We start from the raw sequence: 72,089 nt of genomic DNA, 5'->3' as shown, positions 1-72,089 counted from the left end.
TTCGTTTGAGGGGTATGGTTATGGGTGAATTACAAATTAAGGGTAAAAAAAATATAAAATAATTATCGTTTTCCCACATATAATATTACTGAAAAAATGTTTATTTCTCGCCCATGAATCTGCAGATGAGTAATTAAGATCAGTGAGGCAGGCGATCCAACATCGGAAAAGTAACAAGATTAAGACTAGTTTGGTGATTGGGATAGTGGGGAGAAAGAATTTTCAACACTTATAAAGATACCTAACTGTTAGAGCACTGCTCGGTCGAACTCGCAAGAGTTGCTATCTCAAGCTTGTTTGTTAAGTTTAGTTGCCAAAACTATGAAGTCTTGATTTCTAACATACTAATAGCTAAGTTTCGGACTAGGATAGAAAGTATAGTCGAGCTCTAGACTCCACGGTGTTCATCATGCAAAGACGAAGAACTACTCAAGGGACTGGTGGAACTTCGTCGACAAAAAGGTATGTGGAGACTTGAACTTATCTATCACTCAAAAGTCTACTTTATCTCATATCTTGAGACAAAAGTCGTATTGCTATATAGACTATGATTATACACATGTACTATTTCGAGCTGAGTTTATCTCGCTTATCTATTTATCAAAATATGTGTTTGTAAGCTTTCGCTTTGGCCAAGTTTATCTTTACTAGTGACGAAAGTCATATTAGTTTCAATCACTTGAAAATCGCTTTGACGAAAAATAGTTCGTGAACAACAACTATATAACGTCCTCGAAGAATGTTTCAATAATTGAAATGAGAGTTTAGAATACATAACCATGGTTGGATATAAACATTATGAGACAACTCATATTGTGTAAATCCAATATCCTTGAACCAAAGTATGCGTACTTTGCTGCTCTGGATAACCGGAACTAAAGTCCGCGTACTGCCAGAAGTTCACATCCCGTGAATTTCTGTTGGAGTTTGTGAACTGAAAACAAACATAATCCGGCTACTTAATTCCGCGTACGAGTATGCGTACTTAAGTAGGTTATTCTAAAAACAGTTTAATTCGTGAACTAAGACATTTATATTTTAAGGAATGCAATCTTTGCAAACCGTGGCTATAATGTTCATGAAACGATTCGAGTGAATCAAAACTGTTTTTGTTTTGATTGTGTCTTGTATACTTCTATGAGATCTAAGCAATTGAAAAACTCTCTAACTAGTTCATTTGAGTCATTTGAACTAGTTGTGGTAAAGAAGAATATGGTTAATATGAAAGTGCTCATATAGCTAACCATTTGGTTAACTACTGTTGAACCAACTAAGTGTACATGTTTGGGTACGGTTACACAAACCTAAATAAACGTGCATTTCATTTGTGCGTAACAAGCTAAGTTCGATCTAACGGTTGAAAGATATTAGCTTGAATCTAGTCAGGTTTCCATCTAACGGTGAATATTGAATGCTTTATGACCAAAGTAGCATTGATTGCAAACCCTGATTTGAAGACTATATAAAGGAGAACTCTAACAACTGGGAAGCCTAATCCCCACACCTCCTGTGTGATACTAGTTGTGTAAGCTAGAGTCGGTTTTCCTTTAACTTTAGGTTTCTATCAAGACCCTGTAGGTTAACGACTTGAAGACTTCATTGGGATTGTGAAGCCAGTCCCAACTATTTTCTTTGTAGTTGCGTGATCTGATCTTGCTGTTTCTATCGTATTTGAGTACAATCGTAAGATTGGCTTGAGATTGATTTTTCCGATAGGCAAGATAGAAAAGTAGTCACAAACTCTTCGTCTCATCGTTTGTGATTCCGAAATATCTTGTTTCGCTAGTCGATAAAGATTACTGTGAGGTGATTGATAATTCTAGGCTGTTCTTCGGGAATATAAGTATGGATTATCGATTGGTTCCTGTTCACCTTGATTTATCAAAAGACGGAACAAAACTCGTAGGTATTTATGTGGGAGACAGATTTATCTATTCATGTAGACTTTTTTGTGTGATACATATTTGTTTATTAAAGTCTTCGACTTTGGGTCGTAGCATCTCTTAGTTGTGGGTGAGATCAACTAAGAGAATCAAGTGTGTAGCATCCTGCTGGGATCAGAGACGTAAGGAGCTCAACTGTACCTTGGATCAGTGTGAGATTGATTGGGGTTCAACTACAATCCAGACCGAAGTTATTTTGTAGTAGGCTAGTGTCTATAATGGCATAATACAGTGTGTGTGTTCAATCTGGACTAGGTCCCGGGGTTTTTTACATTTGCGGTTTCCTCGTTAACAAAACTTCTGGTGTCTGTGTTATTTCTTTTTCGTATTATATTTTGTTATATAATTGAAATATCACAGGTTGTGCGTTGAATCGATCAATTGGGAAATCCAACCTTTGGTTGTTGATTGATATCGATTGATTATTAAACATTGGTCTTTGGTACCGTTCAAGTGATTTCTCTTGTAATCAATTAGACTCGCAGATTTCTGTTTGCTTGAGTAAGTATTGAATTGAGAAGTTGAGATATAACTTCTTGATATACTTTTTATTAAGATTGAGTCTGACTGTCTAGTTGATTCTCTTAAAAGTATATTGGAGTTAGTCCATACAGATTGCTAAGCGAAATATTTGGTGTGGTTGTTAGACCCCCGCTTTTTCAATTGGTATCAGAGAAGGAAAACATTTAAAGACCTCATAAGTCTGTGTTTGTAGCGATCTGACTGTATGGACGGCAATAATCTCTTTGATAATGCAACACCAGATCAGAGTTCCTCAAGATGTTTTAAAATTCTGAGACATCTAAGAAGCCTTATGTACCTGCCTCTGTGTCTGAATCTGCCATCAACTGGGAAAAGTGTCTTGATGAACAGTTGGACGATCTTTCAGATGAGAGTGATTCAAAACAAGGACAAACTATTGATGAGGAAGTCTCTCAATATATCAAGCTCTTCGACCATGCCTTGAAAGAAAAGAAGTCAATAGTTTGCTTGAGAAAATATTTGGCACCTCTCTGTCAAGAAAACAGAAAGATGAGAAAACTCTTTAAAGGTTATGATGTGGATATAAACTTTTACAATCTATCGTTAAAGATCGAGAAGAAGACTTACGCTCAAAAAGGTCTGAATGTGATAATCTCCTTCGAAATCTCTTTGTGTTGAAAGAAAGACTTGCAGAATCTGAAGCAAGATATGACTCTCAACAAAAATGTTTTAATGACAGAGAACTCAGTCTCCTCGCCAGAGAAAAATCTTTGGAGACCGATCTCGCTGCTGCCCTTAATAAGGTAAAATCACTGGAGGAGAATCTGAAAAGATTCAATTCTAGCTCTACAAAATTATTTTTTATCCTTGGAGCATGTAAAGAACATCGTGATACACGTGGTCTGGGCTATTGATCGCTATCGTATGCGTCAAAAAAAATATTACTTTCTCACTACTCAAAATATAAAATATAGCAAGGGCAAGAAAGGATCGCTCCCACAGAGAGGTCTTGGATTGTCTATATGTTTTGGTATCTTATAAGTAACAAGGGGGGTTTTCAGATTTTAATAAACTAAAATAAGATTAAAGCAAAACAATAAAAAGTAAACACGCAAATCAAGGATGTGAAATTGTTAGAGCATAGCTCGGTCAACCTCGCATGCGTTGCTATCTCAAGCATGTTTGTCAATGTTAGTGATCAAAACTATAAGTCTTCATTTCTAGCCTACATAGTTAAGTCTCGGACTAGGATAAAATACTGTAGTTGAGCTCAAGGACTTCATGGAGATTCATCATACAACGACGAAGATCTATACAAGGAACCGTGGAACTTCATCAACAAAAAGGTATGTGGAGACTTGAACTTATCTATCACTCAAAAGTCTATCTCTTCTATCTCCTACTTCTTATGAGACAAAAGTCGTATGCTATATAGACTAGATCATACACATTTGACATTTCAAGCTGAGTATTCATTGCTTATCTTTTATCTCGAAATCACGTGTTGGTAAAGCATTTCGCTTTGATCAAGTTTATCTTCACCTAGTGATGAAAGTCATGAAAAGTTTCAATCACTTTGAGAATTGCTCTTACGTGAATCGGTCTGTGAATAACGACTGCATAGCGTCCTCTGAGAATGTCTCAATGATTGAAATAAGAGTTTAGATTACATAACCATGTATTCCTTTAAGCGAAGTTTTCGAACTATTTTGATCAAGAGAAATCGGGAGGATTATGGAATTGGCTTGCCAAGTCCGCGAACCTAGTTCGCAGACTCGGTACGCGAACTGTCGGAAGTTCTCGACCGAGAATTTCTGCTGGGATCTTCCAAATACTCGTTTGTGTGCTTAGTCCGCGAACTCAGTCCGCGAACCCAGTCCGCGAACTGGCGGAAGTTCTCTTTCCGAGAATTTCTGCTGAGTTTGGAAAACTCAACCGATTAACTTAAGTCCGCGAACTTGTTTGTGAACTTAAGAGGTTATGATTTAAAGATGTGCTCTGAACATGAAACATTAAATTACTAAGGAATGCTTTATGCAAACCGTGGCTATAATGTTCATAAACCGATTCAATCTAATTGAATCATCTTTGCTTCAATTGTGTGTAGTGTAGTTACATAAGATCTCATAGCAATTGAACAACTTTGTAACTAGTTCATTTGAGTCAATTGAACTAGTTATGGTGAATAAGAACAAGGTTAATATGAAATGCTCATATGGTTAACCTTTTGGTTTACTATGTTGAACCAACATACACGTACACGTTTGGGCATGGTTTTCACGAACCCAGTAAACGTCTACCCAAGTGTGTGTGACAAGCTAAGTTTTCGATCTAATGGTTGAGAAATATTAGCTTGAATCTAAATCAGGTTTTCATCTAACGGTGAATAAGGATTGCTTTGTAACTAAGGCAAAACCCTAATTTGAAGGTTATATAAAGGAGACATCTAGCATTGTGCAAAACTAATCCCCACACGTATGTGTGCTACTAGTGCGCCCGCTAGAGTTGATCTCCATTAACCTTTGATTTTCTTCTCTAAAATCAGGTTAACGACTTAAAGACTTCATTGGGATTGTGAAGCCAGACCGATACTACTTTATCGTAGTTGTGTGATCTGATCTTGCATATTCTATCGTACGATTACAATCGATTCATTGGCTTGAGATCGTGAGAGTTCTCTGATAGGCAAGATAAAGAAGTCACAAACATCTTCGTCTCACTGTTTGTGATTCCTCGACAATCCGCTTGTGTAGTCAGAAAGGATTATAGAGAGGTGATTGATTAATCTAGGTTGTTCTTCGGGAATATAAGACCGGATTATCAATTGGTTCCTATTACCTTGATTTTATATCTAAAGACGGAACAAAATCTAGGGTTTATCTGTGGGAGACAGATTTATCCTTTTATATACTTTTCTGTGTGAGACAGATCTGTTTATTATCAAGTCTGTGATTTTGGATTACAGCAACTCTTGGTTGTGGGTGAGATCATCTAAGGGAATCAAGTGCGCAATATCCTGCTGGGATCAGAGGCGTAGGAGTACAACTGTACCTTGTATCAGTGGGAGATTGATAGGGGTTCAACTAAAGTCCAGTCCGAAGTTAGTTTGCAGTAGACTAGTGTATGTAGCGGCTTAATACAGTGTGTATTCAATCTGGACTAGGTCCCGGGGTTTTTCTGCATTTGCGGTTTCCTCGTTAACAAAATTTCTGGTTTCTGTGTTATTTCTTTTCCGCATTATATTTTATATAATTGAAATAATACAGGTTGTGCGTTCGTGATCATCAACTTCTCTAATCTAACCTTTGGTTGTTGATTGATATTGATTGATCCTTGGACATTGGTCTTTGGTACCGTCCAAGTATTCCTTGTATTTTATAAAGACTCGCTATTGTTTTTAGCTTGAGTAAAAATCAAATCAAGAGAGAGATATTAACTCCTTGAGATACTTTTATCTAGATTGAGTCTGACTGTCTAGTTGATTCTCTAGCAAAGTATTTCGGAGTTAGTCCATACAGATTGCTAATCGAAATATTGGGTGGTGTTGTTAGACACCCGCTTTTTCAATTGGTATCAGAGCAGGCAAACACGTTTAAGACCTCATCAGTCCGTGTTTTTAGCGATCTGACTCTATGGACAAGATTACTATCTCTGATAACGCAACATCAGTTCAGGGTTATTCAGATAAGCTTCGGAGATCTGAAACCTTTGAGAAAAACTCCTCCTCGTCTCCTTCTGCCGAATCTGCGTTCAACTGGAAAAACATCTCTTGATAAACAGTTGGATGATCTTTCAGATGACAGTGATTCAGAAGAAGAACAGAGCGTTGATGAGGAAGTTTCTCAATACATCATGTTGTTTAATCGTGAATTAAAAGAAACCAAGACAACTGCTTCCCTGAGAAAATTCATGGGTCCTCTCTGTCAAGAAAACAGAAAATTGAGAAAACTCTTCAAGGGTTATGATGGTGGATACAAACTATTACAGTCTACCGTTAAAGATCATGAAGTAGAGGTACGCTCAAAAAAAAACTGAATGTGATAATCTTCTTCGTAACCTCGGTGTGTTAAAAGAAAGGCTTGACGAAACTGAAGCAAGATATGAATCTCGGCGTAAATGGTTCAAGGACAAAGAACATCAGTTTCTTACCAAAGTAAAATCCTTGAAAACTGAACTTGCGGCTGCGCTTGAGAAGGTAAAATCTCTAGAGGAAAATCTGAAGAGATTCAACATTAGCTCTACAAAGCTATCATCTATGCTTGGAGCATGTAAAGAACATCGTGATACACGTGGTCTGGGCTATAAAGGTATAGACATTCCAAGCACAGGTAAGATCAACTTTGTTAGAGCCGTTAATAATGCTTCATGTGAAAGACCTGTGTCAGCTTGCAAGAACAAGGATTCTACTCCAACAAAGTCTGCTAGTAAAAGAACCACTGAATATAAATCCTTTCACTGTTATTTCTGCGGGAACAAAAGACACTCTGAGCAAAGGTGTCGTCTTCGGAAAAGGAATGAAAAACTTCGTAACATTCTTGCGTGGATGTCTAAATAAGTTGTTAAACCTGTATCACAGATTGACAGAATCAAGGACTTTCACTATCAAGGGATGAAGTGTGATAAAGTTGATAATTTCCATGTTCCTTCGAAGGATTTCTACAAAGGAAGAAAAAAGAATGGCAAAAGTCTAACGGATCTGTTAAATCAGTCTGAAAAGAGAAAAAGGAACAGAAGGAAGAAAAGGTCAGGTTCCTCAAATTCTCTCAAAAAGGACTGTGAATCCAAGACTTCCAATTCAGACTTCTTACATGTCAACACTCGAGTCTCTGATCTGAAGATTCACATAAACATACTAAGACGGAATATCAAGAAAACATGGAATGTTGTTACCCAGGTACTTCTAAATCTTCTCTTGATAATACTTCTTCAACTAAACCAGGTAGTTTGTTGAATACTGATGAAAAGGAAAAAGAAGAAGTAAACAATGATGAGCAAGATGCTCATCTTATTACACCCTGACATGTTCATGCTGCATCTCTTTTTAATTTCTGTCCTGTTAAAAAGGGATGCTCTTGATTCTCAGGATTTTTTGTCTTGAGAAAGCTGTCAGGATTGTATTGCATTCGTTGTTACTTTATTCCATTTGTTCCTCAACATCTATATTTTTATTGGGCTTCCTTGTCTATCATAGGCCCGTTTCTCTAGTACACGCACCAACCCTCACGAACTTCATGGTTCCTAGGGTTTGAAGGAATTCATTATATATATCGTGTTACAAAGGTGCAAAAAGATTTTCTAAAAGTATTTTTGGTGCACAATGAAGGGAAGCAACAAGGTTGATGATGTTGAGCTATATCCTATTGATATCTCATGCTTTCATGCTCTTGATCATGCAAACGAAGACAAACTGCCAGTTCAGATTTCTTCACAATTGGTATGAAATATTCTCGGAGACTTTAAGGTCGTTCGCGAACAGCTTGGTATCGCAACACGGAATCTAGACTACCTAAAAGACGAATTAAGGAAGGCAACTGAGGAACTCATTCTTGTTCAATCCTTGGTTGCAGACAAGATTTAGCGTTTCGTCTGATCTTGGTTCTAGTTGTTTACCTAGTATGTCTTCCTTTTTGGATTAGTTGGAAGAATAACTAGTGCTTTGAATAGCGATGATTGTGACTACATATAACTATTTTTGTTTTCATCTTCTTATGTTATTTTTTAGGTTTTGATATTAAATTCTAAAAATTTTTGGAGGATGATGTTTATTGCAGTATTTTAATGGTTTGTGATATTGCAATATTTTTATGGGATATGTATTGTTTACGTCCGTGAACTTGAAGGTCCCATATTTTGTCAAAAGTAAAGTCGTTCATGAATCGGTATTCTTATTGATAAAGGACGAATGGACTTTTGACATATGCAAAAGTTAAGCCTATGTAATCATGTATTTGATGGAAAATAGGATAAAATCTTTTGTTCAACAAGGATAAAGTCTATTATGTTGTTATGATAGAAAATAGATTAGATCCATGTATGTTATCCACGGTATTGATCTTCATTGATCCATTTTATTATGTTTTACCGTGAAGGCTCCATTGTGTGTCTTATGTTGAGCACCTTACAACTAAGTCGATTTACCTTGGCTTTGTTGGTTGTTCCATAATATGCTATATGTCGAGCATTAGGAACTAAATTGATCAACTAGTTTGATTATTTAGTTAGTACTCCATAAGTTTTCTTTCTTATGTTGAGTACATGTACGGTCAAAGTTGTCATATTCTATGATGAACTTAGTCGGGGTTCCATAAGTTCTCTTATGTTGAGCCCAAAATAATTAAATTGATTACTTCGGTGATTAGTTTGGTTGTTTGTATTCCAATTAGATTAATTATAGGTTCTCTTGTAATTAATCTAGTTGAGTTTTCGTATATTCCACAAGTTCTTGTGTTGAGTATATGAAAGGCTACACTATCATGTTCTTTGGTTAATGTAGTCATATATTCCGTAAGGTTTTCCTAATGTTGAGTATTTGAACGGTTAAGTTAGTCATCTCCGTGTGATTGACTTAGTCGTAGCTCCATGAGTTTACTTATGTTGAGCACTGATGAGTGCCAAATATTGTATATATTTATCCCTTTTTGTTGGCATTTAACTCATCTTTTGCGCATTAATTCTACATTTTATCCCATATTCTGTATTTTCATTGTTTTCAAGAATAAATATTTTTATTAATTAATTTTGCATTTTTAGGTAATAAATAAAGTTCGGATGAGTCGCGGAGCGAAAAGAGCAGAAAAGTAGTGAAAAGCCGGGAGGAATTACGCAAGGAAGCCGCGAAGAATGGTGCGCACAACCTCATTTTCCACACACAAAAGCGCCTCCGTTCTCAGCCATCAGATCAGTTCTCGGGAGCATCCGACGGTCGCTCCTTCATAGAGCATCAAAATCTGAAGTCTTTGCCGAGCACCACAGCGCTGAAATTCCAAGCCTTCAGATTAGATGGTAGTTGAATCCAGCGGTCACCTCATCACTGTGCATCAAATCCTGATGGTTCCGCCCAACACTACAGCACCTAACCTAATCTAGCACCGTTGACTTCGTTGTGTTCCGCATCCAACGGTCGCTACAAACTGCTTCTCTCTTAGACGTCCGATCTACCTACCATCGTCACATCCTACGGACCAGATCGCTGCTCATCAACTTCAGATAATCCCGCTTCACACCCTAGCACCAAACCCTATACTACCACCCAAACCCTCCCTCCTTCCCAAAACTTCATCTCCTTCACCCGACAGTTGCAGAGCTCTGCAACTCCACCACCTCCCCCCTCTGTCGCTGTCGTTTCCTTCACCACCACCAGTTCCATCACTGCCACTACCATCTCTTCACCGACAACACCCTAGCCTAGTTATTTTCTTCATCTCACAACCTCTGAAACCCTAGGTTTTGGGGTGAGTAAAATAACTCGAAATTAGGGGACAATAGGAGCAGAGGAAGAGCAACAAGGACTAGAGGAGGCATGGGTCGAGCAAATTTTGGGAGTTTGTAAGTAAATTTTGTGTAATTTAAAAAAGCCCTAATTGTACTGTGTATTGATATTTTTGGGGAAAATGTGTGTAAACCCTAATTTGATAATTTGGGTATAAAAGGGAAGTGATGTGAGATGTAAAAACTGTTCTTGGACTAGCCAAGTTTCCACCCAATTTGGGTTAGCTTAATTTCAATTGTTCCTGTTATTATCTTGCTCCTGTTACATTGCACTGTTAACCATTTGCATATGTTTTTTATTGTGATGTGTATGATGTTGTGTGTGTATCTGTTTGATGTTTGTTAGCATGTTCTAATTCACCACTAGGGTGAAGATGAAACCTTAAAGCCACTGTGTAGGAGATTACAATTTTTGCTTTTCATCACTTTGCTCTCACATTGTATGTCAGGCATACTCTGTAGTTAGGATACCCCTGTGACTGAAAGTGCAGCAACCCATGTGAATTGCTTATGGTCCAAACCTCAGACTAGTTATGCTTTAATCAGATAACTAGTACCTTGGGAGGACATTTTGGTTGCAATTGGAATATCCAACTTAGTCTAGGTTAAGAGGTGGAATCAATGCCCTAGTTTGCCATCCATCTTCAACTGTTAGTATTGTTTTCTTTCATTTGTTTGGTTTACATGCATTTTCTGTTTTGCATTTTCACTGCTTACTTGCTTTCCCTGCTGCATTTCTTCTATTGCTGCAACTGCTGCTGCAGTACTTGTGCTGCTGCACTGTTTTTCCCTCTTCTTGGCCTTGTGCTGTTTTGCCACTTCTTTGCCTGCTGCTCTGCCAAAGTGCTGCTGCTGCCCCTTCTTCTCCTGCAGCCAAGCCAATTCTTCTGTTGCTGCTGCCTTTCTGCAGCTGCTGCTGCCAAACTGCTGCAGCTCTTGCTCCTGCTGCTTGCTTTGCTCTCCATTTACTAAGCCCAACCATCTGAGCCCAACTCACAGTTCACTTCCAAAAACCCAGAGAACAATTTGAGCCCAACTGTAAGACCAAGGCCAAAGCCTAGTGAAATGTTAAGCCCAAGTCATAGTTGAACTGTTGAGCCCAAAGCTCAATCCAGTTTCTAGAACCAAAGCCCATTTGCACTTTAAATATAACTGAGCCCAAGCTCAGTTCATTTTATGTTTAACAAACCACTAAGCCCAATTCATTCAAAGGGCATTCAAACCCATTAGCACTCAAAACCCCATTTAAGCCAAAAGGCTTCTAAACCCAAAGCAAATCTAGGAACCCAATTAGCTAAAACACTTCCGAAACAAACCCAATCTCTGTGGATCGACCCGTACTTGCACGAGCTACAACCGACGACCGTGCACTTGCGGTATTACTGTAGGCCCGTTTCCATCGCATCATTTCTATACACGTTTCAAGGCCTGCCAAGTTTTTGGCGCCGCTGCCGGGGATAATTTTTAGGACTTTCCGGGGCCTACCAAGTTTTTGGCGCCGTTGCCGGGGATTGGTGTTGTGTTTTATCTGTGTTTTTCTTTAGCTATTTTGTATTTCATTTCATAGCATTTGCATCTGCATCTGCTTCACTTCATTTGCTGTTGGACCTGCTGTTCTGAACCTGTTTTTCCTCTGCTGGGACGCCACCAAGGAAAAGAACCAAAACCCAACTGGGTTTTTGCAACAATATCAGAGCAGCTGGGCTGTGCTAAAAAGGTAAGCCTAAACCCATTCAATTGAGAGAACCCAACCTGTGGGCTTCCAATTTTTTATTTGTGGGCTTGTAATAATTAACCCAATTTTTTGGGCTTTTTATTTTTCTATTTTGGGTTTGTAATAATTTATGTGTGGGCTTGTTGTTTAATTTGTGGGCTTGTATTTATTTTGTGTGGGCTTGTTTAAATTTTTCCATTGGACTTGTATTTTGGACTCTGGGTTTAAACCCAGCTGATAACCGATTGTGGGCCGCAGCCTTCCTTCCATTTCATTAGAGGCTTGCACAGTGGGCTTGCTCCCATTCAAAAACCAAATTTTATTTTTTTTAATTTTATTTTTCTTTAAAAAAAAAAAAAAAAAATATTTCTACTTTGCTCCCAATTTTAAAACCAAATTTTTACTTGCTCCCATCTTAAACCAAATTTTTATTTTTACTCCCATTTTAAACCAAATTTTCAAATGTCTCCCACCAAAACCAAATTTTTCCCAAAAATCCAAACCCTTTAAAAACCAAATTCTGAGCTTTGTAACATAGTTACTTAGCTTTTGAGCCAATCATGTCTGGATATTGGTCTGCTCCTGGGGATGGAAATAAAACTCTTAGAGAACTTGCTTATGGGCATCTGCCACGTTATGAACCTTCCACGGACCATGATGTCAATAGTCATAGGAATTATTATGGACATTTTCAAAGTCCCGAGCCGCAATACATGAACCCTAATGACTATTCATACATGCATCATTTATCGCAACGTGAAAATGAACATTTTGCTAGTGCCTCACTCACCCAATCATCACTTATGGATCAAATAGAAGCTCGAATCACAGCTTTAGAAATGCAATCACATGAGGAATCTGTCACATCTAATTTTCTTAGGCAACCTGAAATCTATGCATGTCCCGCATGTGGTAGTTTAGACCACCCTGTTGAGCATTGTCATATTTTGCATAATTTTAGGCCATCTAGAGAAAATCCAATGTATGAAATGCCCATGAATTGTGAGAATGGTAGTCATTGGGACCATAATCAATCCTTTGAGGGTTGCGATCAATATTTTGTAGACCCTAATGACCATGCACACATGTACCATTCACCACAACTTGAACATGAAGAATTTTGTACTCCCATGAATTTAGACTCCACCACAGAAGCTTTAAGACTCTGTAAGCAAGACTATGATAGATCTACAGCACGAATTCATGCACATTTAGATCAGATTTTGCTTCACCGACAAAAGGAGGAAATTCATGAGGAAATGTATGTTGTCCCTAATGAAGTGTCTAGTCCCATTCATGTAAATAATGTTGAATATGAACCTAATTTAGAGGAACATGAATCGACTAATGACATCACCACTGTTAATGAGGACCAATATGCATGCTACCATGATGATGATTATGATGATTACGATGATATGTTAGAAGAACATGAAAATATTGTGGAACCTGTTGGTTCAATAACATTTGGCTTCTCGCCCTCGACCTTCATGAATGTTGTTCTTTCTAATACTCATTGTAATTTATATGATTTTGATATTGACATGGGATTCGTACAATTATTCTGTGAAGATGAGCATGACATAGGAATAGTTGAATCTTCTGTAGACACTAATATGCATGAAAATATATTTGATGTGTCTGATTCTCTACCTAGGTCACATTGTGATATTTCTCCTGATTTGCCGATGCATGAGAATAAATTTGTTGATGATGTTGATGATTCTGAGTGTGAACTTGCCAATGTGATTGATGATTGTGAGCATGATGTGACATGTGTAGATGATTTAGGAGATTTTGATTTTATTGATAATGATATGCCTATTCTCCTACATGAGTCACAATCTGATGGCCTTCCACCCAACCTAGATTTAGTTTGTACCAATATTGTAAAACCAATTTTTCTGAAAATTCCTAATCTAGGATTGGAACTGTGTGCTTCCCAAGTCCTCTTGGACTATTTTGCTTCAAAATATAACACTTTTAAAGAGCCACAGTTGGAAATTGCATGTTTGCCCATCCCGAAAACAGTCCATTATGAGTTAGACCTTTTGAATCCTGAACCCTTAAAATTGTTAGATTTTGTGCTTAAAAGTAAACCTGTTGAACAATTTAGGTTTAGAGGTAATTCATTCGGTTTTTCACTCTCACTCCCATTTAAGTCCAATTTTAGTGTTTTGAAACTTTCCATGTCTCTACACTTTGTCTTTTGGGTTGATCCTCAACTCTTTAGATTGTTAGTGTATGGTGAATTTTTTTGTATATAATCCAGTAGATAAAATTTTAAAAACCTTTTTGTTCCTTTTGTATATATTTTGATAATCCAATATGATCTCGGCTGAAATATGTTGGATTTTTGCCTTGAATAACGGAGTTTTAATTCTGCTTTCGCCGAAATCGGGTATTCTCTCTCCTTTTACTCTACTCAGCATGTCCCTTTCCATATGTTGCATTTTAATTCTTTCCATATTTTGAAACATTGAGGACAATGTTTAGTTTAGGTTTGGGGGTATAGAGTAGATGCCACGATAATATGCTATAATTGAAAACGAACTCCTTCTTCTTTTTGAAAAAAAAAAAAAAAAGAAACGATGTATATATTCAGAAAAAAATATCAGAAAAATACAAAAAAATCAAGTATTTATCAATTCCATCATCTCTTGTTCCAAAAATAAAAAGAGAATAGTCAATGTAAATAAGAGTCATGTAAATAGTCATTTTGTTGTTTTTTTTTGTAATAAGCAAGGAGGGTGTATGCCATTGATGTACAACGCGAGTAATTGTGAAATACCTCCAACTCATTCACAATTCTCGTAAAGTCCGGACAGCTAGCTAGATTTCGACCTCAGTTCTTAGCCTGAGAAACTATCTCTTGGTGATTAGTAGTCATAACTTCAGATCTTTCTTTACACATGTGTAGATACACTTTACACTCTTATCACATGTCTTTTTTTGTTATCAGTGCTAGGATTGTGCCTTCGATAGCTAGATTGACATCTCCATTTTGCTGTGAGCTTAAACTGTTTTGCACATGTCACGTTTGATGGAATCTGAGATTATATTTTGTCCTTAGGTTTTGTAGGCACACCTCTGGTAAACCTTCACGAGACTTCAACTCGTCCACTAGGGACACTTAGTGGTTTAAAAGGCTTAGTGCATACGCTAAATGCATTCGAGAGACCAGCGACAGTGGTATAGTTAGGATTTCCTTAGTCTTGTTTTTACTTGAGGACAAGTAAAATTCAGGTTTGGGGGTATTTGATGAGTGCCAAATATTGTATATATTTATCCCTTTTTGTTGGCATTTAACTCATCTTTTGCGCATTAATTCTACATTTTATCCCATATTCTGTATTTTCATTGTTTTCAAGAATAAATATTTTTATTAATTAATTTTGCATTTTTAGGTAATAAATAAAGTTCGGATGAGTCGCGGAGCGAAAAGAGCAGAAAAGTAGTGAAAAGCCGGGAGGAATTACGCAAGGAAGCCGCGAAGAATGGTGCGCACAACCTCATTTTCCACACACAAAAGCGCCTCCGTTCTCAGCCATCAGATCAGTTCTCGGGAGCATCCGACGGTCGCTCCTTCATAGAGCATCAAAATCTGAAGTCTTTGCCGAGCACCACAGCGCTGAAATTCCAAGCCTTCAGATTAGATGGTAGTTGAATCCAGCGGTCACCTCATCACTGTGCATCAAATCCTGATGGTTCCGCCCAACACTACAGCACCTAACCTAATCTAGCACCGTTGACTTCGTTGTGTTCCGCATCCAACGGTCGCTACAAACTGCTTCTCTCTTAGACGTCCGATCTACCTACCATCGTCACATCCTACGGACCAGATAGCTGCTCATCAACTTCAGATAATCCCGCCTCACACCAGAACATCCCATACCCTAAAACTATCGAACCAACCTCATTCTTCCTCTTCCCTTCTCTTTCTTTTCCTTCTCCTTCACCCGACAGTTGCAGAGCTCTGCAACTGCAACTCCTGCCCCTGCCATGCCGCCAACACCATCACCTCCACAGTTCTGCCACCACCACCCCATCCCAAGTTTCTCTCTTGTCTCGTTTTTAGCATCAAACTAGGTGCTACAAGCTAGAACAGTGAGAAGCTAGGGTTACATAATCGCAAAGGGGACAAAACTTGAAGAGACAGGAGCAGAAGAAGAAGATAAAGCATGGGTATGAACTTAATCGCAGAGGGGACAACGAAATCAGTGAGTAATTTTGGGAATTTGAGAAAACCCTAATTTCAATTTAGGGTTTCGAAAAATTAGGGTTTGTTGTAAACTATAAATATGGATGTTGTTGCCACTGTTAAAACTTGTTCTTGGACTAGCCAAGTTTCCACCCAATTTGGGTTAGCCTAATTTCAATTGTTCTTGCACTGTTAATTGTCCTGTTAAATTTCAGTTTCAACTGTTAGTTGCATTTTCACCCTTAGTTGCATTTGTTGTCATGTTAGTTTGCCATTGTTAAATGTTTGTTTGTGTGTGTTCATGTTAGACTCTCTTGTTACTGTTAAATGTGTTCTTGTTAATGCACTGTTAATGTTAATGTGTGATGCTCCTGTTGTTAGTTAGACTCATTGTTGTGTCACTGTGAATGCTATGTTTAGTATAATATTTGTCATGTTCTAAATCACCTTGCTAGGGACTAGATGAAGCTCTATTGTCTTATTGTGTAGTACATTGATCACATTGTTCTAGAAGGCTAAACAAGTTTAGGACAATACTGAACTTAGCTCATCATCACCTCACTTTCACAATGTATGCCAAGTATGCTTTGTAGTTAGGTTCATGAGCTGCTGATAAGCTGCAACTCAAGCTGAAGTCATAATCCCTTGACTAGTTGTGCTGTAGAAAGACAATTAGTGCTTTGGAAATAATACCATAGTTGTGTTTAACTTCCTATAGGAAAATACACAGTAAAAATTAGAGTGAATTCAACCCCTAGTTCCCATCCATAAATCCATTTTCAACTGTTAGTCTTGTTTCCCTCCACTTGTTTGGTTTACCTGCATTTTCTGTTTTGCATTTTCACTGCTTACTTGCTTTCCCTGCTGCATTTCTTCTATTGCTGCAACTGCTGCTGCAGTACTTGTGCTGCTGCACTGTTTTTCCCTCTTCTTGGCCTTGTGCTGTTTTGCCACTTCTTTGCCTGCTGCTCTGCCAAAGTGCTGCTGCTGCCCCTTCTTCTCCTGCAGCCAAGCCAATTCTTCTGTTGCTGCTGCCTTTCTGCAGCTGCTGCTGCCAAACTGCTGCAGCTCTTGCTCCTGCTGCTTGCTTTGCTCTCCATTTACTAAGCCCAACCATCTGAGCCCAACTCACAGTTCACTTCCAAAAACCCAGAGAACAATTTGAGCCCAACTGTAAGACCAAGGCCAAAGCCTAGTGAAATGTTAAGCCCAAGTCATAGTTGAACTGTTGAGCCCAAAGCTCAATCCAGTTTCTAGAACCAAAGCCCATTTGCACTTTAAATATAACTGAGCCCATGCTCAGTTCATTTTATGTTTAACAAACCACTAAGCCCAATTCATTCAAAGGGCATTCAAACCCATTAGCACTCAAAACCCCATTTAAGCCAAAAGGCTTCTAAACCCAAAGCAAATCTAGGAACCCAATTAGCTAAAACACTTCCGAAACACACCCAATCTCTGTGGATCGACCCGTACTTGCATGAGCTACAACTGACGACCGTGCACTTGCGGTATTACTGTAGGCCCGTTTTTATCGCATCATTTTTATACACTCTTCCGGGTCCACCAAGTTTTTGGCGCCGTTGCCGGGGATTGGTGCTGAGTTTTATCTGTGTTTTTTAGCTATTTTGCATTTCACTGCATAGCATTTGCATCTGCATCTGCTTCACTTCATTTGCTGTTGGACCTGCTGTTCTGAACCTGTTCTTCCTCTGCTGGGACGCCACTAAGGAAAAGAACCAAAACCCAACTGGGTTTTTGCAACAATATCAGAGCAGCTGGGCTGTGCTAAAAAGGTAAGCCTAAACCCATTCAATTGAGAGAACCCAACCTGTGGGCTTCCAATTTTTTATTTGTGGGCTTGTAATAATTAACCCAATTTTTTGGGCTTTTTATTTTTCTATTTTGGGTTTGTAATAATTTATGTGTGGGCTTGTTGTTTAATTTGTGGGCTTGTATTTATTTTGTGTGGGCTTGTTTAAATTTTTCCATTGGACTTGTATTTTGGACTCTGGGTTTAAACCCAGCTGATAACCGATTGTGGGCCGCAGCCTTCCTTCCATTTCATTAGAGGCTTGCACAGTGGGCTTGCTCCCATTCAAAAACCAAATTTTATTTTTTTTAATTTTATTTTTCTTTAAAAAAAAAAAAAAAAATATTTCTACTTTGCTCCCAATTTTAAAACCAAATTTTTACTTGCTCCCATCTTAAACCAAATTTTTATTTTTACTCCTATTTTAAACCAAATTTTCAAATGTCTCCCACCAAAACCAAATTTTTCCCAAAAATCCAAACCCTTTAAAAACCAAATTCTGAGCTTTGTAACATAGTTACTTAGCTTTTGAGCCAATCATGTCTGGATATTGGTCTGCTCCTGGGGATGGAAATAAAACTCTTAGAGAACTTGCTTATGGGCATATGCCACGTTATGAACCTTCCACGGACCATGATGTCAATAGTCATAGGAATTATTATGGACATTTTCAAAGTCCCGAGCCGCAATACATGAACCCTAATGACTATTCATACATGCATCATTCGCCACAACGTGAAAATGAACATTTTGCTAGTGCCTCACTCACACAATCATCACTTATGGATCAAATAGAAGCTCGAATCACAGCTTTAGAAATGCAATCACATGAGGAATCTGTCACATCTAATTTTCTTAGGCAACCTGAAATCTATGCATGTCCCGCATGTGGTAGTTTAGACCACCCTGTTGAGCATTGTCACATTTTGCATAATTTTAGGCAATCTAGAGAAAATCCAAGGTATGAAATGCCCATAAATTGTGAGAATGGTAGTCATTGGGACCATAATCAATCCTTTGAGGGTTGCGATCAATCTTTTATAAACCCTAATGACCATGCACACATGTACCAATCACCACAATTTGAACATGAAGAATTTTGTACTCCCATGAATTTAGACTCCACCACAGAAGCTTTCAGACTTAGTGAGCAAAACTTCGATAGATCTACATCACGAATTCAGGCATATTTAGATCAGATTTTGCTTCACCTACAAAAGGAGGAAATTCATGAGGAAATGTATGTTGTCCCTAATGAAGTGTCTAGTCCCATTCATATAAATAATGTTGAATATGAACCTAATTTAGAGGAACATGAATCGACTAACGACACCACCACTTTTAATGAGGACCAATATGCATGCTACCATGATGATGATTATGATGATATGTTAGAAGAACATGAAAATATTGTGGAACCTGTTGGTTCAATAACATATGGCTTCTCGCCCTCGACCTTCATGAATGTTGTTTTTTCTAATACTCATTGTAATTCATATGATTTTGATATTGACATGGGATTCGTACAATTATTCTGTGAAGATGAGCATGACATAGGAATAGTTGAATCTTCTGTAGACACTAATATGCATGAAAATATATTTGATGTGTCTGATTCTCTACCTAGGTCACATTGTGATATTTCTCCTGATTTGCCGATGCATGAGAATAAATTTGTTGATGATGTTGATGATTCTAAGTGTGAACTTGCCAATGTGATTGATGATTGTGAGCATGATGTGACATGTGTAGATGAGTTAGAAGATTTTGATTTGATTGATAATGATATGCCTATTCTTCTACCTAAGTCACAATCTGATGGCCTTCCACCCAACCTAGATTTGGTTTGTACCAATATTATAAAACCAATTTCTCTGAGAATGCCCAACCTAGGTTTGGAACTGTGTGCTTCCCAAGTCCTCTTGGACTATTTTGCTTCCAAATATAATACATTTGAGGAACCACAGTTGGAAATAGCATGTTTGCCCGTCCCTAGCACAGTTCATTTTGAGCTAGACCTTGTGCATGATGAACCCCCAAAACTGCGCGATTTTGTTTTCAAAATTATATCTTCTGTAAAATCCAGGTTTGGGGGTAGCTCATTTTGTTTCACAGTTTCACTTGCGTTTCTTTCCTGTTATTATTGTGTGAAGCTGTTGAAATGTCTACACTTCGTCTTTTGGGTTGATCCTCAACTCTTTAGATTGTTAGTGTATGGTGAATTTTTTGTATATAATCCAGTAGATAAAATTTTAAAAACCCTTTTGTTCCTTTTGTATATATTTTGCTAATCCAATATGATCTCGGTTGAAATATGTTGGATTTTTGCCTTGAATAACGGAGTTTTAATTCTGCTTTCGCCGAAATCGGGTATTCTCTCTCCTTTTACTCTACTCAGCATGTCCCTTTCCATATGTTGCATTTTAATTCTTTCCATATTTTGAAACATTGAGGACAATGTTTAGTTTAGGTTTGGGGGTATAGAGTAGATACCACGATAATATGCTATAATTAAAAACGAACTCCTTCTTCTTTTTGAAAAAAGTGAAAAATTCCAAAAAAAATTAAAAAATCAAAATTCAAAAAAATTAAAAATCATAAAAAATGGAGCTCATTTACCTTGAAATGTTGACTCTTGTGCAAATATGTATTTTTATTAGGAGTCTTAGTCTAGATATTTAGGCACCCTGATTCTAGCACAATTCACATAGTGATAAGAAATTTGCACGCGCACGATCTACCAATACATGTATGGCCTCGATCTTCAAGGTGTTTGATAGGAAGTTACGATTGCCAATCACTTTAGAATACTGAACGAAACTTGACTAGCTTGTTCTTTGGTTGGTTGGGATAGAAGGTGGAGGTTACATTAAGAAAGACAACCATCGAATTTAACTGGGTGCATCAAAAAGGGCTACCTCTTGCAAAGTGTCATGTAATCTTTTGTTTCCTTTTGTAATTATATCAAAAGTGTTTCCTTCTTCCAAAAAAAAAAAAAAAAAAAAAAAAAAAAAAAAAAAAAAAAAAAAAAAAAAAAAAAAAAAAAAAAAAAAAAAAAAAAAAAAAAAAAAAAAAAAAAAAAAAAAAAAAAAAAAAAAAAAAAAAAAAAAAAATTCAAGTATTTATCAATTCCATCATCTCTTGTTCCAAAAATAAAAGAGAATAGTAAATGTAAATAAGAGTCATGTAAATAGTCTTTTGTTGTTTCATTGTAATAAGCAAGGAGGGTGTATGCCATTGATGTACAACGCGAGTAATTGTGAAATACCTCCAACTCATTCACAATTCTCGTAAAGTCCGGACAGCTAGCTAGATTTCGACCTCAGTTCTTAGCCTGAGAAACTATCTCTTGGTGATTAGTAGTCATAACTTCAGATCTTTCTTTACACATGTGTAGATACACTTTACACTCTTATCACATGTCTTTATTTGTTATCAGTGCTAGGATTGTGCCTTGATAGCTAGATTGACATCTCCATTTTGCTGTGAGCTTCTACTGTCTTGCACATGTCACGTTTGATGGAATATGAGCTTATATTTTGTCCTTAGGTTTTGTAGGCACACCTCTGGTAAACCTTCACGAGACTTCAACTCGTCCACTAGGGACACTTAGTGGTTTAAAAGGCTTAGTGCATACGCTAAATGCATTCGAGAGACCAGCGACAGTGGTATAGTTAGGATTTCCTTAGTTTGTTTTTACTTGAGGACAAGTAAAATTCAGGTTTGGGGGTATTTGATGAGTGCCAAATATTGTATATATTTATCCCTTTTTGTTGGCATTTAACTCATCTTTTGCGCATTAATTCTACATTTTATCCCATATTCTGTATTTTCATTGTTTTCAAGAATAAATATTTTTATTAATTAATTTTGCATTTTTAGGTAATAAATAAAGTTCGGATGAGTCGCGGAGCGAAAAGAGCAGAAAAGTAGTGAAAAGCCGGGAGGAATTACGCAAGGAAGCCGCGAAGAATGGTGCGCACAACCTCATTTTCCACACACAAAAGCGCCTCCGTTCTCAGCCATCAGATCAGTTCTCGGGAGCATCCGACGGTCGCTCCTTCATAGAGCATCAAAATCTGAAGTCTTTGCCGAGCACCACAGCGCTGAAATTCCAAGCCTTCAGATTAGATGGTAGTTGAATCCAGCGGTCACCTCATCACTGTGCATCAAATCCTGATGGTTCCGCCCAACACTACAGCACCTAACCTAATCTAGCACCGTTGACTTCGTTGTGTTCCGCATCCAACGGTCGCTACAAACTGCTTCTCTCTTAGACGTCCGATCTACCTACCATCGTCACATCCTACGGACCAGATAGCTGCTCATCAACTTCAGATAATCCCGCCTCACACCAGAACATCCCATACCCTAAAACTATCGAACCAACCTCATTCTTCCTCTTCCCTTCTCTTTCTTTTCCTTCTCCTTCACCCGACAGTTGCAGAGCTCTGCAACTGCAACTCCTGCCCCTGCCATGCCGCCAACACCATCACCTCCACAGTTCTGCCACCACCACCCCATCCCAAGTTTCTCTCTTGTCTCGTTTTTAGCATCAAACTAGGTGCTACAAGCTAGAACAGTGAGAAGCTAGGGTTACATAATCGCAAAGGGGACAAAACTTGAAGAGACAGGAGCAGAAGAAGAAGATAAAGCATGGGTATGAACTTAATCGCAGAGGGGACAACGAAATCAGTGAGTAATTTTGGGAATTTGAGAAAACCCTAATTTCAATTTAGGGTTTCGAAAAATTAGGGTTTGTTGTAAACTATAAATATGGATGTTGTTGCCACTGTTAAAACTTGTTCTTGGACTAGCCAAGTTTCCACCCAATTTGGGTTAGCCTAATTTCAATTGTTCTTGCACTGTTAATTGTCCTGTTAAATTTCAGTTTCAACTGTTAGTTGCATTTTCACCCTTAGTTGCATTTGTTGTCATGTTAGTTTGCCATTGTTAAATGTTTGTTTGTGTGTGTTCATGTTAGACTCTCTTGTTACTGTTAAATGTGTTCTTGTTAATGCACTGTTAATGTTAATGTGTGATGCTCCTGTTGTTAGTTAGACTCATTGTTGTGTCACTGTGAATGCTATGTTTAGTATAATATTTGTCATGTTCTAAATCACCTTGCTAGGGACTAGATGAAGCTCTATTGTCTTATTGTGTAGTACATTGATCACATTGTTCTAGAAGGCTAAACAAGTTTAGGACAATACTGAACTTAGCTCATCATCACCTCACTTTCACAATGTATGCCAAGTATGCTTTGTAGTTAGGTTCATGAGCTGCTGATAAGCTGCAACTCAAGCTGAAGTCATAATCCCTTGACTAGTTGTGCTGTAGAAAGACAATTAGTGCTTTGGAAATAATACCATAGTTGTGTTTAACTTCCTATAGGAAAATACACAGTAAAAATTAGAGTGAATTCAACCCCTAGTTCCCATCCATAAATCCATTTTCAACTGTTAGTCTTGTTTCCCTCCACTTGTTTGGTTTACCTGCATTTTCTGTTTTGCATTTTCACTGCTTACTTGCTTTCCCTGCTGCATTTCTTCTATTGCTGCAACTGCTGCTGCAGTACTTGTGCTGCTGCACTGTTTTTCCCTCTTCTTGGCCTTGTGCTGTTTTGCCACTTCTTTGCCTGCTGCTCTGCCAAAGTGCTGCTGCTGCCCCTTCTTCTCCTGCAGCCAAGCCAATTCTTCTGTTGCTGCTGCCTTTCTGCAGCTGCTGCTGCCAAACTGCTGCAGCTCTTGCTCCTGCTGCTTGCTTTGCTCTCCATTTACTAAGCCCAACCATCTGAGCCCAACTCACAGTTCACTTCCAAAAACCCAGAGAACAATTTGAGCCCAACTGTAAGACCAAGGCCAAAGCCTAGTGAAATGTTAATCCCAAGTCATAGTTGAACTGTTGAGCCCAAAGCTCAATCCAGTTTCTAGAACCAAAGCCCATTTGCACTTTAAATATAACTGAGCCCATGCTCAGTTCATTTTATGTTTAACAAACCACTAAGCCCAATTCATTCAAAGGGCATTCAAACCCATTAGCACTCAAAACCCCATTTAAGCCAAAAGGCTTCTAAACCCAAAGCAAATCTAGGAACCCAATTAGCTAAAACACTTCCGAAACACACCCAATCTCTGTGGATCGACCCGTACTTGCATGAGCTACAACTGACGACCGTGCACTTGCGGTATTACTGTAGGCCCGTTTTTATCGCATCATTTTTATACACTCTTCCGGGTGACTTCATGGCGATTTATCATACAACAACGAAGATCTATACAAGGAACCGTGGAACTTCATCAACAAAAAGGTATGTGGAGACTTGAACTTATCTATCACTCAAAAGTCTATCTCTTCTATCTCCTACTTATTATGAGACAAAATTCGTATGCTATATAGACTAGATCATACACATTTGACATTTCGAGCTGAGTATTCATTGCTTATCTTTTATCTCGAAATCGTGTGTTGGTAAAGCGTTTCGCTTTGATCAAGTTTATCTTCACCTAGTGACGAAAGTCATGAAAAGTTTCAATCACTTTGAGAATTGCTCTGACGTGAATCGGTCTGTGAATAACGGCTACATAACGTCCTCTGATAATGTCTCAATGATTGAAATAAGAGTTTAGATTACATAACCATGTATTCCTTGAACCTAAGTTTTCTAACTTTGTTGATCAAGAGAAATCGGGAGTATTGTGGAATTGGCTTGCCAAGTACACGAACTGTCGGAAGTTCTCGACCGAGAATTTCTGCTGGGATTTTCCAAATACTCGATTGTGTGCTTAATCCGCGAACTCAGTCCGCGAACCCAGTCCGTGAAGTGGCGGAAGTTCTCTTTCCGAGAATTTCTGCTGAGTTTGGAAAACTCAACCGATTAACTTATGTCCGCGATCTTGTTTGTGAACTTAAGAGGTTATGATCTAAAGATGGGCTCTGAACATGAAACATTAAATTACTAAGGAATGCTTTATGCAAACCGTGGCTATAATGTTCATGAGCCGATTCAATCGAATCGAATCATCTTTGCTTCAATCGTGTCTTGTGTAGTTACATAAGATCTCATAGCAATTGAACAACTCTGTAACTAGTTCATTTGAGTCAATTGAACTAGTTATGGTGAATAAGAAAAAGGTTAATATGAAATGCTCATATGGTTAACCTTTTGGGTTACTATGTTGAACCAACACACACGTACATGTTTGGGCATGGTTTTCACGAACCCAGTAAACGTCTACCCAAGTGTGTGTGACAAGCTAAGTTTTCGATCTAATGGTTGAGAAATATTAGCTTGAATCTAAATCAGGTTTTCATCTTACGGTGAATAAGGACTGCTTTGTAACTAAGGCAAAACCATGATTTGAAGGCTATATAAAGGAGACATCTAGCATTGTGCAAAACTAATCCCCACACGTCTGTGTGCTACTAGTGCGCCCGCTAGAGTCGATCTCCATTAACCTTTGATTTTCTTCTCTAAAATCAGGTTAACGACTTAAAGACTTCATTGGGATTGTGAATCCAGACCGATACTACTTTATCGTAGTTGTGTGATCTGATCTTGCATCTTCTATCGTACGAGTACAATCGATTGATTGGCTTGAGATCGTGAGAGTTCTCCGATAGGCAAGATAAAGAAGTCACAAACATCTTCGTCTCACTGTTTGTGATTCCTCGACAATCCGCTTGTGTAGTCAGGAAGGATTGTAGAGAGGTGATTAATTAATCTAGGATGTGCTTCGGGAATATAAGATCGGATTATCAGTTGGTTCCTGTTTCCTTGATTTTATATCTAATGACGAAACAAAACCTAGGGTTTATCTGTGGGAGACAGATTTATCCTTTTATAGAATTTTGTGTGAGACAGATCTGTTTATTATCAAGTCTGTGATTTTGGGTTACAATTGTTAGAGCATAGCTTGGTCAACCTCGCATGCGTTGCTATATCAAGCATGTTTGTCAATGTTAGTGATCAAAACTATAAGTCTTGATTTCTAGCCTACATAGCTAAGTCTCGGACTAGGATAGAAAAGTGTAGTTGAGCTCAAGGACTTCATGGAGATTCATCATACAACGACGAAGATCTATACAAGGAACCGTGGAACTTCATCAACAAAAAGGTATGTGGAGACTTGAATTTATCTATCACTCAAAAGTCTATCTCTTATATCTCCTACTTCTTATGAGACAAAAGTCGTATGCTATATAGACTAGATCATACACATTTGACATTTCGAGCTGAGCATTCATTGCTTATCTTTTATCTCGAAATCGTGTGTTGGTAAAGTGTTTCGCTTTGATCAAGTTTATCTTCACCTAGTGACGAAAGTCATGAAAAGTTTCAATCACTTTGAGAATTGCTCTGACGTGAATCGGTCTGTGAATAACGTCTACATAACGTCCTCTGAGAATGTCTCAATGATTGAAATAAGAGTTTAGATTACATAACCATGTATTCCTTGAACCGAAGTTTTCTAACTTTGTTGATCAAGAGAAATCAGGAGGATTGTGGAATTGGCTTGCCAAGTACGCGAACTGTCGGAAGTTCTCGACCGAGAATTTCTGCTGGGATTTTCCAAATAATCGATTGTGTGCTTAATCCGCGAACTCAGTCCGCGAACCCAGTCCATGAAGTGGCGGAAGTTCTCTTTCCGAGAATTTCTGCTGAGTTTGGAAAACTCAACCGATTAACTTATGTCCGCGAACTTGTTTGTGAACTTAAGAGGTTATGATCTAAAGATGGGCTCTGAACATGAAACATTAAATTACTAAGGAATGCTTTATGCAAACCGTGGCTATAATGTTCATGAGCCGATTCAATCGAATCGAATCATCTTTGCTTCAATCATGTCTTGTGTAGTTATAGTTACATAAGATCTCATAGCAATTGAACAACTCTGTAACTAGTTCATTTGAGTCAATTGAACTAGTTATGGTGAATAAGAAAAAGGTTAATATGAAATGCTCATATGGTTAACCTTTTGGGTTACTATGTTAAACCAACACACACGTACATGTTTGGGCATGGTTTTCACGAACCCAGTAAACGTCTACCCAAGTGTGTGTGACAAGCTAAGTTTTCTATCTAATGGTTGAGAAATATTAGCTTGAATCTAAATCAGGTTTTCATCTTACGGTGAATAAGGACTGCTTTGTAACTAAGGCAAAACCATGATTTGAAGGCTATATAAAGGAGACATCTAGCATTGTGCAAAACTAATCCCCACACGTCTGTGTGCTACTAGTGCGCCCGCTAGAGTCGATCTCCATTAACCTTTGATTTTCTTCTCTAAAATCAGGTTAACGACTTAAAGACTTCATTGGGATTGTGAATCCAGACCGATACTACTTTATCGTAGTTGTGTGATCTGATCTTGCATCTTCTATCGTACGAGTACAATCGATTGATTGGCTTGAGATCGTGAGAGTTCTCCGATAGGCAAGATAAAGAAGTCACAAACATCTTCGTCTCACTGTTTGTGATTCCTCGACAATCCGCTTGTGTAGTCAGGAAGGATTGTAGAGAGGTGATTAATTAATCTAGGATGTGCTTCGGGAATATAAGATCGGATTATCAGTTGGTTCCTGTTTCCTTGATTTTATATCTAATGACGAAACAAAACCTAGGGTTTATCTGTGGGAGACAGATTTATCCTTTTATAGAATTTTGTGTGAGACAGATCTGTTTATTATCAAGTCTGTGATTTTGGGTTACAATTGTTAGAGCATAGCTTGGTCAACCTCGCATGCGTTGCTATATCAAGCATGTTTGTCAATGTTAGTGATCAAAACTATAAGTCTTGATTTCTAGCCTACATAGCTAAGTCTCGGACTAGGATAGAAAAGTGTAGTTGAGCTCAAGGACTTCATGGCTATTCATCATACAACGACGAAGATCTATACAAGGAACCGTGGAACTTCATCAACAAAAAGATATGTGGAGACTTGAACTTATCTATCACTCAAAAGTCTATCTCTTCTATCTCCTACTTCTTATGAGACAAAAGTCGTATGCTATATAGACTAGATCATACACATTTGACATTTCGAGCTGAGAATTTATTGTTTATCTTTTATATCGAAATCATGTGTTGGTAAAGCGTTTCGCTTTGATCCAGTTTATCTTCACCTAGTGACGAAAGTCATGAAAGTTCCAATCACTTTGAGAATTGCTCTGACGTGAATCGGTCTGTGAATAACGGCTACATAACATCCTCTAAGAATGTCTCAATGATTGAAATGAGAGTTTAGATTACATAACCATGTATTCCTTGAACCGAAGTTTTCGAACTTTGTTGATCAAGAGAAATTGGGAGGATTATGGAATTGGCATGCCAAGTCCGCGAACTCAGTCTGACAATTCTGCTGGATTTTCCAAAACTTGTTTGTGTGCTAAGTCCGCGAACTCAGTCCACGAACCCAGTCCGCGAACTGGCGGAAGTTCTCTTTCCGAGAATTTCTGCTGAGTTTGGAAAACTCAACCGATTAACTTAAGTCCGCGAACTTGTTTATGAACCTAAGAGGTTATGATCTAAAGATGTGCTTTGAACATGAAACATTAAATTACTAAAGAATGATTTATGCAAACCGTGGCTATAATGTTCATGAGCCGATTTAATCGAATCGAATCATCTTTGTTTCAATTGTATCTTGTGTAGTTACATAAAATCTCATAGCAATTGAACAAATCTTTAACTAGTTCATTTGAGTCAATTGAACTAGTTATGGTGAAAAAGAACAAGGTTAATATGAAATGCTCATATGGTTAACCTTTTGGGTTACTATGTTGAACCAACATACACGTACACGTTTGGGCATGGTTTTCACGAACCTAGTAAACGTCTACCCAAGTGTGTGTGACAAGCTAAGTTTTCGATCTAACGGTTGAGAAATATTAGCTTGAATCTAAATCAGGTTTTCATCTAACAGTGAATAAGGATTGCTTTGTAACTAAGGCAAAACCCTGATTTGAAGGCTATATAAAGGAGACATCTAGCATTGTGCAAAACTAATCCCCACACGTCTGTGTGCTACTAGTGCGCCCGCTAGAGTCGATCTCCATTAACCTTTGATTTTCTTCTCTAAAATCAGGTTAACGACTTAAAGACTTCATTGGGATTGTGAAGCTAGACCGATACTACTTTATCGTAGTTGTGTGATCTGATCTTGCATCTTCTATCGTACGAGTACAATCGATTGATTGGCTTGAGATCGTGAGAGTTCTCCGATAGGCAAGATAAAGAAGTCACAAACATCTTCGTCTCACTGTTTGTGATTCCTCGACAATCCGCTTGTGTAGTCAGGAAGGATTGTAGAGAGGTGATTAATTAATCTAGGATGTGCTTCGGGAATATAAGATCGGATTATCAGTTGGTTCCTGTTTCCTTGATTTTATATCTAAAGACGGAACAAAACCTAGGGTTTATCTGTGGGAGACAGATTTATCCTTTTATAGAATTTTGTGTGAGACAGATCTGTTTATTATCAAGTCTGTGATTTTGGGTTACAATTGTTAGAGCATAGCTCAGTCAACCTCGCATGCGTTGCTATCTCAAGCATGTTTGTCAATCTTAGTGATCAAAATTATAAGTCTTGATTTCTAGCCTACATAGCTAAGTCTCGGACTAGGATAGAAAAGTGTAGTTGAGCTCAAGGACTTCATGGAGATTCATCATACAACGACGAAGATCTATACAAGGAACCGTGGAACTTCATCAACAAAAAGGTATGTGGAGACTTGAATTTATCTATCACTCAAAAGACTATCTCTTATATCTCCTACTTCTTATGAGACAAAAGTCGTATGCTATATAGACTAGATCATACACATTTGACATTTCGAGCTGAGCATTCATTGCTTATCTTTTATCTCGAAATCGTGTGTTGGTAAAGCGTGTCGCTTTGATCAAGTTTATCTTCACCTAGTGACGAAAGTCATGAAAAGTTTCAATCACTTTGAGAATTGCTCTGAAGTGAATTGGTCTGTGAATAACGGCTACATAGTGTCCTCTGAGAATGTCTCAATGATTGAAATAAGAGTTTAGATTATATAACCATGAATTCCTTGAACCGAAGTTTTCGAACTTTGTTGATCAAGAGAAATCGGGATGATTGTGAAATTGGCTTGCCAAGTACGCGAAACTAGTTCGCTGACTCAGTCCGCGAACTGTCGGAAGTTATCGACCGAGAATTTCTGCTGGGATTTTCCAAATACTCGTTTGTGTGCTTAGTCCGTGAACTGGCAGAAGTTCTCTTTCCGAGAATTTCTGCTGAGTTTGGAAAACTTAACACATTAACTTAAGTCCGCAAACTTGTTTGTGAACTTAAGAGGTTATGATCTAAAGATGTTCTCTGAACATGAAACATTAAATTACTAAGGAATGCTTTATGCAAGCCGTGGCTATAATGTTCATGACCCGATTCAATCGAATCGAATCATCTTTGCTTCAATTGTGTCTTGTGTAGTTACATAAGATCTCATAGCAATTGAATAACTCTGTAACTAGTTCATTTGAGTCAATTGAACTAGTTATGCTGAAGAAGAACAAGGTTAATATGAAATGCTCATATGGTTAACCTTTTGGGTTACTATGTTGAACCAACACACAAGTACACGTTTGGGCATTGTTTTCACGAACCCAGTAAACGTCTACCCAAGTGTGTGTGACAAGCTAAGTTTTCTATCTAATGGTTTAGAAATATTAGCTTGAATCTAAATCAGGTTTTCATCTTACGGTGAATAAGGATTGCTTTGTAACTAAGGCAAAACCCTGATTTGAAGGCTATATAAATGAGACATCTAGCATTGTGAAAAACTAATCCCCACAGGTCTGTGTGCTACTAGTGCGCCCGCTAGATTCGTTCTCCATCAACCTTTGATTTTCTTCTCTAAAATCAGGTTAACGACTTAAAGACTTCATTGGGATTGTGAAGCCAGACCGATACTACTTTATCGTAGTTGTGTGATCTGATCTTGCATCTTCTATCGTACGAGTACAATTGATTGATTGGCTTGGGATCGTGAGAGTTCTCCGATAGGCAAGATAAAGAAGTAACAAACATCTTCGTCTCACTGTTTGTGATTCCTCGACAATCCGCTTGTGTAGTCAGGATGGATTGTAGAGAGTTGATTGATTAATCTAGGCTGTTCTTCGGGAATATAAAGACCGGATTATCAATTGGTTCATGTTACCTTGATTTTATATCTAAAGACGGAACAAAAACTAGGGTTTACCTGTGGGAGACAGATTTATCCATTTATAGACTTTTCTGTGTGAGACAGATCTATTCATTATCAAGTCTGTGATTTTGGGTTACAACTCTTGGTTGTGGGTGAGATCATCTAAGGGAATAAAGTGCGCAGTATCCTACTGGGATCAGAGGCGTAGGAGTACAACTGTACCTTGTATCAGTGGGAGATTGATAGGGGTTCAACTATATCCCAGTCTGAAGTTAGTTTGCAGTAGGCTAGTGTCTGTAGCGGCTTAATAAAGTGTGTATTCAATCTGGACTAGTCTCGGGGTTTTTCTGCATTTGCGGTTTCCTCGTTAACAAAATTTCTGGTATCTGTGTTATTTCTTTTCCGCATTATATTTTATATAATTTAAATAATATAGGTTGTGCGTTTGTGATCATCAACTTCTCTAATCCAACCTTCGGTTGTTGATTGTAGTTGATTGATCCTTGGACATTGGTCTTTGGTACCGTCCAAGTTATCTCTCTTTGATAAAGACTCGCAGATTTCTATTTGCTTGAGTAAAGATCAAATCGAGAGATTGAGATAATAACTCCTTGAGATACTTTCTATCTATATTGAGTTTGACTGTCTAGTTGATTCTCTAGCAAAGTATTTCGGAGTTAGTCCATACAGATTGCTAATCGAAATATTGGGTGGTGTTGTTAGACCCCCGCCTTTTCAATTGGTATCAGAGCAGGCAAACACGTTTAAGACCTAACAAGTCCGTGTTTGTAGCGATCTGATTATATGGACCATAAAGTCTCAATTAACGCTTCACCAGGAGTTAAAAACAACCGCCACACTTTCTCCATGAATACCTCTTTTGGAAAAGTGTTAGTTCATGATCCATGTTCTGTTTCTACCTTTGCATTCTATGCTGTTTCCGAAACAAGTAAGTCCTCAAACTTTTCATGGGCTGATGTGTGTTGTTCTATTGGTAATCGGTTCAATAAATCTTTGATAACAGAAAGGATCAAGAACTTTGTAAAATGAAGTATTAGATCTGACAAACATCTCCTGTCAACTGCTGCTTCTAATGATTTTATGGAAGAAAAATCTCTTTGTGTCAACGCTTTGAATGCGTCTATTGGATGTGATGAAACAGCTCTTACGGCAGAAACATCCATATACTCAAAGTCTGATTCAGAGATTGAGTCTGACACAAAGATTTTTGAATTCTTGAATAAAGAGGTCCTTCAAGAAAATCTTCAATTAAAAGCTTCATTGAAGAAACTATAATCACTAATCCAGATGAAAGAGCTTGAGATAGATTGTCTTAATGATCAACTCACCAGAACCATTGGTCTAAAGGAAAAAGAGATTAATACCCTCAAAAATGATCTACAACGATTGTCTGGAAGTTCTGGTAAAATCTCAGCAATGTTATTTGGTCAGAAATCCTTTGGAGACACTAATGGTTTAGGATTCAAGAGCAAGACAACAGGTATTGTCAAATCTGTTCCTAAGTATCATGGAAAAACAAAGGCTGGCAGTTGTGATAAACAGAAGGTACTCCAACAAGATAAAGGATCACCGGCTTGTTCGTTTTGTGGAAATGCAAATCATGTTCAAAACTCGTGTTGGAGGTTTAAGCAGAGGAACAAAAGAATTTCTAAAATACAAGAGAGCATGCAAAATTTGAATCTGGATAATCAAAGGTTGTGCAAAACCAATGTTTCCATAAACAGAAGGAGGAAACCTATTCATGCAACAAGCCTTGAGCAAGGGGAGCGTCTGACTCACTTGGTCTCTGGTTAAGCTCGGAGACGCCTGCATCCTCATTCTTAGCTTGAGAGGTTGAGGCTATGCATCTTGTGGCTCAATAATGCAGTAGATGCAGTCAACGTACACCGGTGCAAAGGAATCACTTCCTCAAGGATGATAAAGAAGAAGTCTACAATCAAGAGAAAAGGTTCTTCCTCTAACTGTCTCTTTTCTGTTTGTCGTGCTGATAGTCATTTTAGAGAAATGGTGAAAGACTTCATCAATAAGCGAAATGATTTAAAATCTCGAATCATTTCCTCTATGGAAGAAATAAATCACTATGAACAAAGGTTGTCTCTAACCAAGAATACCTTGAGCGATCTAAAAAGGGAACTTAGTGAGTTAACTGATATTTCTGAAGATTTAGAGGAATTGAACGATCCCATAATCAACGGGCTCTTCAATAACAAGAAGGAGTTTCCTGTAGATTCCCTGAGAAAGATCTACAATACCTAGTAAGTCTTCCTTTTGATTAGTTGGAAGAATAACTAGTGTGATGCTTAGCAAAGATTGTGACTACACATAGCTATTTTTGTTTTCATCTTCTTATATTATCTTTTAGGTTTATTGGTTTTAAATTCTAAAAATATTTGGAGGATGATGTTTATTGCAGTATTTTAATGGTTTGTGATATTGCAATATTTTTATGGGATATGTATTGTTTACGTCTGTGAACTTGAAGGTCCCATATTGCAGTCAAAAGTAAAGTCGTTCATGAATCGGTATTCGTATGGATGAAAGGCCGAATGGACTTTTGACATATACAAAAGTTATGCCTATGCAATCATGTATTTGATGGAAAATAGGATAAAATCTTTTTTTCAACAAGGATAAAGTCTATTATGTCGTTGTGATGGAAAATAGAATAAATCCTTGTATGTTATCCACGGTATTGATCTTCATTGATCCATTTTATTATGTTTACCATGAAGGCTCCATTGTGTGTCTTATGTTGAGCACCTTACAACTAAGTCACTTTACCTTGGCTTTGTTGGTTGTTCCATAAGATGTTATATGTCGAGCATTAGGAACTAAATTCATCAACTAGTTTGGTTATTTAGTTAGTACTCCATAAGTCTTCTTTCTTATGTCGAGTACATGTACGGTTAAGGTTGTCATATTCTATGATGAACTTAGTCGGGGTTCCATAAGTTCTCTTATGTTGAGCCCAAAATAATTAAATTGATTACTTTGGTGATTAGTTTGGTTATTTGTATTCCAATTATATTAATTATAAGTTCTCTTGTAATTAATATAGTTGAGTTTTCATATATTCCACAAGTTCTTGTGTTGAGTATATGAAAGGCTACACTATCATGTTCTTTGGTTAATGTAGTCATATATTCCTTAAGGTTTTCCTTATGTTGAGTATTTCAACGGTTAAGTTAGTCATCTCCGTGAGTTTACTTATGTTGAGCACTTTCAATTAAATTGATCACTTTTGAGGTTTGATTTAGTTGCGTATTCCAATTGAATTAATCATGGATTTACTTGTAGTTAATTTGGTTGAGCTTTGGATATAGAAAATCATTCCTATGGTTTTTGGTGTCCAATAAAAAATCCTTTTTTTCTTTCGAAATTAAGGTCGCTCTTGTTGTTCTCTCGGGAATGACATCAAATGGGGGAGAGTTCTTTTGAACTTGTGCTTAATGGTAATATCTTGCGGGGACTGCGGCTGTGGAATTTTATAGGGGTTATCTTGTATCTTAAAACTCCTTGATGAATGCTGTTAGCTTCGGCTATTAGATTGCATCTAAATTCAGTTGGTATGTATTTTTATTTTAGTCATGAAATGTCTTTTGTGGAAATTTCATTATGATCCCACCCTTGTACCTTTGCCAATTTTATTGACAAAAAGGGGAGAAATATTGTAGTTCACACTACAAATACATATGGTTTTCGGATCATTGTGTAAGGGGGAGTGGTTTCCATGATCGAGATGGAGTATTTACTAAGGGGGAGTGATACATATCACCGTAGTATTATTGTTAAAGTAGTGATACAATTCGACTTTGATGTTATATAATAATACTATGACACTGTATAATAATGATCGAGAATCTCGATTTCTCTCATTATTATAGCTACGGATCTTCAAAAACGATGGTGCTAAACTTACAACCTTTGGGATCATTGGAGTACTTGGAAGGACGAAGATTTCAAGGAACGTTGATGATTAGACTATGAGATAGGAGCCACTAAAGTTTATCTTATTTGTATTTCATATGTATTAATAGTTTTGTCACTAAAATTGACAAAGGGGGAGATTGTTAGAGAATATCTCGGTCAACCTCGCATGCGTTGCTATCTCAAGCATGTTTGTCAATGTTAGTGATCAAAACTATAATTCTTGATTTCTAGCCTACATAGATAAGTCTCGGACTAGGATAGAAAAGTGTAGTTGAGCTCAAGGACTTCATGGAGATTCATCATACAACGACGAAGATCTATACAAGGAACCGTGGAACTTCATCAACAAAAAGGTATGTGGAGACTTGAACTTATCTATCACTCAAAAGTCTATCTCTTCTATCTCCTACTTCTTATGAGACGAAAGTCGTATGCTATATAGACTAGATCATACGCATTTGACATTTCGAGCTGAGCATTCATTGCTTATCTTTTATATCGAAATCGTGTGTTGGTAAAGCGTTTCGCTTTGATCAAGTTTATCTTCACCTAGTGACGAAAGTCATGAAAAGTTTCAATCACTTTGAGAATTGCTCTGACGTGAATCGGTCTGTGAATAACGGCTACATAGCGTCCTCTGAGAATGTCTCAATGATTGAAATAAGAGTTTAGATTACATAACCATGTATTCCTTGAACCGAAGTTTTCGAACTTTGTTGATCAAGAGAAATCGAGAGGATTGTGGAATTGTCTTGCCAAGTCCGCGAACTGTCGGAAGTTCTCGACCGAGAATTTTATGCTGGGATTTTCCAAATACTCGTTTGTGTGCTCAGTCCGCGAACACAGTCCGCGAACTGGTGGAAGTTCTCATCCCGAGAATTTCTGCTGAGTTTGGAAAACTCAACCGATTAACTTAAGTCCGCGAACTTGTTTGTGAACATAAGAGGTTATGATCTAAAGATGTGGTTTGAACATGAAACATTAAATTATTAAGGAATGCTTTATGCAAACCGTGGCTATAATGTTCATGAGCCGATTCAATCGAATCGAATCATCTTTGATTCAATTGTGCCTTGTGTAGTTACATAAGATCTCATAGCAATTGAACAACTCTTTAACTTGTTCATTTGAGTCAATTGAACTAGTTATGGTGAAGAAGAACAAGGTTAATATGAAATGCTCATATGGTTAACCTTTTGGGTTACTATGTTGAACCAACACACATGTACATGTTTGGGCATGGTTTTCACGAATCCAGTAAACGTCTACCCAAGTGTGTGTGACAAGCTAAGTTTTAGATCTAACGGTTAAGAAATATTAGCTTGAACCTAAATCAGGTTTTCATCTAACGACGAATAAGTATTGCTTTGTAACTAAGGCAAAACCCTGATTTGAAGGCTATATAAAGGAGACATCTAGCATTGTGCAAAACTAATCCCCCCACGTCTGTGTGCTACTAGTGCGCCCGCTAGAGTCGATATCCATTAACCTTTGATTTTCTTCTCTAAAATCAGGTTAACGACTTAAAAACTTCATTGGGATTGTGAAGCCATACCGATACTACTTTATCGTAGTTGTGTGATCTGATCTTGCATCTTCTATCGTACGAGTGCAACCGATTGATTGGCTTGAGATTGTGAGAGTTCTCCGATAGGCAAGATAAAAAAGTCACAAACATCTTCGTCTCACTGTTTGTGATTCCTCGACAATCCGCTTGTGTAGTCAGGAAGGATTGTAGAGAGGTGATTGATTAATCTAGGTTGTTCTTCGGGAATATAAGACCGGATTATCAATTGGTTCCTGTTACCTTGATTTTATATCTAAAGACGGAACAAAACCTAGGGTTTATCCGTGGGAGACAGATTTATCCTTTTAAAGACTTTTCTGTGTGAGACAGATCTGTTTATTATCAAGTCTGTGATTTTGGGTTACAACAACTCTTGGTTGTGGGTGAGATCAGCTAAGGGAATCAAGTGCGCAGTATCCTACTGGGATCAGAGGCGTAGGAGTACAACTGTACCTTGTATCAGCGGGAGATTGATAGGGGTTCAACTATAATCCAGTCCGAAGTTAGTTTGCAGTAGGCTAGTGTCTGTAGCGGCTTAATACAAAGTGTATTCAATCTGGACTAGGTCCCGTGGTTTTTCTGCATTTGCGGTTTCCTCGTTAACAAAATTTCTGGTGTCTGTGTTATTTCTTTTCCGCATTATATTTTATATAATTGAAATAATACAGGTTGAGCGTTCGTGATCATTAACTTCTCTAATCCAACCTTTGGTTGTTGATTGTAGTTGATTGATCCTTGGACATTGGTCTTTGGTACCTTCCAAGTTATCTCTCTTTGATAAAGACTCGCAGATTTCTATTTGCTTGAGTAAAGATCAAATCGAGAGATTGAGATAATAACTCCCTGAGATACTTTCTATCTAGGTTGAGTCTGACTGTCTAGTTGATTCTCTAGCAAAGTATTTCGGAGTTAGTCCATACAAATTGCTAATCGAAATATTGGGTGGTGTTGTTAGACCCCCGCTTTTTTAACAACAACTCTTGGTTGTGGGTGAGATCAGCTAAGGGAATCAGGTGCGTAGTATCCTGCTGGGATGAGAGGCGTAGGAGTACAACTGTATCTTGTATCAGTGGGAGATTGATAAGGGTTCAATTATAGTCCAGTCCGAAGTTAGTTTACAGGAGACTATTGTCTGTAGCGGTTTAATACAGTGTGTATTCAATCTGGACTAGGTCCCGGGGTTTTTCTGCATTTGCGGTTTCCTCGTAAACAAAATTTCTAGTGTCTGTGTTATTTCTTTTCCGCATTATATTTTATATAATTGAAATAATACAGGTTGTGCGTTCGTGATCATCAATTGGAAATCCAACCTTTGGTTGTTGATTGATATTGATTGATCCTTGGACATTGGTCTTTGGTACCGTCCAAGTATTCCTTGTATTTGATAAAGACTCGCTATTGTTTTTAGCTTGAGTAAAAATCAAATCAAGAGAGAGATATTAACTCCTTGAGATACTTTTATCTAGATTGAGTCTGACTGTCTAGTTGATTCTCTAGCAAAGTATTTCGGAGTTAGTCCATACAGATTGCTAATCGAAATATTGGGTGGTGTTGTTAGACCCCGCTTTTTCAGAAATATTGGGTAAATGTTTCATCTTCAATTGTAAACAAGTTTTTGAATGCATGAATAGAATTCCTATTTAATCTCGCTATCATCAAAAGCCCTAGAATACCTTATTGCAAGAATACTCTGTAAATTTCCTAAGTTCATCAACACACACATTAGAGCTGCGTATGTGAATTCTACCTAAAGAATAACCTAACGCCTTGCTCTAATTAAGTTCAATTCCTAAGAGCATTAAGTTTCAGAAATAGGCTAATCAATGCAATTTTCATACATTGCGCATGACAATTCGGACAATGGTCAAACTCTACATATGATTATAAGAGTGTATCACTACAAATCGTAATCATATCATGTTGCTCGTGTTCAAGGTTATCGCTTGATGATAAACCCTAAAATAGCTATAGATATGGATGTATGTTCAATCAATTCTAGACTCAACCAAACAAACATTCAATCATATTGCAATACATCAATCATGCAATTATTATAAACCGTAGAAAGTGAACGATGATTTTGAGAGAAAACTAATTCATAAATCAAATAGCATGCTTTCAAAATCCGACTACAACCTCAAACCAATAATAAAATTCTAGCTCATGTTAATGGAATTCATAACAAGAAGAAAGAGAAAATATTTCATGTCTAAACCTTAGAACAAAAATAGAAGAAAAGATAAGATTTTAATAACAGAGACCCAAGACCCTTTTATAGTCAACAAACCCCTGTATACCACCGTATCTAATCATGGCCGAGACTTTCTTTATCTTCTTGACTTTCTTTAGGGGAAATTAGGGGGAGACCCAAAAAAATAATATTATCATTGTCAGGCCCACAATTAATTTTGGGCACCGTGACACCCATAATTATTTCTTTGACACCCATAATTATATGAAATTATTAAGAATCAATACATAACTCGTTATGCATACTATTTTTTCGTGCATAACTCGTTATGCAGCCTAATTTTTCAGGGGTATAATTGGAAGAGCAACTTGGACATAACATATCTAAAAATCCGCGCCTTGGAATTTTAAAAATTTTATATCGTTGGAAATCTTTTTAAGATATCTACACAACGAGTACAAACAACAATATCAAATTTTTGTTTTTCACGAAAAAAATCGGAGTTGATCATCATTTTAGGCAAAATTTTCGAAAACTTGATACATAACCATTATGCAGCCACCAAAAAAGATGCATAACACATTATGCAGACGCATAACGAATTATGCAACCATTTTCTCGACTGCCTAACAAAGTTATGCATTTATAACAAGTTATGTTGCCATTGTTTTGGTTGATTTTAGTGCGTACATAAAAAATTGATGCATAATGCATTAAGCAGCCATATTTTCCAATGCATAACAGGTTATGCATCAATTTTCTCGATGTATAATGCATTATGCAACCATATTTTCGAATGCATAACAGGTTATGCATCGATTTTCACAACTGCATAACATGTTATGCAGATATTATTATTGGTGCATGACAAGTTATGCAGTCTTTGTTTTTGTTGGTTCTGATAGTGACAAAAAAGTTGTTGCATAACATGTTATGCAACCGTTTTCTGAACTGCATAACAAGTTATGCAAAAAGAAAACAAAAGAAAAAAACTGCAGATAGTGTTATGCAACCAATTTCGAGAACGCATAACAAGTTATGCAACAAATTTGTAGATGCATAACCTGTCATGCATCACTATTCACACCTCCATTTTCTTTTAAATTCACGTCACACGCACGCCAAACCCATCATCCGTTGCCACCACATTACCGAAACCAGTACATCTTCGCCTACGCTTGACCAGAAGTTTGGCCGGAAAGGCATCAAATTCACAGAGACTGGCAGCATTCCGACTGTTGAGCTTACCACTAGAAATGGCAGCTCACTGTCCCTACTAGGCTAAATCCTACAAAAGTCGTGGTGTATGGGGTTTGTAGTTATATATAATGACCTACAGATTCACGCTGCAGTAACATTTGAATATCAAAAAGTACTTTCGTTATCTATACCTCTTAGGTCGGCTTCTATCTTCCTCGTAGTCTATCACTCCACCTGGTTCAGCATAGTATATCTCCTCTTGACCTCGAAACTCTGAGTCTGCCTGCTTAAAGTTGGTAACTTCTGCCACCACGTAAGTAAGACACATCAACCAGCATATCCAAATAATAAGAATACATATCTAAAATTTTGACATTCATTGCCAAATCACCTTCCTTCATTTGCTAAATCAACAGAGTTCAGACTGCCAACGACCTATGCCAACAACAACGGTTCTCACCATTTCAGTACAACAACAACATCAGTCAGGAAATTGTTCAAACATCTTCTGTGTGTGTCGCTATTAGTCGAGAGATAACCTCACTGTTGATTTCAATAGCACCTGTACCTCCCCTGCAAATTCCGACAACAACCCAACTCCCTACATCTCATTTAAGAACTCTAGCATAAATCACCATAATTGTTTCATACAAGAAATGGCAACAACCACAGTACTTAACTGTTTTATTAACAAAAAAACGACCTCCAAACCAAACCAAAATTCTCCATATTTGAGTACCCATTCTTCGTGTTCTTCTTGATCTTCTAAAATCTCACGAAATCCATCTCAAACATTAACAAAATCAGTCACAACAACATTAACTTCGGTTGAAGTTTCAAACTGAGAAACAACCGGAATTCGACCCCTTTCTCTGCCCATCGTACCTTGGATAGAAATGCCTGCAGACTTGGATCACCAACAGCAGACTCCGGTAGTAAAACTTTGGTTCTTCTTCTCATCTCACAAATTTGGTTTCGAAAAAGACCTAATTTTTCTCCCTTCATAGCACATACGTGCATATAACCCTTGAGGTGAAGTCCGCCAGCTACTCGGAACCTTTGTTTATTCTTGTGGTTGTAAACAAAGAATCAATAGAGAAAAAAATCACAGTAGAGAAGAAGAAGAAGAGAAGGAATTGAAGAAGAAATTATGCGGCTTGTGAAGAAACGTAATTTCAGAAACTATGGGTTTGGGAGATATTTTCTCGTAGAAAATGGGTGCGCGACTGAGTTTTTCTGGGCGTGGGTTTCTTAGTGTAAAAAATCTGAAAAATGGGTGTGGTAGTAGTTTTCACCTTTCTTTAACGGCTGGTTACTTGGCCCAAACCACCATTTCCTTAAGCCCACGAAATGTTAAGCCCGATAATATTTGGCTTGTCAATTAGAAATAACCGACAGCTTACTCGACCAATTCCTCAGGCCAACACCACAACGTATAGCAACTTTTCAGACTCGCAGCACCATCTTGCAATTCAACCAGCATCAGCTCCATGTTCTTTAATTCACTGCAACAGTCGGGTCCATCATCTCCAACAATTGATCACCACCACAGATTACCAACATCGTAACCAGTAACAGCTGCTTTCCAACTCAGTTGCAACTCTGCAGAGCCAACCCATGTATGTGTTCATCCCTATCTCTTGTTCTCATTGCGGCTACACACCAAACTCACTGCAACCGCTTCGACTACAGCTGCTCAGCTCAACCTCTCTTGTTACAGCTTCCATGTCAGTAGCAGCACAACTCCCTTCTTGTTCGATTGCCATCTGAGCATCACCTCCATACCTGCAACTGCAATATCACCAAGTACTCAGCTGATGCTTACTGCTAACATCCTGACATTCATCATATACTCGCACTACAGGTTCATAGCCACTGTAACCAATCACAACAACTGCAACTCAGTTAAATCTCTGGCCAATCACCAACAATTACTCCCTTAACTGCGACTTGCAATTTGTACCTGTCCTAGACATTCATCTACTTCAGGCACAACCATTCATTCCTGCAGTTTCGTCACCAACAACCCGTGGCACCATTTCTTCTCATTTGCTTCTTACACCATCCAAAGCAACATCGTCAGCTTCATTCTTGCAAAGCATCAACTCCACCTGAATCATTCAACTGCTCTGTTGTTTTAGCAAAATCCACCAGCAGAAACAAACCCTAAACATACATCTAATCTGCGATTCATAATCTCTGCAATTTCCTTGAACAATAGCAGCAGAAACATCTTCTAGTTCATCTCAATTTCTCAAAACCGATTTAAAACCCTAACTGCAGCTCAGTTCATTACCTCAAACCCTTGTAACATCCATGGCACCTCTCCAACTAGAATTAAGCACATATTCGACCAAAACCCAACTCTTATTCCTTCTTCGTATCTCTGAATTTCATCACATCTTCTCTGTCAGTTAAATCTAAATCAAACCCTAGTCTGTAATTCTCAATTTAATCATCAACTCCTTCTTTTCTTGTTCTTGGCAGCATCAGGATCATTATAACTGTCCCTGTTCTTGATTTTCTCTCTCGATCTGATCTCTCAGTGGTAACAGCAGCAACTGCTGCTTTTCTTCTCTCGTCTCTGAATTATAGACGGGAATATTGATTGAGAGGAGAAAAAACACTTCTCTTGTTTTTTGGGCTTGGTAATGATGGAAATTGCTACAGGCACCCCACTTACGATAGGGGCCACCACAGTGATACTTGGCTCGTCAGTTTCGCGAAACCGACTGCCTTTTCACTTCCTTGCTGTGCATATTCTTAGCCGACTCCAAGTATCACTCACTTGTGAATTGATCTTTGTGCCCTTTACGCTCCAAATAGATGGTTTCTCCTTCTTTTGCTCCAAATGACTCCAAAGTACCTAAACACTCAAAAGTAAACATAAGATACAAAATTTACAAGAAAAGTAACAAAGAAAGCATAAACAATAGGTAAATATCAAGGTGTTTACAACACCTATCAGCTATAAGGGAATAGACGCTCCAAGTACTGATAAGATCAATTTTGTTCAAGCTAATGACAACTCTTCATGTAAAAAACCTTTCCAGAATCCGACGGTCTTAGGAACAAGGATTGTACTCCTTCAAATTTAGCTCGCATGAGAACATTCAAGAACAAATCCTTTAACTGCTATTATTGCGTAAATAAATGACATCTTGAACGAAGATGTCGTTTTCGACTGAGGAATGAGAAACTTCACAACATTCTTACATGGATGTCTAAAGAAGTAATTAAACCTGTTTCTCATATTGCTGGAGTAAAAGGTAGTGTCTGCAATCAAGAGAAATGCTGTGTTGAGTCATTTCTAGATTATGATTTGGAGACAAAAAATGCCTACAATTGTAGAAGGAAGAATGTCAGGTGGACAACTGACCTTTTCAATTACTCTGAGAAGAGAAAAAGGCATAGGAGAAAGAATGAAAAGCCAAATTCCTTATCTCCTTCTAAAGAAGACAGTGAACCCGAGGTGTCTGCTCCAGATTTCATTCATACCAATAATCGAGTCTCGGAGCTCAAGATCAGCATAAACAGACTCAAACGGAGCATCGAAAAGGCAAGGAAAGTAGCAGGTTCAGGTATTACTTGTTCCCCTCTGGTTAAATCTCTTTCAACTAATCCTAGTGATTTTTCTGAAAATCTTCAAGAAGGAAAGAGAGAAGAAGTCAATATTTTTGATGAGCAAAAAGCTCATCAAAATACAACATGACTACTCAATGTAGCATCCTTCTTGTAATGTGGAAGGATGCTCATAATTCTCAAGAAGCCATTTTTGTGTCTTGAGAAAGTAGTTGTTGTTATATTTCATTTTTTCTCTGCGGAACGATGATCATAAAACTGTTGAGCCTTGCTCCAATACCTTACATGATGTAATGTTTTTTTTTTTTTTATCGTTCACTCTTGAGAATAATTCCTTGTTGATTACCTTGATTTTCAACAATTCTCTTATGTTCCTTTGAACTAAGGATGTCATCCTTTATTTAGAATGATTCTTGAGTTTTTCAAGACTTTTTCTAAATTTAGCTTCATTATACTCTTGGTCTCGTACCAAGGTTGTAACCATAAGTGCACGTACACCTGACCCACATAGAACGTATACGAGTATCTCTAGAGTTTCCTATGAAACACTCACATATATATATATATATATATATATATATATATATATATATATATATATATATATATATATATATGTATCATGCTCTGTTTTGGTACATACATGTTCCGTAACATCAAAGGTTGACCTGATTTCTGTGTGCACAATGGATGGATGCAACAAGGAAGACAGTGTTGAGAAGGGCAAGAATATCGAGTTTCACGAAAACCATGTTTTCATAACCTTCTATCATGTTGTTGATCATGAAAACAAACTACCATATCAGATGTCATCACAACTGGTAAAAAATCTTCTTAGAGATTTTGAGGTCGTACGTGAACAACTTGGAATTGCAACAAGGAATCTTGAATTTCTGAAAAACGAACTGACAAAAGCAACTGATGAGATCGTCCATGTTCTGAAAGGGGGGGGGGGTACAACAACCACACCCAATATTTCGATTAGCAATCTGTATGGACTAACTCCAATATACTTTTAAGAGAATCAACTAGACAGTCAGACTCAATCTTAATAAAAGTATATCAAAGAGTTATATCTCTCTTTCTCGATTCAATACTTACTTGAGCAAATAGAAATTTGCGAGTCTTTTTTTTTTTTGCTAAATCACAATTTTATTGATTTTAACTAAAATAAGAATTACAGAATTTGAGAAACAAAAAGAAGGCTAAAAAAGCTTAGTTACACATAAGAGTGAAAACTGTTTTAATAACTAACATAATTTGTAGTACTTTCTTCCTGGTACTTCAACATGAGATAGAGATGAAGGCTTCCCATTTGTAACTGTGATAGACCCCTGAGGTAGTTTTGCACCTTGTTTAGCAAGCTCAATTGCTGAAAAATTCACTTATTTATAACATTGTTCATAGATAATATCAGTAATTTCCTTTTTGGCCTTTATCCATCTTGATTGTAACCACCAAGGCATCACACCTTTCTTAGCATCTTCCATTACTGTCAGTGAATGAGATCTGATGAGTATTTTGGTACACTGTAACTTTACTTCCCATTCGATAACCCACACAATAGCTAAAGCATCAGTTATATAACTAGTAGCTACACCAGTACCTCCTGAAACAGTGCCAATAACCTGGCTTTCATGACTTCTAGCAATTATACCAAAACCAGCCATACCTGGATTACCAACTGCCATTCCAGCACAACAAAATAAAACATATCCTGCATTTGGATTGAACCACTGACATTCTTGGATTTTTTTGAACTTCATGTTTCTCTGACCAAGGTTAAAAAAATGAAGAACTTCAGAATCATAATTCTGCCCCCATCTTGTACCTGTCATTCTATAACCTCCATAGAACACCAGGCTCATGATTCTTCTTTTAAATTTTTCCAAATTTGGAGGAATGTTTTCATGAATAAGTTTATTTTTTTTGAAACCACAGTTCCCTCATTGTTGCACTGCGAGTCTAATTGAATACAAGAGAAAACACTTGAACGGTACCAAAGACCAATGTTCAAGGATCAATCAATTTCAATCAACAAACAAAGGTTGGATTTCCCAATTGATCGATTCAACACACCACCTGTGATATTTCAATTATATAACAAAATATAATGCGAAAAAGAAATAACACAGACACCAGAAGTTTTGTTAACGAGGAAACCACAAATGCAAAAAACTTCTGGACCTAGTCCAGATTGAACACACACTGTATTAAGCCGCTACAGACACTAGCCTACTACAAACTAACTTCGGTCTGGACTGTAGTTGAACCCCAATCAATCTCACACTGATCCAAGGTACAGTTGCGCTCCTTATGTCTCTGATCCCAGCTGGATACTACACACTTGATTCCCTTAGCTGATCTCACCCACAACTAAGAGTTGTTACGACCCGAAGTCGAAGACTTTAATAAACAAATCTGTATCACATAGAAAAGTCTACGGTAATAGATAAATCTGTCTCCCACAGAAATACCTACGAGTTTTTGTTCCGTATTTTGATAAATCAAGGTGAACAGGAACCAATTGATAACCCAGACTTATATTCCCGAAGAACAGCCTAGAATTATCAATCACCTCACAATAATCTTAATCGACTAGCGAAAGAAGATATTACGGAATCACAAACGATGAGACAAAGATGTTTGTGATTTCTTTTAATCTTGCCTATCGGAGAAATCAATCTCAAGATAATCTTACGATTGTACTTAGTACGATAGAAACAACAAGATCAGATCATGCAACTACAAAGAAAATAGTTGGGTTTGGCTTCACAATCCCAATGAAGTCTTCAAGTCGCTAACCTACAGGGTCTCGGTAGAAACCTCAGGTTAAAGGATAATCCACTATAGATTATACCACTAGTATCACACAGGAGGTGTGGAGATTAGGTTTCCCAGTTCCTAGAGTTCTCCTTTATATAGCCTTTCAAATCAGGAATTGCAATCTAAGTTACCTTGGTAACAAAGCATTCGATATTCACCGTTAGATGAAAACCTGATTAGATTCAAGCTAATATCTTTCAACCGTTAGATCGAAACTTAGCTTATTACACACAAATGAAATGCACGTTTTTAGGTTTGTGTACCCGTACCCAAACATGTACATTTAGTTGGATCAACAATAGTTAGCCTAATGGTTAGCCATATGAGCACTTTCATATCAACCATATTCTTCTTTACCATAACTATTTCAGATGACTCAAATGAACTAGTTAGAGAGTTCTTCAATTGCTTGGATCTTATAGAAGTATACAAGACACAATCGAAGCAAAAACGATTTGATTCACTCGAATCGATTCATGAACTTTATAGCCACGGTTTGCAAATATGCATTCCTTAGTTTATATAAGTTTAAGTTCACGAATAATCGTTTTCAGAAAATAACCAACCTAAGTACGTGGAATAAGTTTGTTTTCAATTCACAAACTCCAGCAGATTTTCACGGAACGTGAACTTCCGATGGTGCGCGTATTGGTACGTGGACTTTAGTTCCGTTTTTCCTGATCAACAAAGTACGCATACTTTGGTTCAAGGAATAAGGACTTACACATGTATGAGTTATCCCACAATGTTTATATCCAACAATGGTTATATATTCTAAACTCTCATTTCAATCATTGAAACATTCTTAGAGGACGTTATATAGTTGTTATTCATAAACCATTTTTCGTCAAATCAATTTTCAAGTTATTGAAACTTAATATGACTTTCGTCACTGGTAAAGATGAACTAGGCCAAAGCGAAAGCTTACCAACACATATTTGGAGAAATAGATATGCGAGATAAACTCGGCTCGAAATAGAAAATGTGTATAATCATAGTCTATATAGCTATACGACTTTTGTCTCAAGATAGGAGATAAAGTAGATAAACTTTTTGAGTGATAGATAAGTTCAAGTCTCCACATACCTTTTAGTCGATGAAGTTCCACCAGTTCCTTGAGTAGTTCTTCGTCTTTGTATGATGATCGCCATGGAGTCTAGAGCTCAACTGCACTTTCTATCCTAGTCCAAGACTTAGCTATAAGTAGACTAGAAATCAAGACTTATAGTTTTGATCACTAACATTGACAAACATGCTTGAGATAGCAACGCATGCGAGTTCGACCGAGCAGTGTTCTAACAATCTCCCCCTTTGTCAATTTTAGTGTCAAAACTATCAATACATACGAAATACAAAAAAATAAATATAAACTTTTGTAGCTTCTCTTCCACATGCCTGATCTTCTTGGTTCTTCAACATTACTCGAAATCTTCATCACTTCCAAGTACTCCAATGATCCCAAAGGTTGTAAGTTTAGTATCATCGTTGTTGAAAATCCGTAGCCATAACAATGAGAAAACAAGAATTATCAATCATTGTTACACAGTGTCATAGTATTATTATACATCATCAAAGTTCAACTGTATCACAACTTCGACAACAATACTATGGTGATATGTATCACTCCCCCTTAGTCAATACTCCATCTCACATGGAAACCACTCCCCCTTACATAATGATCCGAAGGGGGAGTAGTTTTCATGTGAGATGGAGTATTGACTAAGGGGAGTGATACATATCACCATAGTATTGTTGTCGAAGTTGTGACACAATTAAACTTTGATGTTATGTAATAATACTATGACACTGTGTAACAATGATTGAGAGCTTTTGTTTTCTCATTGTTATGGCTACGGATTTTCAACAACGATGATGCTGAACTTACAACCTTTGGAATCATTGGAGTACTTGGAAGTGACGAAGATTTCGAGTAATGTTGAAGAACCAAGAGGATCATGCATGTGGAAGAGAAGCTGCAAAGTTTATTTATTTTGTATTCCATATGTATTGATAGTTTTGTCACTATAATTGACAAAGGGGGAGATTGTTAGAGCACTCGTACTCGCAAGCGTTGCTATCTCAAGCTTGTTTGTCAAGTTTAGTTGCCAAAACTATAAGTCTTGATTTCTAGTCTACTAATAGCTAAGTCTCGGACTAGAATATAAAGTGTAGTTGAGCTCTAGACTCCACGGTGTTCATCATGCAAAGACGAAGAACTACTCAAGGAACTGGTGGAACTTCATCGACAAAAAGGTATGTGGAGACTTAAACTTATCTATCACTCAAAAGTCTACTTTATCTCATATCTTGAGACAAAAGTCGTATTACTATATAGACTATGATTATACACATGTACTATTTCGAGTTGAGTTTATCTCGCTTATTTATTTCTCGATATCTGTGTTGGTAAGCTTTCACTTTGGCCAAGTTCATCTTTACTAGTGACGAAAGTCATATTAATTTCAATCACTTGAAAATCGCTTCGATGAAAAATAGTTTGTGAACAACAACTATATAACGCCCTCTAAGAATGTTTCAATGATTGGAATGAGAGTTTAGAATACATAACCATTGTTGGATATAAACATTGTGAGACAACTCATATTGTGTAAGTCCAATATCCTTGAACCAAAGTATGCGTACTTTGCTTCTCAGGATAACCAGAACTAAAGTCCGCGTACTGCCGGATGTTCACATCCCGTGAATTTCTGCTGGAGTTTGTGAACTGAAAACAAACTTAATCCGGGTACTTAAGTCCGCGTACCAGTATGCGTACTTAAGTAGGTTATTTTCTAAAAACAGTTTAAGTTGTGAACTAAGACATTTGTATTTTAAGGAATGCAATCTTTACAAACCGTGGCTATAATGTTCATGAATCGATTCGAGTGAATCAAAACTGTTTTTGTTTCGATTGTGTCTTGTATACTTCTATGAGATCTAAGCAATTGAATAACTCTCTAACTAGTTTATTTGAGTCATTTGAACTAGTTGTGGTAAAGAAGAATAAGGTTGATATGAAAGTGCTCATATGGCTAACCTATGGTTAACTACTGTTGAACCAACGACTTGTACACGTTTAGGTACGGTTACTCAAATCTAAATGAAGTAAATTTTCATGTGTGTATAACAAGCTAAGATTCGATCTAACAGTTGAAAGATATTAGCTTGAATCTAATCAGGTTTTCATCTAATAGTGAATATTGAATGCTTTGTTACCAAGGTAGCATTGATTGCAAACCCTGATTTGAAGACTATATAAAGGAGAACTCAAACAACTGCAAAACCTAATCCCCAAACCTCCTGTGTGATACTAGTTGTGTAAGATAGAGTCGATTCTCCTTTAACCTTAGGTTTCTATCGAGACCCTGTAGGTTAACGACTTGAAGACTTCATTGGGATTGTGAAGCCAGACCCAACTGTTTTATCTGTAGTTGCGTGATCTGATCTTGCTGTTTTTATCGTATTTGAGTACAATCGTAAGATTGGCTTGAGATTGATTTCTCCGATAGGCAAAATAGAAAAGTAGGCACAAACTATTCGTCTCATCGTTTGTGATTCGGCAATATCTTGTTTCGCTAGCCGATTAAGATTATTATGAGGTGATTGATAATTCTAGGCCGTTCTTCGGGAATATAAGTCCGGGTTATCGATTGGTTCTTGTTCACCTTGATTTATCAAAATATGGAATAAAACTCGTAGGTATTTTTGTGGGAGACAGATTTATCTATTCCTGTTGACTTTTCTGTGTGATACAGATTTGTTTATTAAAGTCTTTGACTTTGGGTCGTAGCAACTCTTAGTTGTGGGTGAGATCAGCTAAGGGAATTAAGTGCGTAATATCCTGCTGGGATCAGAGACGTAGGGAGCGCAACTGTACCTTAGTGTGTGATTGATGGGGGTCAACTGCAGTCCAGACCGAAGTTAGTTTGTAGTACGCTAGTGTCTGTAGGGGATTAATACCGTGTGTGTTCAATCTGGACTAGGTCCCGGGGTTTTTCTGCATTTATGGTTTACTCATTAACAAAACTTCTGGTGTCCGTGTTATTTCTTTTCCGCATTATATTTTGTTATATAATTGAAATATCACAGGTTGTGCGTTGAATCGATCAATTGGGAAATCCAACCTTTGGTTGTTGATTGATCCTTGAACATTGGTCTTTGGTACCGTTCAAGTGATTTCTCTTGTATTCAATTAGACTCGCAAATTTCTGTTTGCTTGAGTAAGTATTGAATTGAGAAATCGATATATAACTTCTTGATATACTTTTTATTAAGATTGAGTCTGACTGTCTAGTTGATTCTCTTAAAAGTATATTGGAGTTAGTCTATACAGGTTGCTAAGCGAAATATTGGGTATGGTTGTTAGACCCCCGCTTTTTCACTAACTAATACTACTTCACAAGATTTATCAGAGTCAATTTTAAGTCGCAATTTTGTGGAACTAACAAGGTCTTAGATGAAGAACTCCTTGTAGTTTCTATAAATCTTATTTCTTAATATATATCTTAGAGCATCGCTCGGTTGAGCGCACAAGTATTGGTATGTCAAGTGTGTTGTCAATGTTAGATGACGAAACAATTTCTTAATTTTATTGTCTACTAAAGTCAGTCACGGATCATGATAAGATTTAGGTAGTTGGGTATCGGAAATCCATCGAATACCTGTAAAGATTGAAGACTGAAGAACAACGAACGCAGAATTTTATCAATAAAGGTATGCGAAGACTGACTATCCTATTTACTTATTATTTCTACCATTATATCTTCATAGGCAATGTCGTATGGTTTTACTATATATGATGAATTATGAAGAAGAGGTTTGGAGTTCAAGCTTAAACTTGACTAATATTTATGAAACACAAACTCAAGCATCGTATGTTCAAAGAACTTACCGTGTTTAAGGTTGAGAATAGATTTTATTGTTCAATAAACTATATATATATATGAAAGAAGATCTTAAAAAAATCAAATTGCATCTTTCTTCACAAACTGATTAGTTTAGTTCGGGAACCGTGCATAAATTTGATGTTACTGAACTCCAAAGTGCACATGGAGTTCGCGAACTGATTTTTCTAGTTCGTGAACTATGCAATTCCATGATGTTCCTGGAACTTGTGAAAAAATCACAAACTAATTCGCAAATTATGCCCTTTTTGGTATGTACCCGGACAATCCAAACATATTAAGTTCACGAACCACTTTTCTTAATTTGGGAACTGGTTGGGTATTATTGAAGTCCGATTTTGCTTGATGGTTCACATACCATATTAGCTAATTCGTGAGCTAAATTTTGTGAATGGTCCTTAATCGACAAATACGTGAGTGTAAATTCTTATTTGTATTACAAGGAAAATTTCTCACATGTTTACATGGTTTTCATTCTTTGGATTGTTCAATATTGAGATGTTGCAGTTTGATTGAGATTAAGGTAATTTGTAAACATAAAAACTAGCTAGTTAGTTCGCTAACTTGCTTTGGATGCAAGTAATAGTTGCTAAAACTTTAAGCAACCTAGCGTGTTTCATCTTTATAAATAGAGGACTCTCTGCGGCTAAGAAATTTAATTCAAACATATTAAGTTCACGAATCACTTTTCTTAGTTTGCGAACTGGTTGGGTATTATTGAAGTCCGACTTTGCTTGATGGTTCACAGACCATATTAGCTAATTCGTGAGCTAAATTTTGTGAATGGTCCTTAATCGACAAATACGCGAGTGTAAATTCTGATTTGTATTACAAGGAAAATTTCTCACATGTTTACATGGTTTTCATTATTTGGATTGTTCAATATTGAGATGTTACCGTTTGATTGAGATTAAGGTAATTTGTAAACATAAAAACTAGCTAGTTAGTTCGCTAACTTGCTTTGGATGCAAGTAATAGTTGCTAGAACTTTAAGCAACCTAACGTGTTTCATCTTTATAAATAGAGGACTCTCTGCAGCTAAGAAATTTAATCCTTGCACGGTGTGCACTAATTGCTGCTAGAGTCGTCCTCCAAAGACCTAGGTTTTCTCAAGAAACATAATTAGTGAAAAGGAGAGGGTACCAAGTACACCACCAACTTTTTTCGTTCGGAAACCTGTATGGACAAAACCTAATACAATTGCAAGTAGGCCAACTTAATGACCCTTGAAAATATGTATATAGAGTTTATATCTCTATCTCTTGTGAATCAAAAAGTCTAGACAATGGAGTCCTTGAACCTGATTGTTAAGAATAGTACATGGACGATCTCAAAAATCAATATATAAGATCAATTTATTTGTATCCAATTGTTGATGGTGGTTTTTAGCTTAGGGTTAAAATCGTAAAACCTTACATCTGGCATGACGTCACTATGACCAGTAGTGCATTTATTGAATCATTCAACATGCCTACGTAAGAATTACCAGGGTACATTTTTTTTAAGTGTGTCATGTTCCACGACAAAACCCTTAGTATTGACCGACATCACCTTCGTATATGCCAAACCCTAATTCTCACGCCACCGTGCCAATGGCAAACCATGCCAGCCACGTCTCCGCGCCAAGGCATGCCAACCATGCCAGCCGCACCACCGTGCCAATGGCAAACCATGCCAGCCACGTCTTCGAGCAAAGGCATGTCAACCATGCCAGCTGCACCACCGTGCCAATGGCAAACCATGACAGCCACATCTCCGCGCCAAGGCATGCCAACCATGCCAGCCACACCACCGTGCCAATGGCAAACCATGCCAGCCGCGTCTGTGCACCAAGGCATGCCAACCATGCCAGCCGCACCACCGCGCCAATGGAAAACCATGCCAGCCACGTCTCCGCGCCAAGGCATGCCAACCATGCCAGCCGCACCACCGTGCCAATGGCAAACCATGCCAGCCACGTCTCCGCACCAAGGCATGCCAACCATGTCAGCCACGTCTCTGCACCAAGGCATGCCAACCATGCAAGACACGTCTCCGCGCCAAGGCATGCCAACCATGCTAGCAGCACCACCGTGCCAATGGAAAACCATGCCAGCCACGTCTCCGCGCCAAGGCATGCCACCCCGTGCCAGCCACACCACCGTGCCAATGGCAAACCATGCCAGCCACATCTCCTCGCCAAGGCATGCCTTCAACCATGCCAGCCGCACCACCGTGCCAACGGAAAACCATGCCAGCCACGTCTCCGCGCCAAGGCATGCCAACCATGCCAGGTGCACCACCATGCCAATGACAAACCATGCCAGCCACATCTCCGCACCAAGGCATGCCAACCATGCCAGCCGCACCACTGTGCCAATGGCAAACCATGCCAGCCACGTCTCCGCTCCAAGGCATGCCTTCAACCAAGCCAGCCACACCATCGTGCCAATGGAAAACCATGCCAACCACGTCTCCGCGCCAAGGCATGCCAGCCGCTCCGCCGTGCCAATGAAAAACCATGCCAAAGCCATGCCGGCCCTAAACCACGCCGCTGGCTGCCAAACGAAGGGTTGCAATAATCAACGGCTACCATTCCATCTGAGATGTATATCTCAGCCGTCCAAGTTCGCCACCCAACGCATGGAACCTTCCAGCCCAAGGCCACACGTCACGGTTTATGCAAACCCTAATTTGGCCGCGCCTAACACATGCCAAATCCATGCACGACCATGCCAGCCGCACCACATGTGCATATGGCATGCCGTGCAACCTTTCCGCGCCAAGGCATGCCAATCATGCCGCATGTGCCAATGGCATGCCGTGCCAGCCACATCAACACGCCAAGGCATGCCAACCATGCCACATATGCCAATGGCATGGCGTGCCAGCTGCATCTCCGTGCCAAGGCATGCCAACCATACCACATGTGCCAATGGCATGCCGTGCCAGCCGCATCTCCGCGTCAAGGCATGCCAACCATACCACATGTGCCAATGGCATACCGTGCCATCCACATCTCCGCGCCAAGGCATGCCAATCATACCGTATGTGCCAATGGCATGCCGCGCCGCAACTCCGCGCCAAGGCGTGCCAACCATGCCACATGTGCCAATGGCATGCCGTGGCAACCACATCTCTGCGCCAAAGCATGTCAACCGTGCCAGCCTTTCCTTCACGCCGTTGGCTGCCAAAACGAGGGGTTGCAACAATCAACGGCCGCCCTGCCATCTAATATGCAGACCTTAGCCGTCCAAGGTCACCAGCTAACGCGTGACAACCTTTGGCCCAACGCCAAGCCCTAATTTTGTCCGCGCCCAAACTATGCCAAAATCCTAGCTTGGCCACGCCTAACCATGTCAAAGCCATGCCGACCATGCTTTCATGCCGCTGGCTACAAAACGAAGGGTTGCAATAATCAACGGCTACCCTTCCTCTCAAGATGCAAAATCTCGGCCGTCGAGAGTCACCACCGAGATGACAAGTCTCCTAAGCTCAACTTGCCAAACAACAGCAACATGCTACATGTTTTCCACGAAAACACTCGAGACATCAACACATGTCACAAACTGGGGGATGCTCATTAGGGTATTGGTTTGGCGGTTTACAGCGTGAAGCGTACACTACGCCCGTTACAAGACAGTGTCATAAGGATGAGGAGGTTAGTAAATACAAGGAGTAATGGTTAAACGCTTTCCTTCATTATGGAATATCAAGTCTAGGCGTTACCAGTTACCACCTCCTCCCATTTACTCATCCGTTTCTATTTCTTACGGGACCAGAGTACGTTTCACTTCGACTTGTATAAATAGGTCATACCTATTTCCACCGAACAACAAGTTTTGGTCAGGAGCATACAACACTTAGAGATCACTTGTTAGCTTTCCCATCTGTTAGCTTTCACTTTCTGATACAAGTCAAACAACTACTCTTCCAGAATCAACTATTCTGGTCCCAACTCTCTCTTCGCTTCCCTCCCCAAAACCAACCCTTCTCCTTCACTTTGTGACCGAAGCAAGTCTGGAACGACCATTTCTTAGTTTAGGACATATTTGTACAGTTTGATCTCTCGAATCTAAAGTACTCCCTTGCAGTACATTGTTTAGGGTTTAAGCTCGTTTCTCACCCATAACACAAGAAATTACCGAAACCAGCTGTTCATGGGTGAAAACTATTTCTGCGGTTTTTGGTAAATTTCGGTGTGTGGATGAGAAACGAATCTAAACACTAAAAAAATGCACTGCACGGGAGCGCTTTCTGATTCGAGAGATCAATCTATATAATTCTGGCCTAAACCAAGAAATGGCCGTTCCAGAATTGCTTCGGTCACAAAGTGAAGGAGATGGGGTTGATCTTAGGGAGGGAAGTGAGGAAGGTGTTGAGATTGTGAATGTGTAGGTTGTTTATGACTTGTATCAGAATATCGAACTGGCTTGCAATAATGTAAGCAATCAGTTCTGGGTGTTTTCTGGATACGTTGTATCAATACTTGATTTCTGTCTGTCTTGGAAATGGGGAGGAGAACCTATTTATACAAGTCATTGAGCACAACCTTTGTTTCTCGTAGGAAGTGGAGGAAGTCGAGTGATGGAATAGTGGGGTCGTGTTAGTGTCACACGATCAGTATTTGCCCACTTCTCCCATCATCGCTAACCGTCCATGCCTCATGACACGTTCTTGTAATGGCGCGTTGCATGCTGTAAACCGCCATACCAATACCCCAGTAAGTATCCCCCAGTTTGTGACATGTTTGATGTCTCGAATGAGTGAATTGTGGGACCCACTGTAGGAAGTAGCATGTGATGCTAAAATAACTAAGGGTTTGATATTTATGAAATATCGTGTATGCTCGATGCATGTAATGCATCACAGAAAATCAGCATGTATGAAGCATCGATGTTTTAAAGCCTGACTGAATAAGTCGCGGACCAAGCGTCTTAAAATAGCACCACGTCCAACCATCTTCGAGTGATCGTTTGGAGGCTGCATGGGCAAGCTATGTCCTGGCCGATCACTCCTGTAGAAGAGTGGCGGATGGCGATCATCGGGATGCCTTACTGGTCATCTAGCTTTCAACATAGGTTGTCCGACCAAGCTAGCAAAGTTGGACGAACGAGATGGTTTAAGACTCTCATCTGCGACCGTTGATGGATTTTTAGGGTTTTAGGAGGTGCGCGAGCATCACTCCTATACTTGACCGAATCCGAGCTTGGGCGCAAGTTTTGGTGGGGTCGACCAGGCATGTGTGTAGACGGCCTGCCAGTGTATATGCCTATACCTCTTTATTTCATGGGGGTACGATCTAGGCCACTCAATTTGACCGACAAAGGTGAGTGGTCGAGATCGATTTGCGGCAGAAATCCATTGCCGCAAAGGATTTGGAAGCCGCTCAGCATGCCACTTTTGGGTGCACGTTTCGAGGTCGTCGGGTCCTAGTCTGCCTAGGCCGACCAACTCCACGCAAAGGTGGGCTCACAGTGATCATGTTGACATGCTTGGGACCTTTTAAGTCTATATCTACACCCTCTATCCAAGATTGCGAAGATGGATGGTCGTGATCGAACTGCGGCAGTTATGCGGCGCCGCAAACCCTAATTAGGGTTTTGGCCGGTCACGCGCGTGGAACTTTAGCCGATCGGTTTGGCAGGCTATGCTCATACTTTGGGGAGGCCGACCATGTGGGGCCCACGCTGGGCCGATGGTGAACATATTCGTACCTGTCTGATGGTCTTAGGTGTGATCTAAGTCATCCAAACATGCTGACGAAGTTGGATGGTCGTGATCGATTTAAGACACTAGTGGACTTTCAGCGGCCTTTAAAGCATCACGCCATCCATGTTTTGAGCAAACGTTCATTGCTCCATGGCTTGGTCGTGAGAAAACCGATTGGGCAGGGATAGAGTGGGCCAGCCAATGAGCGTGTTAGTGCCTCCTCCATCTTTCATGGTGCGATCTAAGCCGTCCAATCAGGCTAGTGAATTTGGACGGTCACGATCGTTTTGAGACTGTCTTAAGCAGTCTTGCTCGTTCGAGCTTCTTCCAAAGCAGCGCGGCCACCCTTCTTTAGGGCTGGCGTTTTGGCACGCTGGGAAGTGAAGTATAATGTTCGACCGGCTAGGACATAAATAGGCCCGTTGGTGATCATTAAGGTGATAGCCTGCTCCTGCTAGGTTTCGTCTAGGATGGTTAGATCATGCGGTCAACCTGCGTGGCCGTGATCATTTCTGAGACTGATACGGTCAGTCCAGATTAAATATGCTCAATCAGGCTAATATAAGCACACCGAGAGATGTTGCCTGTACGGGTATTTCGTGCATGCCTCATTATTGATACTTGGATATTCATGTTACTCTATTAAGAGCAACACTCAGTCATCATGCCACACCAATAGTGAGAGTTCCCGGGAACAGCACATGAAATACTAGGCAAACTATGCATTAATCAATAATGCTAAAAATTCACAGAATATTCGGGATTGTTGCTACATGCTCCGTTCTAGGTGAATTTGTGTATTTAATTCACATAATATTTTGGATTGTTGCCACATGCTCCATTCTAGGTGAATTAATAAAGCGAAGAGGTACCCATCACTTATCAAACAGCTTTATCCTTTGCAGGATGTCAGCACGCTTTATCCTTTGCAGGATGTCAGCACATTAAATTTGATTTTACAATTTTAGCCTTGATCTAAAATCCATCATCAACATTAAGTCCCCTGCTGATAAGCACGTAAGTACTACGTTTTATACCCATATTTATATTAGATAGGACTCAATATTTAGACTAATGAAACTATTTTAGTGCTTTTGTAGAAAGTACTAGCGAATTGGATTACCCGAAAAAGAAACGCTAAAATGCGAAGCTAAATGGCGTTTCCAGCCAAAATCAGCTAATGCTCTGCCTCTGAGCACAGAAGGAAATGGGCTGAAACTTCACTATTTTCAGTCACCACATAACATTGCTTGCACTTTGCATTCAAGCCCATAACCAACTATCAGAGAGGCAGGTGAACCCCAGTGGATTAAAGAAGATAGAGTGGGACGTGGCTTCATCTTATTGCAGCAGCGTCTTCATTTCTATTCAAGAGAAAAGGGGTTTGGTTAGTTTTCGAATCATGAGGATTTGATGGAGATTTCTTCCGTAACAGCGACAACAGATTTGCCGGTTCGTATATCAACCAAAATTGGGAGATGTCTCAACAATTCAAATGGAAGAATGTCTGGAGAAGATGGTGATCCGAGGATAACTGGTGGTGCTGTGATTGAGTTTGTGTGCGAATTGCTGAAGATTTGGAGCTGAACTTTATGCCGACAGTGGACATATTAATGATATACCGAGAATGGAATTCAGGCACCAAAAGTTGATGGGGTGTATGTGAAGATTTGAGATGAAAGAAAGAGCTGTACAGTTGAGTTTGGATGTAAACTCAAGACAACAACATGGAGAAGAAGCTCTTGAGTTCATTAAGAAGTGGTGGCAGTGATTATGTTCTCAAACTGATGTTAACGGTGGCGGATTGAATCAATGCAGACGGAGTTCAGTCCACGGGACTATACTCCGTGCGATGGAGCTGAAGTTGATAGTCGTTCTTGAGAAATATCTCAACTGCATATGAACTGAAGTTGGTTGAATCATTGATGTTTACCGGAAGATCATGGGAGCAGTTAGAAAGGATTATTGACGCTGGTTATCTCGTGTCGAAAATTGGTGGTGATGTACGATCTGTAGATGGATGATCGCAGCTGGTGATGGGGGATTCAAGGATGGAGCTGACTATTTCCATTGATTTAAGCGAGAGAACCCAGGGAAGGAAGGCAGTTATTGATGGTGGTCGATGGCTAGCTCCATTTGGCCAGTTTGAGAAGATGCTGTATCTGCGGAGTAAAGGAACATGGAAGAATAGATGATTGCAGTGGTGATGTTTCTGAATTGGTTGAGCTGGTTGCTGTTGTGTTGTGCCTGGATGGGGAACAAATCGGCAACAGAACAATGGAGATGGATCGAACTGGCGGATATCTAGCCAGTGGATTGATTTCAGTCGAAGGAACTTTTTCGTCTCAGTTTGCTGGCAGCAGCTAAGAGGTTAAAGATGCATGTTAATTGATCGAGTGTAATGGTGTTTTCAAGTCGAGGAAGGTTCTTAATGGGTCGAGCTCAGGAAACAAAGAAGATGCTGAAATGGGTATTCTCTACAATGGGGCTTGACTGAAAATGGTGTTGGTGGTTGTCGATGACAGTTGCATAAAGTGAATTGAAGTTGTAGATGGTTGGTGTTGGCTGTACCGGTTGTCGTCAAGTTTTCTGTGGAATGGTTGCATTCAGTCGTTAGCACACGAGAAGAAGAGAATGGTTATTGGTGGAGGTCCAATGGAGATGTTTCTTCCAAGGAGAATGCACTGTGAATGTCAGGGAAGCAGGAGGAGTAAGTGTTTATGCCGGTGGTGGTGGCTTGAAGTTCAGGCAGTGTCCGGAGCTGGTGTGGTGTTTAGTTTTGGAAGTACGCAGAGTAGAAAGTCTGAATATCAGTGGCAGTGATTGAATTGGGCCTGGACTGGGTTTTAGTAGCTGGTGCCGGTCACAAAGGAAAATTGGAATGCTATATGTATACCTAGATAGATTCAGAAGAGAGGGGGACGGAGGCCGGTTTTGGGGAATCGGCAGCTAGGCCGAAAACCAGAGAGAAGAGAAGAACAGACGGGAGAAGGGTTTGCAAGTTGGTTTGCCTTCTTTCGTTTTTGCGATTCCATTTCGATTAGTTATTGAATCTCTCATATATTTATTTATGGTTGTTGAGAAAGCCATTTTTTGCTAAGCTTTTGTAACTAGGGTTTACGGTAGAAACCGCTTTGAGCATTAGACCACTTTAAATTGAAACACATGGTTTGAAGGCTATATAATGCATTGATTTGATTGATTCTATAATTTTGTTTATTCAATAAATGATGATTTTAGTTGTTGCTTTGCCGGTTTGCACAAAACCTCATGCGCATAATCGATAGAGTATTGCGAATATATTTGTTTCATTGTTTGATAATCTATGCTTGGATAAATGTCTTTGATGGGTTATGCTTAGAGTAATCAAATATCATTCGTGGATCGATATTTAGTTTCGTGAATTTTGTCACTAACACAATCTGATGGTGCATGCTTGCGTTTAGTCTTTTGATGTGCCATGCTTAGGGTGTCCCAGTGATGTTTGCGACTCTATACAAATAATAGGTGATGTCAATAGAACAAAGAATAAATAAATATTTTTAAAGTTGTCTCTTTGCAGAAATTAAACAGAAATAGTGGTGGATACCGTAATACCCTGGTTACCGACTCTCTTGTTGCATCTAGTTACTTTAGATTATTTTCTTTGTTTTTATTATTTTCAAAAATCCAAAAACATCATTGTTGTTTAATTGATTGAGAATACAAGTTATTGATATTTCCACCGCTCTCTGTGGGAACGTCCCGTACTTGCCTCTGTCTACTAGTTAGACACCGTGAGAATGCGGTTATATACGTATAGGGTATTCCCATATCCTATCACCTGCCTAGCACATAATGGTTTCATTATTGTGGGATAGGCATTAGATGGTGACAAATAAATATAAAACTTATGAGACAAAGTTAGATGTTACTAGGAGAGATAGGACGACCTGTCTTTGGAACATGTCACGTTCAAGAGGCATCCAGGTGAGCGTTCCCCTAACATGATATCTGTTGGCCCCAGGTAGATTAGGCATGCGGTTGGTTGTGATCTCAGACTATCCATGACGATGCCATAATCCTCGACTCTGATGTGGACGAGCCATATCATGAGGAATATCCTTACAAGGCTGCTGAAGCAATTTCTGAAAAATATGTTGAAGCAGCACCCAAATAGAACGTTGATGTAGCTTCCGACAAGCGTGTTGAAGCAGCTTCTGAAGCGAACGTTAAGGTGGATCCTGGAGAGAGCGCTGAAGCGGGTCCCGGAGAGCGTTGAAGCAGCTTCCTCTTGAGAGCGTTGAAGTGTTGAAGCGACTTCTTCTTCTGGAGAGAGAGAGCTGAAACGCCTTCTTCTGGAGAGAGAGAATTGAATCAGCTTCTGCAGGAGGGAGCGTTGAAGCGGCCTCTTCTTCAGTTTGGTTTCCCCTTGCAAATTACATGCTTCTTGATTGACCATCTCTCTTGTGTTGAAGAAATTCTTGACTGACGGCGAAGGAATTTCATGCTGAGCCTCAGTCCCCAAGCGTGGTCTACGTGGCTCTATCTTGTATGCCTGATGGGCCTTTGTACGTAGTGGTCGTTAATATGGTGAAGCTGTGGATGATATAAATCGACGAGCAACAACGGTTCTTGGCAGCAGCTGTGATCAGAAGAGACTGGCAGGGAGATGCGTGGTGGAAACTTGTACGAACTTGGCATTCTTCATACAATGGTAGAGATCGTCTCGTTATTAGAGGGATAAGCTGGAACTGATGGCTTTCTTGATGTTTCTTCATGGAATAGAGAAGAGGGAGACAGTCTCCTTCCACGAGTATCCAGAGCTTTCGAATTGATAGATGTTGTCACGCTAGGTTCATGAGGCCGTCTTTACGTCTGCTCTCTTGAGTATATCCTCGTCTTTGGACATCTTGGAATCATAATGATATCATGCTTGCATCTCTCTAAATTCACCATCTTTGAGATGGGCAGTGCTAAGCAGTCCCCAATCATACTCATTTGGTAACACAACTATTTATTCTACGGGAGACAAATTCTGAAAGCGTCTCTCATTGACGTAGTTACCATCGATCCAGATATGGAATATCCTGGACGTTGTTTCACCGTTTGTAGATGGGGAAAAACGATTTGCTGGTTTTTAAGGAATTGAGGAGACGACCGTACGGAGGACGTACGGAGGAGACTTCTCGAACCGAGCAAAATGTTAAACCTCACACAGATGCGCCGCTGCAAAGGGGGTGCCTTAGATTCGAGAGATCAATCTGTAGTACTCCGTCCTAAATCAAGGCAATGACCGTTCTAGAGTAAATTCTCTCACAAGAGAGGATGGGTTGATCTGTAGGAGGAAAGCTGTGAAATGTGTGGAATCAATGGTAATCAAAGATTGTGGGTGTATGAATTATGAATATGATAAGCTCTGAATGATTGAAATTGCTCAATTGAGAGTAGTTGCTCAATTGATGAGTTGATGATCTCGTGTTGTCGGTGAGACATGAGATTGATGATACTTTTGATGCCCTTTCTTCAATCATGATTCAAAAACTTATTTATATTGCTGGAATTTTAGACACCATGACCCCATGAAGTGTGACAATTGGTGGAATCAAGGAGTGGGGAAGTGGAGATCGTGTTTGAAACCAGTTGCTCAACGTGTGGAGACTTGGTCGACTTTCCACCCACTACCTCGTGAATTCCTTCAACTGATTGCACGACTTTCTCACATTCCATTGTGTGTTTGAACACATGTGCCGTAGACCGCCAGACCAAAACCCTAAGTGATATCCCCCAAACGATTGAGGTCTCGTGGTATGTTAGTCAATTGATGACTTCGTAGTTTGATGGGACGATGAGTCCATGTAGTTGATGAGTTGAACATGAAATGTTCTGAGACTCATGAGTTGAACATGTCATGAGACAAAGGTATAGTTCTTACGATGAAGTGAGCAAGTATTACTCATTCGATGGGTCGTTGAATATTGATTGTGGAACCAATATTCCTTGGTTTGAGAAAATATTTATCATCTGAGCAAGTGTTGCTCATGTGATGAACTGTTGAATATTTGATCGTCTGAGCATGTGTTGCTCATCTGATGGATTATTGGCAGCGTACCAAAAATATTAATTAGAATACTGGTCGTTGAACCGAGCATAATTAATAAAATTAATGACCATGAGGTCGTCGTAAAATTATTAAGGTTGGAATCTGGAATGATGATCCTTGGATTCAGAAACCCTAATTTGATCAATTGATGATCAATTCATGGTTCGTCAAAATTTTAACCATGGGATGAAGGAGGAGCGACTTCATGGGACCGTGGATCAACCATGTAGTGTCCATATGCCCATGTGAGCAAATACAAAGAACTCCTGAAGAGTTGACGATTTTTTGGTGAAAGAATGATCAAATGTTGGTTTAATCATTTATTCGAAAATGCTCGTCTGAGCCTTAGGTGAGAAAACCTAATTAATTATGATGGAGTGAGGGACTGACCATGGGGTCATGAAACCGGCCCTGGGTAGTCACGTGACCGCCTGATGATCACTTCATGAAAATCCAAAGTGTTTGGAAGAGTCTTGGACCTAATACGTGCAATTGTGCAAATTAGGTCAAAACTGTGAAACTGGATGGGACCGGCTTCTGTAAGCCAAAGAGCCAATCTTGGTCGGTCAAGATAGCGCGCTCGTGTCCCCAAGGCGTCTGTGTCTCAGTCCTGAGAATTTTGATATTTTCTGGCGTGCAATTGGGCATCCATTCAAGAAAATATGCCAAAATTAGGGTTTCGACGAAACTGAGGAAAACACCATGAGATGATAGAAAATAATTATAAAATAAGGAATAAGGAGGCGTAGGACCGCCGAGGCTAAGGCATGGTCGGCCGGTCGTGGCCAAGGTCCCGTGGTGCCTTTTCCTTAATTTTATAATATTTTGATGATTTTATGAAAAATATCATGGATTTAAAGAGTTTTGATGAATTTAGGGAGTTTCCCTGAAGTGAAGGGGTTTCATGAGTTCAAGGAAGCAAAAATATTAAAATAATAAAAACAATGGCGTGTAAGGCCGTGGGAGGCATGGCCGGCCAGCTAAGACCCGGTCCCACAAGTTTTCATAATTTTATATATTTTTTAATGTATTTTTCATGATTTGAGGAAAATTTTCCTAATTTGAGAGAAATACCATGAAATCAAGGAATTTAATAAATTCAAGGAAAATAAAATAAATAATAATAAAATAAAGGGGCGTGTGGGACTGATTAGGGCATGGCTGGCCGGCTAGGGCCCGATCCCACAAGTTTTTCATAATTTTATATTATTTATTTCCTAATTTTTGCAAAATACCATGAAATCAAGGAGTTTTTTCATGAAATCAGAGAAATAATAATAATAATAAAATAATGAGGAACCATAAGGTGTGGGGCCGGATGGGACCAAGGCATGGCCGGTTGGCCAATGGTCACGCCCCACACTATTTTTCCTTAATTTTATATTATTTTCATGGGTTTATGAAAACACCATGAAGTCGAGGAGTTTCCTCGAGACGAAGGAGATTTGTTCAAATGAAAGGATTTTCATCAGATGAAGGAAAATAATAAAAATATGATAAAATATAAAACTACGTGGGATTGGTCATGGCACTGTCGGCCAGTCAATGAGTCCAATCCCTTGGCGCCTTGGTCAATATTTTGATTATTTATTATTTTCTTCCTATTTTGCAATAGGTTAATCGTTTCGTCGTATTTTGAAGACGTTATCGCTCTATACTAGAAGAGCAAGCTGTCTAGGTGTTGTCCATCTCGTGATACTATATAGAAATAATCACTGAAAATGTTCACTATTCATGACATATGTCGTTGTCCGGTCGTGAGACTACATATCTACATGTACTCTGAGAGAAAGTACTCTCCATTGACAATTCATGAGAGACCTGTGCCTCGATACTCACGTCTGATTGCTGGATCAGAGGCTCGTATAATCACGAGTTTATGATTTTAGACCTTGTTGAAAATCCACCATCTACATTAAGTCCCCTGCTTACTGAGGAAAGCCATGTTCCTCAGTCAGCATTAAATGGTGATTTTCCGGCCATAAATTATACAAGTAATTGAACTTAGACGTAAGTTAGGACATTACCGAATTTCGAGAATATGAGCAAACCATGACTTGATGAAGGCTTCAGTTCCATGATTAGAGCATCGTTTGATGAGCATAAATTGGTGTGAACCGCTGGTTTGGACGATGGAACCTTGGTCGTTTAGGATTTGCGGGTCGGGCCCAATAAGGAAATCCTTGGAAAATTAGGTTTTGAAAATAAAAAATTGCATAAAAGGAATTAATCCTCTTTTTTTTTTTTTAAATTTTTTCACGTCCATCTCTCCATCACCTCTCCTCCTTCACGCCAGCAGCTTGAGGTTCCGCCGCCACCTGATCGCCGCCGCCGTCGCCGTTGCCGCCGGCCAACTTCCGGCCGACCAGGTGCGTGCGTTTTTTTTGTTGTTGATGTTTTCTGATGTTGTGACCTTCATGAGTTGTTCATGTTTTGATCATGATTAAACCATATACATGTGTGTATATATTGGTATGAGTTTTATGAAAACCCTCGTTTTTGAAAACGTATGTTCGTTCGATCGTTAGTTTTGAAAACTAACTATAATCCCTGATTTAGGAGAGATTTTTTTTTTAATATATGAACTTAGGTCCAGTGATAAAACTTAGTGTATGAGCTTTCATGTGTACCACGGTTTTATCATAAAAGGAGTAAATTTTCACGAAATCGAAATAATCCTTCGTTTTAATGGCAAATTACGACGACTCAAAGGGAAATTCATATGATGAACTTGTGTCCAGTGATAAAATTTTGCTTATGAGCTTTCATGTAAATACAAAACTTTATCATATGTATGAGATGTGAGCTTTCACAGTATTTTGAAATAAACCTTCGTTTTAAAGACAAATAACGACGATACGAAGGAAAAATAGTTTTTTTTTATATGCAGCCGTGACATATATTGTGCAAAATATGATGGTATATTTTATTTGCATGAATTTGTTTTCATTAGATAAAAATCCTTGAGAATTTATATATGCAAGTTGCATTAATTGCTGTTTTGAAAAAATCAAAACGTGTGTTTTGAGGAACCTTCGAAGATAGACAATATATTTATGATGGAATATTTTATTGTTATAAACTTCAGAGGTCAGTTGTGTGAATGTTCACATTATGAAAATTGTGTTCGCGATTTCATGAAAATCAGTCTCGGAAATTAATAAAGTCTCGTTCATTATCGCAGGTTTCGAAGAGACGAACGATTTTGAGGTGTTAACTCTAGCATTACTATCACTATTATTAGTGGAAGTATAAAAGGTAAGAGTTAAGAGTTACCATTTTTGCTTGTATTTCCTTGATTTATATCTGGACGGCATACTGAAGTAGAATTTTCAGCTACTCAGCAAAGATGACCAATTCCCAAGCTGACGACGCCTCGAGGGAAGATATGTGCGTTGATGATGGTATCTCCAGAGATGAGTGTAGTTGCAGGAAATCCTACACTACACCCCTCATATAATTTCATTGTTGATCAACTCATTTTTAGGTTTACACTCTTAATTTTATTGATTAATTTTTGAATGTTCTTACAAGAAAGATAAAGAAATCAAGAATGATCTCTGCTCTGAACTTTCTCTCTCCTATTTACTTGTTTCTTACTCAAAAAATATCTCTCCCTCCTTTGCAACTCGAATGACTATTTATAAGGAAATACATAGTGGATGATAGCTAATCTGTCCTTTATTTTCGGATATGGTTTGCGACATTCTCACAACCTTACAAATGTTCACTTCGCAAGCTCTCTAATTTTCGCAAGAATATCATATCTTTCTCATGATCCTTGCTAACGTCGTTTCTGAAATTGTTCCGCGACGCTATTGTGCAATACCATTGATAATTTCGCTGAGACATAATTGTTGCGAGATTCTGATCCTACATCTTGCCTCTTCTCATATCTTCTCTGCAAAGTAGAGATTGATGTGAGAAATACCGCAACTGCTTATCTTTTCATATTCCACATTTATCACACGTACTCTCTCTTCCATTTATTTCTTGACATGTCTTCTGTAACCGCTACCTTTCAACCGCTCACGTCTTCGTCTTAATGGTGTTTATTTCTTAGAGAATTAAATTTTATTTATATACTCTTCTCCCCCCTCTTTCCACTTTTCTTTTTACTTTCTCTTCTATTTTTACTCTCTCATCTCTGAAACTCTATCATTCTTCTGCAAATTCTGCTGCTGTAATTTTTTCTTCCTTCAATTCTTTTACTTTCTATACATTTCCATACTCTGTATTTAAACATGGATCCAAGTGGTCATAGATATGAGAAGAATCTACAAGATGTCCAAAAATATCTTGCTAATAAAGGTCTTTCACTCTCCCCCATTCCTGGTGTGAATGCTAAATCAATTCTTTCTGTCAAGCTTTTCTCCAATCAAAATTGTGATGATCAATCAATCATAATTTCGCTAGGTCAACTTCTCGCAAGTCTCCCTATTCCTCTTTATAACCCAGACATTCCTTTATTTTATGAAATTCTCGCTCATCCGAAATTTTCGCGAGCCATTTTCCAACTAAGTGGGGACTGCATCCGTCTGATGCTAGAGTTTGCTAATCGTGGTGCTGGTAGAGGATCTCTTTACTCCACAGAACTTAGGGATCCAAAATTCTCAGACCTAGAGATAGTTGCTGAGAAATATACAGTGGCGAATTTCTTTGAAAACTACGAACTTATCTCCATGAAGAAGGAGAATACTCGCTGGGGTATTCGATTAAGAAGGAAAGATAACATTGATAAAGCCAAAATTCTTATGCAAGATATTGACTGGCATTCTGGTAAAAATACAACTCCTCGTCAATCCAAAGATGACAAATGGTGTGTGTTTCCTTTAATGCTAAAGGGTCCTTACATTGCTGGATCAAACGTTATTCCTGCGAATCTCGTTGCATATCAACCTTGGGTTTTCTCCTGGCCCGAGAAGGATAAAGAGGTATGTTTCTCCCCTTTAACTAATTTTATATTTCTTTATTGATTTTTTACTATTCTGTTCGCTAACTCTTGCGACATTTCGCAGATCCAAAAATTAAAGGATAGTTATAACAGGACTGGGAAATCTAGTACTCCGTTAGCTCTTCGCTCCTACACAGATGAAGTAAGAGATTTTCTTTTATGACTTTAAATAGTACTGTTACTTCCATGCTTCCATTTCTTATTTCTATCTGTGTGTGAAGGTTATTGCTGAAGTAGAAGAATCTCCTGATGCTGCGAAGATTGGTGATAAAGGTAAAGGTTCTCTTCGCAAGGAAAAATCAACTGGTCCTCCTCCAAAGAAAAGAAAAGTTCGTTCTCCTTCTCCTTCAAATGTTCTTCCTAAGAAAAGTTCTGAAAGTGATAAGGGTGATGAAGATAACGATGATCTTGCTGTGACTGAAGATTCTCCACCTGAATCTTATATGCTAAGCTTTCTGGCCTATTTTCTGATTCTCTACAAGGGATGGGATATAGCCAATTCGCAAATACCTGCAAAGCTCTCGCTACCCTTTGTGATATCCCTTTACTGGATGGTGATAACTCTCTTCGCGGAGTTTCTAGATCAGTGACTCCCGACTTCTTGCATTCTCTCAATAGTTTGGTATACTTTTATCTTTTTACTTTTTTATTGTTATAACTCAAAATCTCTTTCCATATTAATATTTTTTATTTCTTTTCGCAGGCTGGAAAAGCTTCTTTTGCTGTTGCCTCAGATCTGGAGAGAAGACGCGAAAATCTTGAAAAGAAAAATCTTCAATTTCGCAAAAAGAATGAAGAATTGGAAGCTGAAGTTAAAAGTCTTCGCGAGAGAAATAGACAATTAGAAATTGATTCTTCCTCATATAAGAATAAAATTTCTAGTCTTCAACAAGCTAATAATCAGATTTACGGTATTTTACTTTTCTCTTTTTTCTTTATTCATTCATCCTGTTGTTTTATCTTATTTAAATAATCCTTTTTGCAGACATATATGGTCTTTCTGATGAAGCCACCCTTCTTCGCTCATTTCCTAATGCCTTGGATAATGATACTCTTCTTGAACGTCTTAACAATTCCTTAAATAGCTTTTCAAATGATAGAATTTCATCTCTTTCTCTAGATGAACTTAGATCGAAATTTCGCCTCTTAGAAATTGATCATAGATCCAGTTTAGGCTTAGCCAACAGATTTAAGCGTCTCCTTATTGATTCCAAAGAGAAAACCAATGAATTAAGAACCAAAATTAGCGGTCTCATATATGATAAGGATCGTACTCTGATCAAGGTGCCAAGGCTTTAGCGAAATTCCAAGAGGCTCTCCTTGAAGTTCAGCTTGAGCGAGATGAAGCTAACCGCAAGAATATTGAACTCTGCGAAAGGGAAAATCAAATTCGTTCTCGTATTCTCATAAGTAGTGAGGATGAATTTGTCTGGGCTGCGAAAATTTTAGATGATGCTAGAAAAGATTTAGGCGTATATGTTAGTCTCCAAGTTGAACATACAGCCTTGATTAGAGACATGATTTCTGACAGAGAAGGTTGTTAATTGCTCTTCTTTACTAATCTTTTGCTTCTTATGAATTTTCATCAAGTTAATAATTGGTTGCTTTTGTTCGCAGATTCTGAAAATAAATATCGTGAAAAGATTGAAGAACTTGAAGCTGAAAAGAAGGAACTCGCAAAGAATCTTTCTTCTCGCAACGACAAGTATTCTAGATTGAAGAATCAAATCATAATCACTGTTGAGAATTTTAAGAATGACTCTATGCACTTTCGAAACCAAACCATCCAAGTGGTTTGTGATGATCATAATATCCCACATTCTGATTATCCTTGTCTTTTAGAAGAAATCCCACATAATACTCCCAGTTTGATTATCTCTGATAGCGAAGCTGACGATGAAGAATCTGATAGTGATGGAAGTTCTGATGGTGATAAAGATTCTGACGCAGATGAAGAAGGAAACAAGTCTGGTGAAGATAATGAGAATTAACCAAGAAATAATCTTTACTTCTTTCTTTGATTCTTTGTAATACTTGTACACTTATTTCTTCCTTCCGTATATTTGTGTTTCTTTCATTTTGACCTGCGTAAATGAAAACAATTCTTCTTTGCAATATAATTAATCAATATAATTATTAATTCTTGAATTTTTGAGTAAATCTCTCATATGGAGACAAATAACATCCTCTAATTTCACACATTCCCATACTTGCCTCTGTTATTTGAATCCAAATGAGAGATGTCATAAAACTTTTCTTATTGTATAATTTCGAAACTTTTTGCGAAGTGGATTTTGTTTCTTTTCAAAATATCATTCATGTGTGGTCTTATTTTTCCTTCCTAATTAAAGGTCTTATTATGCCACCTCTTGTCATTGCGACAAAATCGCAGGACGTCCTTGCATTTTCATACAAAAACCCATTGATCTTGTCTTAACTTTTTATTTTGTATTATGGCCTCTTCAGGAATGTTGCGACAATATGACAGGCCTAAATATTCTTGCGAAAATAAAGTCCCATGACATTGCCGTCTTGCGACGAAATCGCAGGACGTCTTCGCACTTTCATGCGAAAACCCATTGATCTCGTCTTATCCTTTTCTTTTGTATTATAGCCTCTTAGGGATTATTGCACAAATATGACAAGCCTTAATATCCTTGCGAATAAAAAGCCTCATGACATTTGCGTCTTAAGACACTTATCAGCTCCCTAATGGAGGGTGTCGCCCTTATCTCCCCCTGGTTGCCCCTTCAAGGAGGCGTACTTCTACCATACAAGGTTATCTCCTCCCATCCAGTCTTAACAAAAACCAGTTGTTTTCGTAGCCTCTTATCCCTTTTACCTATAGGGCTTATGGTTACGAGACTGCACCCTAAGTGGGGTTTTCTTCAGGCCGAGTGCAGTATAAGCCAAGACTTGTCAAGAATGGCAAGGACGCTTCAAACGCCCCCGACACCCTTGACTCAACCGTGTACCTCGGCGCCTTGATCAGATTATGCACTCCTTGGGAGAGTCCTTATTACCTTAGTCGCCCAACCTAAGTCATATGCTTAAGTTAAGAATCCAAGGTGTCTCTCTCGGATGAGCTTCATTGACCCCAAATCTCCATGACTCAGGTTCCGGTGGCGGTGTAGCCTTTCCCTGAGCCATGTAACAGGTACCCCCTAATATGACGTACTTTAGGTCTTACATTTGCCTCTTGCGAAATTTTATTCGCGAACTAGGGTGTACGCCATAAAGGTTTGCTTATTTCTTTTATGTCATTCTTCTCTGATTATTTTCTGTAAAAGTCATTATCTCTGCGAGAGTCTCGCAATTCATACTATTGTATCTAAATTTCGCAGTCTCAATGATTATCGCAACAACTTAATCATTCATACATTTCTTTTTTTTATTACTTTTGCCATCCCCTGCTTCTTTATGATTTTCTGCTACTGCTTCCTTGGTAATGGTATGTTCATTCTTTTTATCCTGAACTAGCATTAATTTTGCAACATTTCTTCTCTTTTCTTTTCGATTGTATCCACCATCAACTTCTCACTTCTTTGTACATCCTTGATTTAGTGTCGCCAGTTTTCCTTCTTGTTTGCTCTTCCTTCGCAAGATTCTATCTCAGTTTCATAACGTTTCTTTCCTTCAACCCAATCTCCCTTTATGATTCCTACACCATTGGGGTGAGGGAATTTGATGAATTTATAGAAAGTTGAAGCTACACCTAGAATCTCATGTAGCCAAGGTCGGCCAATTAATGCATTGTAGGGTGATTCTACATCAACTACACATAATGAGATTTCAGAAGATATTCCATTCAATGGAATTTGCATAGTAACCTCCCCTTTAGGATTGTTAGCAGTACCATTAAAACCATATATCTTATATGTTGAAGGTATAAGATCATCATCTCTTCCACCCATGGTTTTATAAGTATGATAAAATAAGATGTTCACAGAGCTTCCAGTATCGACTAGGATTCTATTGATTGCCCATGAATCTTCAGCTTCATCATCCCCATCTTCTTTTGGTTTTGGATTAATTTCTAATTTTATTACCAATGGATTGTCATGCACCTCTTCTCCTTCGGGAATTTCTTCTGCGGTAAAAGAAATGATCTGTTTCTGCCATTCCTCTAGTCGCGAAATTTTCGCAATATTCATAACTTCTCCACCATTATTATCTCTTGCGAACACTCTACTTAAAACATTATCATGAAAATCTTCAGTTGTCTTATATGAATGTACGATAGAGTGACAGAATAGATTTTTTGCTTTTGCACCAACTTCTATGAAGAATGTTTCTTTCTTTTTCATCGTATTTGCTTTGTG

The 72,089-nt window shown here is 38.6% G+C and overlaps 1 long non-coding RNA gene across 1 annotated transcript; it reads right to left on the bottom strand.

Moving 5' to 3' along the window:
• Positions 1-39,645: 39,645 nt before the first annotated feature.
• On the bottom strand, positions 39,646-42,319 carry LOC113319405. The gene is made up of 2 exons (XR_003345437.1): positions 39,920-42,319; positions 39,646-39,816 (listed from the first exon to the last, which is right to left on the bottom strand). It is a non-coding gene; the product is annotated as an uncharacterized LOC113319405 (long non-coding RNA).
• Positions 42,320-72,089: the final 29,770 nt, after the last annotated feature.

This window comes from Papaver somniferum, chromosome 10 (assembly GCF_003573695.1).
Source record: "Papaver somniferum cultivar HN1 chromosome 10, ASM357369v1, whole genome shotgun sequence".
In the NCBI taxonomy this organism is placed as follows: domain Eukaryota; kingdom Viridiplantae; phylum Streptophyta; class Magnoliopsida; order Ranunculales; family Papaveraceae; genus Papaver; species Papaver somniferum.
This window is presented reverse-complemented; position numbering and strand designations above follow the sequence as displayed.